Source organism: Quercus suber, unplaced genomic scaffold (genome assembly GCF_002906115.3).
Source record: "Quercus suber isolate HL8 unplaced genomic scaffold, Cork oak 2.0 scaffold_520, whole genome shotgun sequence".
NCBI lineage: Eukaryota > Viridiplantae > Streptophyta > Magnoliopsida > Fagales > Fagaceae > Quercus > Quercus suber.
In genome coordinates, this window is record NW_027069969.1 from 261,516 (window position 1) to 333,604 (window position 72,089).

At 34.1% G+C, this 72,089-nt stretch overlaps 5 protein-coding genes across 7 annotated transcripts; 4 read left to right on the plus strand and 1 right to left on the minus strand.

The window, feature by feature from the left end:
* Positions 1-5,732: 5,732 nt before the first annotated feature.
* Positions 5,733-13,174, plus strand: LOC111984711 (uncharacterized). Of its 3 annotated transcripts, none has more exons than XM_065763709.1 (7): positions 5,733-5,959; positions 6,716-6,886; positions 9,950-10,828; positions 10,918-11,052; positions 11,917-12,017; positions 12,473-12,541; positions 12,680-13,174. In XM_065763709.1, exons 2-7 carry the CDS (start codon positions 6,754-6,756, stop codon positions 13,157-13,159), a joined length of 1,797 nt encoding a protein of 598 aa, XP_065619781.1. In that variant the 5' UTR covers positions 5,733-5,959; positions 6,716-6,753; the 3' UTR covers positions 13,160-13,174. The 3 variants fall into 3 exon arrangements, with proteins under 3 accessions (XP_065619781.1, XP_065619780.1, XP_023872098.1); XM_065763708.1 differs by having other exon boundaries at positions 5,734-5,959; positions 6,749-6,886; XM_024016330.2 differs by having other exon boundaries at positions 5,739-5,959; positions 6,749-6,886; positions 12,717-13,053.
* Positions 13,175-28,163: 14,989 nt separating this feature from the next.
* On the plus strand, positions 28,164-32,209 carry LOC112001672 (F-box protein At2g32560). The gene is made up of 5 exons (XM_024033846.2): positions 28,164-29,190; positions 29,364-29,443; positions 29,806-29,978; positions 30,157-30,231; positions 31,580-32,209. Exons 1-5 carry the CDS (start codon positions 28,519-28,521, stop codon positions 31,765-31,767), a joined length of 1,188 nt encoding a protein of 395 aa, XP_023889614.1. The 5' UTR covers positions 28,164-28,518; the 3' UTR covers positions 31,768-32,209.
* A 628-nt stretch (positions 32,210-32,837) lies between these two features.
* Positions 32,838-36,280, minus strand: LOC112001671 (pentatricopeptide repeat-containing protein At5g50390, chloroplastic). Its single transcript, XM_024033845.2, has one exon. It carries the CDS (start codon positions 35,598-35,600, stop codon positions 33,525-33,527), a length of 2,076 nt encoding a protein of 691 aa, XP_023889613.1. The 5' UTR covers positions 35,601-36,280; the 3' UTR covers positions 32,838-33,524.
* A 17,283-nt stretch (positions 36,281-53,563) lies between these two features.
* On the plus strand, positions 53,564-65,760 carry LOC112001685 (rhomboid-like protein 20). The gene is made up of 8 exons (XM_024033862.2): positions 53,564-53,787; positions 53,924-54,024; positions 57,211-57,351; positions 59,657-59,723; positions 62,881-63,032; positions 63,159-63,260; positions 63,675-63,797; positions 65,217-65,760. Exons 1-8 carry the CDS (start codon positions 53,763-53,765, stop codon positions 65,382-65,384), a joined length of 879 nt encoding a protein of 292 aa, XP_023889630.1. The 5' UTR covers positions 53,564-53,762; the 3' UTR covers positions 65,385-65,760.
* Positions 65,761-69,936: 4,176 nt separating this feature from the next.
* Positions 69,937-71,142, plus strand: LOC112001668 (uncharacterized). Its single transcript, XM_024033843.1, has one exon. It carries the CDS (start codon positions 69,937-69,939, stop codon positions 71,140-71,142), a length of 1,206 nt encoding a protein of 401 aa, XP_023889611.1.
* The last annotated feature ends 947 nt before the right edge of the window (positions 71,143-72,089 follow it).

The following is a 72,089-nucleotide window of genomic DNA, read 5'->3' on the forward strand; positions in this document are numbered from 1 at the left end:
AAAGAGCTTTGAGTTTGTCACTGTTGCAAAGCTCTTTTAGGATGAGACATGGGTATCAATGAGCTTCATGACTTGAAAAGTGATGGTAGAGTTGCGTAGTTTGTAGTACAACTGATCTGATACATGCTTTCTTAGAAATATCATAAAGATCATGATCATTAATGCCACTCTAGGCATAAATCCTTTAAGGTGCTTCAAAGAAAACTTCCCAATTCTTCAAGGTTGTTGAATCGGTTTGCTAGACCCAATAACGGACGAAGAGCAGTTTGCAAGCAGCTTGTAGATTTGGGCTTCTTTATGGACAGTACGCAATTACTGAGTGATTGGCTTCATCCTAAGGTCTGGATTTAATTTGGACACTTCACCACCCTGTCACATGCCTTCAATGTATGCTTTCGTTGAAAGCAGATGTTTCAATATCGCCGAATTGATTACTTCTCCCTTCTCCCTTCATTGATACTAATATATTTGCTGATGTAGTAGCAAAAGATTGATTCAGCAAAAGTGAACATGAAAGGCTTTGTATGCACCTCTCTTGCTGTGAGAACAAGCCTCAAATTTGTTGAATAAGATCTAGACTTGAACTTCTTGTTGCAGCAGAATCGTCCACTGCTCTTTTACACATCTTCACAGTATTGGTGTTCCCATGAATTCTTTATGGGGCAATGATCACTTTTGTCATAGAAAATAATCATATTGGATTTGTGGTTACACTTAGAAAGTTCAAGAATTCAATACTGAATTTTGTGGTAGGATATTCTGCGAAAAGACCTGCTGGAATACAAAACTCTGCTGTAGAATATTCTACCGCAGAATATTCTGCTGTGAACAATCTGCTGAGATATTTGCACTTTGGCTTTTGAAACTTTCTACTATGAAGCATTCTGCAGATGAGTATTCAACATTTCTAAAATTCAGCAGATTCTGCCGTGAACAGTCTGCCGAAAGATCTGCACTTTAGTCTTCTGAAACTTTCTGCTACGAAATATTCTACCAATGAACATTTTGCATTTTTGGAATTCTGCTGCAAAATATTCTGCCGATGAACGTTCAGCATCTCTGGAATTCTGCTGCAAAATATCCTGCCAATGAACATTCTGCATTTCTGGGATTCTGCTGTGAAATTCTGCCACTGAACATTCTCCCTTTAGTAGATTCTGCTGTAAATAATCCGCAAAGAGATCTACATTCTGGCTTCTAAAATTTTCTGCTATAAAATATTCTGTGGACGAACATTCTGCACTTTTGAAATTTAGTAGATTCTGTTGTGAACAGTCTACCGAAGGATCTGTAATCTCTGCTACGAAATTTCTGCGAAGGGACATTTCGCACTTCTGGAAAAGTCCGCTGAAGGATATCTCACGGAGGAAATATTCTGTACTTCTGAAATTCAGTAGATTCTGCTGTGAGCGGTCTGCTGAAAGATCTGTACTTTCTGCCACGAAATTTCTGCGGAGGGACATTCTGCACTTCTGAAAAAGTTTGCTGAGGGATACTTTGCAGAGGAAATAGTTATTCATAACAATATAGTAACGATGAAAATTTTCCTTTGGCTACAATAGCTTCATTTTTTGTTTATAGCTTTTGGTTTTTTGAGGGGAAGTAGAGCTAGAATCACTAGCCTGAAGAAAATTATTGAAACCTTGTGAGGGAATGAATGGATTTTTCTCCTCTAGGTGCTGGACCTGAAGGTGTAGATGAAGAGAGTTTAGAAAGCTTCTAATGCTTCCTTAAAATAAATAAGAGCAAAAAGTGGTGGAACTTTTGGTTTTGCATGTTTGAATAAGTGGCTTGCCACATGTCTCACATGCATGGCAAGGATAACAAGTGGCATTTAAAGAATAGGACCAAGTATTGTAAAGGCCTTCTATTGTAGAGTTCTCAAAATATTTCTGATCTGTTTTAACTTTGCTGTGTCCTACCACAGAATTCTGCTACGGCATTATCCTGCTGTAACGTTGCTGTATTTTGCCACAGAATTCTACTATGATATTGTCCTGCTGTAACGTTGTTGCATTTTGCCACAGAATTCTGCTACGACACTGTCCTGCTGTAACATTCCTGTATTCTGCCACAGAATTCTGCTACGGCACTGTCTTGCTGTAACGTTGTTGTATTTTGCCAAAGAATTCTGCTATGGTACTGCTGTGACTTTTTGGATACTTTCTTTGGTAAGGACTTGGAAACATGTTTACGGAGGAGAAATATCTCATTCTCCTCATCTTGATCCCAACTCCCCAGTGGAGTCGCCATTTTAATGTAGGGGCCTTTTCGTTGTGCATTGGGCTGGGCTACCTCCCGCGGTAGTAGGCCCAAGTATTCTGAGTAAGAGAGTTGAGACCGGTCCAACTGCAACTCAATTTGACCCGGCTTGTGCACAAACGTTAAGTCCAAGTCCAAGGAAAAATGCTGCAAAGTGGGCTTATCCTTTGTTTCTACCGCAGAAGACTTTTCTCCAGTTTTTGCCGCAGGATTGACTTTTTTGTTGTGCAGCAAAACTTTCTGCCGTGTAGTAACACCGTCTGCCATGCAGTAAAAATTTCTGCTATACAGTGAAGCTGTTTGCTATGCAATAAAGCTTTCTGCTATGCAGCAAAGCTTCCCACCATAAAGCCTCCTGCTGTGTATCAAAGCTTTCTGCAGTGCTTTAAAGTTGTCTGCTATGCTTTAAGGCCTTCTATCGTATGAATGACTACTCTTCATTTTTACTACAGAAATACTTTTCCACTTCCTGCACATAAACAAATCTAAAACTCAAAGAAAATACTCATCAAACAAATGTTAATTTAAATGGGTTAGTATATTCTCAAATATGTACACATGTTTGTAAATAAAGATATATGTATATATATATATATATACTTATGACAAGATAATGATTAGTTTGTGTCAACAGTAAAACACGTAATAACAAATAAAGAAGAAAGTTTCGACAGGAAAGGTTTAACTTGTATAATAATTAACACGGTAAATATAATAAAAAGGTACTACAGCAGAATAACTAGTAGAACAAGTAAAGACACCACAGTAGGACAACTGATACGGCAGACGTGATAAAAACGTGTTACAGCAGGATGACTAAATATGGCAGATATAAGTTATAATAAGAGAAATCAAATATATTTACAATCAAAATTAAATATTGAATCTGCCCATAGAATAAGTAAACCAAGAAAGAACCCAAACTCCAACTTAAACAACCTTGTTATAGGCTCCTGCCATAAAAGTTGTGTATTTTGGAGAATAGGCCTAAATGGCTACTAGCTATTACTTTTGGAGACTTCAAAGAGTGAGTTTGCTAAGAGGGAGGGAAAAGATGGTCTATTGATGCATGCCCCTATTCCTGTCACGTTTTCTCTCTTCTTTTTCTTTCTCCATGCTCTTTTTTTTTACTAGTAGTTTCTAACTACTATCTTGTCGTGGGTTGTTTTTCTCACTTGGGTCTTTTCCCTTTTTCTAGGTTCCTCTCTCTAGGTATTTACTACTCTCTTATTATAGGTTTCCTTCCTTAGGTGCTTTTTCCCCTCCCCCTAGGTGTTTTTCTTCTTCCCCTGTTTTTCACTCTTTCCCTTGTTTTTTCCTCTACCTCTAGTCTTCCCCTCTTTTTCTGCCGTGGTTACCTTCCTTTTATAGCAAATTTATTCAATGGGATTTCTCCCTTTTACCCCTAGGGCTTCACCAACTATTTTCGGTTTGTTGTGGGCATCCTTTCAAGATTACCCACTCACCCATTGGTTACCCCTGCCATTGCTCAATACATGTTTGCTGCATGACAAAATTCTCTTTTGTTTGTTCCTACCGTATACCTCTACCTCTAGGTTCAAAGATCAAGATTGGGCTACCTCACCACCTAGCTCTATGGCATGCATCAGATGGTCCCAACCATTTATTATTTCTTTTGGGTAAGATATCATCCCAGCAGGATATATTCCCAAAAGAAGTTATGGCAGGAAACCAAATATAGACCCCATTTTCCCTCACCACCAAATCACGCCATCTGAATCTCTTTAATCATGGACCCGCCTCCCTTGTATTGGCTGGGTACAGGTTGGTGGTGCCCCAGTCCTTCTGTTTTTGTTTTTTTTTGTTCCCACGTCATTCTTGCCGTAGCATATCAGCTCTGTTTTGTCCTGTTGCAAGTCTTTCACACGTTTCCTACTGTGTTTGTCATTTTCTTTAGTTTGAGTTTTTCTTTCCTTCACGTGATTCCTACTGCTGACACTTCCTGCTGCTCCTTGTTTTCTTTCATCATTCTTTTTCATATCAGTTTTCACGCCTATCTTTTTTATACAAAAGGATTTGGGCCTTTGTGGGCCAAATAATGTTGACTAGATCAAAAGGGTCTTGGGCCCAATTTATCTTCATTTGTCGAAGTCATCCTGCCAGAGAACTATATTCTGCGGCAGATTTGTATTCTGCTAAAGAACCGTATTCTACAGTAGATCTGTATTCTGCGGCAATAAAGCCTTCTGCCGAAGAATTTATTACCGCAGAATAGGGACTTGTGTCTTTATCTGCCGAAGTCATTCTACCAGAGAACTATATTCTGTAGTAAAGCTGTATTCTGCGGCAAATTTGTATTCTGCAGCAGATTTGTATTTTGCTGCAGATTTGCGTTTTGCAGCAGATGGCTTTTACTTGCACTTCTTTCTTTGCTCTTTAGTCTTCTTGGTGGGTCTTTGGGCCTTGCTTCTCATTAGGCTTTCTTTCTCATGGGCCTTTGGGTACAGATTTGCAAAAATGGGCATCAACATGTGGTAACTTTTTTTATTTCAATTCCAAATTTTTAAATAAAATATAAACAAAGGCTACTAAAGGAGGTAAGGGAAGTCATACTGTTTAACTGTTCACGAATGATTTTGAATGCTTCTTTTATAGCATATAGTGGTAGAGTATATGAAGGAACCATTCATTTCAAAATTACATTTAAAAAAAAGAAAAAAAAAGAGTAGAATTCAAAGAAAAAGAAAGGAGGATGTTGAGCTAAACTAAATGCCTTCAATCTAAAGAAGAATGAAAGATAGAAAGTGAGATAGAAATTGCAAAGCATACGTGAGTTTGTGGGTCTTAAAGTGTAAGAGTTTTAATTTATATATTCATCCCCGTTAGTTGAAAACTTGCAGGTGGGTATAATAAGGGTATTTTAGGCATAAAAAATGAGGAATCCAAACAGGAGAAGCCCCTTAAATAATAGTATAGATATAAACAAAGGCTACTAAAGGAGGTAAGGGAAGCCATACTGTTTAACTGTTCACGAATGATTTTGAATGCTTCTTTTGTAACATAAAGCAACCATGTCTTTGGATCACAATACTTACAACATGAAATGACAAATTACTAAGAAGTATAGTGGTAGAGTATATGAAAGAACCATTCATTTCAAAATTACATTTAAAAAAAAAAAAGTAGAATTCAAAGAAAAATAGAGGATGTAGAGCTAAACTAAATGATTTCAATCTGAAGAAGAAGAAAAGATAGAAAGTGAGATAGAAACTGTAAAATGTACATGAGTTTATGAGTCTTAAAGTGTAAGAGTTTTAATTTACATATTTATCACCGTTAATTGAAAACTTATAAATGGGTATGATGAGGGTATTTTACACATAAAAAATGAAGAATCCAAACAGAGAAAGCCCTTTAAATAATATTATAGATTATAGATAAATAGTAATATAATTATAGAATATAGATAATGGCAACCTATGCAAAAATGTTTGACACGTAGAGAGTGCAGTGTGTTATCGACCTCCTCTAATCAGCCCTAGGCTTTCCTTTCCTTTCCCATTTGCCTATTGGCTTAGCCTTTAAGCCCCGACTCAGTCTCTCAGCCTCAGCCTCAGCCTCAGTCCACCACACCAACCCTAAACCCAAAATTCCCTCTATTCAAAGACTTTTTCAATTACTTTCACAGAGAGAGAGAGAGAGAGCGAATCTTTAATTCAATTCCAATTCCACCTAGGTACGTACCAGTCTTTCATTTCTCTTCTCAATTTTTTTGTTTCCTTAGTTTAAAAAAAAAAAAAAGAATTGTTTCACTTCAATTTCACGCTTCATTCTCTAAACCCTAGATTCGCTTCTCGATTTAGTCTGTTTGGCTGTTGAGAATATTTAGGAAGGAAACAATTTTTTTTTTTTTTTTTTAATTTTTTTGGTTTGTTTTCTATGGTGTTTGTGAAATTTCTCGGCAATCAAACGGGGGGTTTGTGTTTTAGATGCTCGAATTTTAGCGAAATTATCAAAACCTCTGAAATTTAGGGTTTACTATTTTATTATTTCATTTCTTTTTTATTTTCAAAACCAGAAAAAGCAAAAAAAAATCTCAATTATGAAAAATCAATAAACCATGCAGTATCTCTGTGTATGTGCATTATTTATTTTAGCTTCCATTGTTCCTTGGCAACTAAATGTAGGGATGGGAATGTGAGGCACTGTTCAAGTTTCTTTTTTCACCTGGTTTGGAGCTTTTTTTTTAAAAAAAAATTCTGAGTCATTGAGGTTTGATTTTTAAGCACTGTAATCATGTAATGAATGGTGTACCTTTATGATGATTAAATTTATTTTTGTTGTAAGTACACATCTCATTCTTTTTATTTAAATCTCTGGAATTTATTAATTAACAATTAATTGGTGTTATTATTTCTAAAATGTCATGGATGCCTCCAAAATGTCTTAATCCTAAATTATTAGCCTTCACTTTGTTCGTTTGTATGCTTAGTCTTGTGAAATTGGTGCTGTTCCTGTGTGCCAGACATCATGGATGCAGACTTGCAGTCCCTGCCCCCAGATAATGCTGATGCAAAAGCAGCATTTCGGAAGCCATCTACAGATGCAACAAACAGGAAGTATCGGCGCCATTCTCCAGTTAGTGGGTCATCTTCACCTGATGGTTAGTTTTTCATTTTTTTTTATTTTTTTTTTTATTTTTAAATAAAATTTGAGCTTTCATTTTCAAGCCTTACAATGGTCTTTGCATGTTGATTCACAGCAAAAATCGCTTGATAAGGTTTACATTCTGTCTTGGTTTTTTATACTGTATAATATAATTATGTGATTTATGGCATTTTGCTAATGAGCTCTACATCAAATATCACCTTCTTTCTCTGTAAGACGAAAGACAATGTTGCTAAAAGTGCGCTTAGGCATGCTTAAAGCTCAAAATTCAGGGCCCCAAGGTCTAAGTGCTTCATTTGGCCAAAGCAAACCTCTGTTTGCGCTTTTCTAGTGCTTTTTGAAGAAATATAAAGCATACCTAGATACTTTTTTTCTTTTGATCGGTAATGCAGGACTTTATTAAATGAAGGGGTTGACACACTGCCTTCCAATTAACCAAATGACATTTGACTTCATCTTCTAAGCCTCCCCATAGAAAATCATGTTGTAGTTTCTCAAATTGGTTGGCGACATTGATTGGAACTGGAAAAAGAAATAAAATTTAGGTTGGCAAGCTAGACCTGGAAAGCACAGACATGGCAATCTGCCAGCCGTGCCTGTGTCGTATGCATACAGGACACGAGGTACACCTGAGGCACGGCTGCACACATGTTCTCGTTTTTTTTATTATTTTATTTTAATAATCGGACACAGCGAGGTGAGGGAAAAAAGAAGATAAAAATCCTAACCTGATGGTCTTGATCTCTTCCACGTCTTCTTCGTCTTCTTCTTCTCATGCCGATCTCCTCTTCCTCCCCCTCTCAATATGTCTCTCCCTCTCGGTCTCTCGGTCTCCTTCTCCCTCTCAATCTCTCTTTCTCCCTCTTTCTCCCTCACAAATATCAGGTTAGGCTAGTGGCAGGGACGTGGGGTTTCTATTCTTGTGTGTTCTGGGTTATTTCAAATTTTAAATTCTGGGTTTTTTTTAATTAATGTTTTTAAAAATAAATAAATAAATAATAAGTGGTGAAATTAGGGGGTGAGTTTTGCATTTTGGCCTATTTCTTTTACTTTCTTTGTTTTGTGTGCCTTTCTCCACTCCTATTTCCAAGTAAATATCATCTGCAACTTATTCCTTTTATTGAATATATATATAATTAATAAATTAATTAATATACGTATCCCTGCCATACCCATATCCTACTTTTTCAAAGATTGCCGTGTCACCGTACCTTATCCGTACCCATATCTGTGCCTGTATCCATGCAAGTGCTTCCTAGAGCTAGACAAAGTGCTCTTTATAAGAGTGATTCTACCTAGATACTTTTTGTTTTTTGCTATATAATGAGTCAAAAATTAACCACTCAATCTTGAATGAAATGAGATGAATTATTAATTTATTATACAAATACTATTTTTAAGTGATGTACCACAAACAGTTGTTTGTTTTCATATCAAAAGACACAATCAAGGTTAATTTACAATTCTTGTGTTTTATGGTCTCTACTATCATAGTTATGTATGTTTATAAAGTACAAGAGAAATATATAAAATATTATGTTTAAAATTTATTTAACTAAATGATTATCGTATTATCCGTTGATAATTTCAAATTCTTTATATAAATAATTTAAAAAATCGAAATAACTTATGTAAGTTTGAATTTACAAACTTTGTGCAATTGCGCTACCCATCTGAGCTAATAGGCAAAACATATTACTGTTTTTAATTTATTGACTCATTTTAGTCAAGTGAGCACCCAGGCTCATGTTTGTTGTTTGTGGTCTTATATTGGGGTTCTGTCCCCCACAATTACCTGCCAAAAATAAGTCTCATTCTTATTGTATGCTATGAATCCTTTTATTAAAGGTTATTTTACACTATATTTGAAAAATGTGCGCTTTATTTCAATAATGCACGTGTTTTGTGCACTTTACGTTTTTTTTTTTATAAGTGGATGAGGTGGTGCATTCAAAACCCATAGTGTGCCTATTGTATTGTCAATAGGGGGTGATTGTAGTTTCTTCTCGTTATGGCCATGATAATGCTTTTGGTTTCTAGATGTAGTGCGGTGCAGTACCATCTTTACTACCGTTTGAAAATAATTTGGAAAAACTTCATGTTAGCAACTTATTTTCATAGTAGAAGATAAAATTTTGCAAAATGAGACGTAATGTTGTCGAAACATTTGCATAGGAAGAGCAATGAAGTTCAAACCAAGAAGAAAGTTAATGTAGATGAAAGGATGAAAACTAAAATTTTACATGTTTTTCAATTTTAATCTAAAATTTTAGTTTTCATCTTTCAAACTAAGTGTCCGTTTGGCATGATTAATTTTGACAACTAATTTTACTATTCAGCTTATTTTTGATACTATTCATGGGTCCCAAAGGATTATTTCAGCTAACTTTTACCTTTATCTACAATACTTTCAGCAAAAAGTTTTTAGTTTCAACAAAATAATCGGATCCTAAACAGATCCTAAGTTTTAAAGATGAAAACTAGCCCAATTTTTTTTTTTTTGTTTAAAAAAAAAAAAAAAACCTAGCCCAATATAATCATACAATTTTACTAGTTTTCATCTTTTAAACTTCTTTTCCTTTCTGTATTGTCATTCATCCTAACAATAGGAAGTGAAGTCATTACTACAATTGAGAAGAAAGTAGAGGAAGAGTGATGGAGTTCAAACCTATAAGAAAATTAATGTTGTATAGTCATTTGTTATGCTCAACTCATGTTTTATTTTTGTTGGTTTCCATACATAACTCAGAATTTAAGTTATTTGAAGATACTATCCATGTTACTTATGTTTTTCATTCACGAAAATTGGAGCCCAATAAAAGAACCTAGTTGCTTGGATGTGGAATGGTGTTATAGACCTGGGGATTGAACAAAAATCTCTGTCAGATTACACTCCTATAGTCCTATTATTGTTATAAGCTATAGACAGAAGTGAAAATAAGAATTCTTCCGTAGTATACTGTCTTTCTCTTTCATTTTATTGGACCTCAGAAAATTTTACAGGCTGTCTGGTTCATCAGTTTCCTGATTGCTTATATTCACCTTTGTGTTTTTGCAGAAATTCCTAAGCAGGACCAGGGCTCTAGCCCAAACGTTTCAAGGGATGACCCTGTAAGAGTCTCTGAATATCGACCAAGAAGGAGGGATGATGAAAGGGAATTCTATAGGGATTCTAGCAGAAGTCATTATGGTAGAAGTAATGATTCTTATAGGCACTCTGATCGACAGTCATCCAGGGGCTCCCATGGTTACTCTAGGCACGATGACTACATACATGACAAGCATACAGATGAAGAAGATAGAAACTATAAGAGGTTGTCCTCCCGTTCTGGTCGAGAGTCAAGGGGTGGTGCTCATTCTGAGCTTACAGGAAAAGAAAGTGAGCACAGTAGGTCAAGAGATTATTCGAGACATGTGGACAAATATTCCCGAGATGATTATGATGGGCATAGAACCAAGGATAAAGATAGAGAAGTCTCATCACTAGAATACCAGAAATATAAAGATAAGGATTCATCATCTGATAGAGCTGGATCTGGTAGGAGACATGTGACTTCTGAAGAGTTGGAGAGGGATAGATATACGAGGGACAGAGGTGGTCGAGATGAGAAGCGGGATTATCGTAGAGGTGACCGACTTTCCTATGAAGAGACCCGTGGGCACCGAAATGGCACAAGTTCAGGAGGAGACGGTGGTAAGCATCGCCTGAAAGATGCTTATAAGAGTGACCCAATGGAGCTGGATGGTCAAAAACTTTCCAAAGAGGACAAGAAAAAATATAATGACCGAGAAACTAACAGGGATAAGGACGAGTACATTAGAGAACCAGGGGAGCTTGTTGATGATAAATTTGATTATGTGAGTGATAATCATGAATCTCCAGCAAAAAAATCAAAACCATATGGTTTGGACAAGGACACTGACTATAGGAAAGATGGTACACTTTCTTTACATTCCTTGTTTTATTGTATTAATATTTTCCTCTTCTGTTTCCTAATAGCTTAATACTATATGATCCCATTACAGTTAAACCAGTTTCAAAGTTCTCATCTGTAGCTGAGGATGCTAAAGTGACTCCAGGACAAGGCCAGGCCAATGATTCTGATGCTGCTAGTGATCTAAATGCTGCAAAAGTTGCTGCAATGAAAGCTGCTGAATTAGGTATGTAATTGGCTCCTTGGCACAATATGTATATGATATTATGATAGTTCTCAAACTTCTTTTTGTGCTTTTTTTATTTTTTTTTATTTTTAAAATTTTTTCTTATTTCCTCATCATTTTCAGTTTCCTCCAATCTCTTATGATCAATAGGATGCTGTTATGTTGTCGCTAATTATATTCTCTTGCAAAGGATAGAATTTTCCTACAATCCCTTTTGTGGTGATTTAAATGATTATCTGTGTGTAATTTTAATCACATGACCTATTTGGTAGTCATGTGACTTGTTTAAATACATCTTATAGCTGTAAGGGGTTAGAGAAGATTCCTCCAAACTGTATAAAATGTTGTATCCTACTTGTGACCATTTGGATTTTTTTAATTTATTAAGATGCTCACTAAGTTTACGCAAAGGTTTCAGTCAGTGTAAATTAAAGGATGTTTTTAGACATCTGGTATAATACCCGACAGCTTAGACGTTCAAGTGCATTTACTAATTAAATGAGGATTATTGTAAAATTTGCCTTAGCTATGTTCTTTTTTTTTTTTTTTTCTTTTTTTAATATATATATATATATCTGTTTTCTGAATGACAGGAATTACTTTAGTCAGTTTCAAGCTGAAACTGCTTGCTTTCTCTTGTGATTTTGGTACTTTTAGCAATTTCTGTGTTTAATCTGCTACCGGTTACTGCAAACATATTAGCCAAATAACAATCTATCCAAAAAAAAAATATATATATATATATATATTAGCCAAATAATTAGACTTAGGACAATAATCCAGCTGAATTCTAGATTATTATAACTAATAAACACGAACCTCCTTGACATCATAGTCATTTAGAAGCTTTTTGGCATGACACAGTTAACAGGAATCTTGTTGGAGTTGGAGTTGGAAGTTCCATGACTGCGGACCAAAAGAAGAAGCTTCTGTGGGGGAGCAAAAAGACCACACCTGCAGAAGAGGTATTTCTGATTATTTGTTACCATTTCATTTGGTTAACACTTAACACATGATTTTACAATTGCTATACTCATGCCCTAAGCACCATATAAGGAAATTCAGGTTGCAAGGGGAGGGCATTGATACCAAATTAATGTTTGGTCTCATCTAAGATTTTTACATGGAAGATCATTGAGGATTTCTGTTTTTAAATACTTTTAGACTATTTAATTAACTTTTTTTCTTTACATAAAGTTGTTGTAGTAGCAATGTTGGAGGTTTTATATGGCCCCTACTACTATAATGACAGTTCTAGTATTGCCCACTGTGCATCATTTTATGTTTCTAGTATTACCGCTTAATGACAAATTGGTTAGTCTGAGGCCCACTAATGAACTTCTACTTTAGTTACTATTGCCTGGGGTTTTCTTTCACATTTTTAATGCCCCTTCTCTTTTAAAATATTCATTTTCTACAGTCTGGTCACCGTTGGGATACAGCATTGTTTTCTGACCGTGAACGACAAGAAAAATTCAACAAACTCATGGTAAGTCTCCATTGCTTCTAATTGTTTCTTTGCCTTTTTAGTCGGCAATGTCAATATCACATAGAACCTTTCATTGCTTGGTCCTGAATGGCTCACTCATTCCATTTCAATTTGTTCGCCTACTAACACATTTTTTAGAGTCTGAGGATGCCTTGGTGCCTATGGCCACTTGTAGGGTGTGAAAGGCGAGGTGAAGGTGGAGCAGAAACCAGACGACCAAGAAGGAAGCGAAGTCCTCCGAGCCGAGAAGCAGAAAGAACTTCAGCTGGATTTAGAGAAGCAATATACTGCTGGACTCCGACGAAGGGATGGTCGTACTGTGGGATTAGGTCTTTAAGCATTTACTATGGATTCTTCTGCACTCATACAGTGCTATGCAATATTTTGTTATACTCTTGTGGAAGAGTAATGCTTCTTGTGATTTTATACTTGTGGCATGTTTGTGCGGATATGCTTTATTGTTGGGATATTTCAGATATTAGCAAAAGATTAGTGTCATATGACACTTACAACCTTGATGCATGTGAGATTCATTCTCGGCCTCATTCTCAGCCCTGCAGGCTGTTTAAACCTTCAAGCACGAAAGTTTGGTTTGGGAGCTCTATAAGTATTAGGTAAATTTTATAATGCTCGTTAGGTAAATTTTAAAAATTTAGGTCAATGTACCCCCTTCAATGAGTCATTATTAATGAAATAAACAAAAAAGTAAGCATAAATTATCCGTAAGAACCTAACCGGACAAAAATTCCCGAAATGTAAATTGCATATAGTATTTTGGCACCAAAACAGACTACAAATGACTAAATAAGCATTCATAACGGACAAATATGTTTTGAATTTTTTGCATGAATTATTACAGACAAATCTGTTTAAATGAACATGTGATAATTAGTGTTTTGTTTTGTTTTTATATAAATATTAATTAACGTTAACTTACCATCCGGTGTCAATGTAACCAGTGTTTTATTAGTAGCCAATAAGTATTGTGTAGTTTACTTGATTTTTTTTTTTTTTTTTTTTATAGTTAATGATTATCTAATGAAGCGAAGTGAAACAATTTTGAAACTAGTGTTTCATTTGAATTAATATCTATATTTAATTTGAAATCGCTCTAAAACTATGGAGGTAGTATGTAATTTACTAATATGCCCTTAAGTATTATATGGATTTATTTATCTTTTTCCCGACCCTTGATGAGATAAAGTTGCTCACTAAAGCTTGCTATATGAGTCCATAACTAAAAATAAGCCTTGCAAGGAGAACGCAGACCATTCCACATGGTACAATTCTCTTCTGTTTGTTCTGGGGTTAGATAATTTCTGGCCAAGCGTAATTTGAATTTTTTTTGGGGACAATGGGACCCATTATGCATTTTATTGATTTGGAAAATCACAAATAAATGGGACAGACTTAGGTCTAGTGTCTAGTAATACTAGATCCGTTGAGATGATGACATGTGTTCACTTTTGAACACATGCCACCATCTAACCAGGTCCAGTGCATAGTGCATTGGACCTAAATCTATAGTGGACACATGTCATTATCTTAACAGGTCCAGTGCACTTTATGCACTGGACCTAAACCTATAGTGCACTGGACCTAAGCATCCAAATTGCTAGGTATTGCATTTCAAAAGATTTTGATGTCGGGAATAATGTGGATTCCCCAAACTAAATTGTGCAGTATTCGATCCAGGGAAGCCAATATGTTCTCTGATATCCAAAGATTGGAACCGTGGAATTACGAATCCTTGGAAAATATCCTGAAATGGATTTGCCAGCACCTATACATGATACGCCCACTGCTGATAAAGAAAGCGGACAAAGTACAAAGATTTAGAGAGCAATGAAGAGAGCAAATCAGAAGAGGGTAACATGCTCGTTTTCCTCATATAAGAATGGGATCACTCATATAAAGAAATCCACATTATTACAAATATGAGATAATGTGAGAGTTTAAATGCTTAACAGCTTAAGAGTAATTAGATTTCCTTTATTTATTCAAAACCAAACAAGAAAGTGCCTTCAAAAGTGAGTAAAGTATGCCCCCAATCAATAATTTTATCTTAGGCACCACCAATGCATATGCTGACATTAGGTTCTCCATTTTAAAGAACATGCCATTGCAAGGCCAGTGGCAGGCCATTGGCATCTCCACCCTTGCAGAGGATATTTTCGTTAACTTAGGAAAAATAAAAATAGAAAATATAAAGAACATGCCAAGAATGCAAATTAATTTAAATATATTTATGTTTGGGATCTAGAAGAAGTTCCAATCAAAAGCCAAGGGAAGAAAATTAAGAAGGTAGATGTGATCAATAATATAGAAATATTTTCTGAGAATTTACAAATTTTTTGCAAAGAAATAAGTTTTGATCCCGAAAACTAAAATCAAGAACAAAAACTTGAGTCAAAGTTTAGGAACAATTTCATTATGCTATAAAATCACTCGTGCCATTTAAAGTAAAATTTGGTATAAAACGGTTCTTTGACCAAATAATTTTTCAAGATTAGACTATAGAATCGACTTTTATGTTGAATGCACTTCCAGACATGGATTCAAGAACAATCTTCTATAAAGCCTTTCCTTAGTACTCAAAAAGAGTGGCAAATAGAATTTAATGGAAGAGAGCAAACACACTCTCGAGAGATTAGAAGCCATAGAAGTTGAATGTGATGGGAATATTTTCCAGTGATGTGTTATGTAAACCACTGACTTGGTCAAATTTTGATGAATTAACTAATTAGCTTGCAAGCCAAAGGCCTTGTAGTTGAATTGACACCTCTCCATGCACAAAGTACTTAAGAGACTAGGGAGAAATAGTCTGAATTGTGGGTTAGTAGAATATTGTAATTATTGCTATAAAAAAAAAATTAGCTTGCAAAGTAAGCAAACTACCAAGAAGTTAAGACGGTCACAAACGATTATAAATAGGCCAAAGAAAAATTAAACTAGATTCACAAGCGCAGGGCTAGACAAGGTGGGGGTGCTTGATATAGAGGCTGAAGTACAAACTAGACCCATATCTAAATATAAACAGGAAAATCCATAAGAATATTATACATGGCAAAATTGGACCTAGACTCTATAACTTGATCCAAACCTAAAGAAAATACCTGACTCAACTTGCACTAAAAAATGAGTCGACCTAACCCTTTTTAAAGTGATATTTTTTTCACCCCACACTATCAAATTAAGATGAGATGGTATAGTATATTCATCTTTAGCTGTTTGACATGCACATTTAATTTTTATGAAGATGATATACCGTACCTAAAAATATTTTATGGTCGAAGATATTATTATTATTGTTCTTTTATGGTGACGATGAACTATGGATTGTGTAACTTAGGAATTTATGTCTTTTTTTTTTTTTTTTTAAGACAAAACAATATGATCATGGTATTATTATTATTTTTTTCATGTAAAAAAATATGGGTTGATCCGTTACTCGATCAACCTAGAATGTCTTGTTATCATCAAAATATTTTCAATGCTAATTTTTTTTTTTTAAAATTGTAGAATTTTTAAGTGTATAATTTTATTTTGTTAATTCTAATTATATTTAGGGTTTTACTGATCATGACAAATTCTTATGTGGTATCGTAAATTTGTGATGATTAAGAAGGAATATTATAATATGAAAATAAAGTTTTTGGGAGTCTTTAAATCAATACCTATGGGCATAGTATGTTATAAAATGAAAATTCAATATTCATCTATATTTTTTTCTACAAATTTCATTATATTCTATGGATTAATTCCAGTTTTTTTAGTAAGTGTCTGTTTGGTATGATTAATTTTGCCAACTTATTTTACTATTTAGCTTATTTTTGCTACTATTTATAGGTCTCATTGCACTTTTTTGGTACTATTCATGGGTCCCACTATATTATTTTCGCTAATTTTTACTTTTATCTACAATACTTCCAACAAAAAGTTTTCAGTTTCAGCAAAATAAACGAATCTCAAACAGATCCTAAGTAAAATTTAGTTATTCTCCTGAAAGATTTTCTATCATGTTGCTTAAGATTGTTCAGTCATATTCAGAGTAAAGCGACTAATGCACCAGTAAAAAAGTGCGAGTTTATTTAAGTTGAGGGAACTAAAAAAGGTACAAAAATACCAAAAATCACGTTAGTAGAAGTAATAAAAATGGGCATGTCAATTAAAAGAGTAACAAAGAATATGACTTTAAATAAAGTAGAATGGAGACAAAGAATACATATAACCTACCTTAATTAATATGTTGAGAATCCATAGCTGATCCCAAAAATTTTAGGACTAAGAATCTGTTTATTCTTGTTGTATGTGCTGTAGTTTCTTTCATTTGGTGCATTAGTGCTTTCAATCAATAGGTTCTTCTCATTATTTCCCTAAAAAAAATAACTATTCTAATTAATCTGAGCATGAGTTATCTAGGTTGGGATTCTTCTGTCTGTCACATATATAAAATTTTAAAACATAAAGAAGAATCTCTTCCAAACAATCAGACAAAGAATGATTATCTTGCTAGAGAAAGTAGGTTTTGTTCTCAAGCATTTTCCCATTATCCAACTGAATTCTTGATTTGGATTCTGCTAGCTAGTGCCAATAATTTTCCACACAATAAAAGAGAAAGAAAAGGACTGCAAGTAAAGTGAATTGGGGGGATTGGCTTGTTTTTTAACCCCACTAATTTTGATCCAACTATAACCACACTTATTGCCAAGCTAGATTGCTAAATCCTAAAAGCCTAAGACCCCACTTGAAACCAATGCCTTGCTCATTGTTTGAAGCTAGTCCCCTACCATACTAGCATTTAACTATTTGCTTTGTTTATGTCGGTTTCTTTCTTTGGTAGACCCCATATATTTATGTTGACAATTTGACATTCAAGCCTATCCCATGCTTCAATAGTGGTAGGTCTTTCAGAGATGGCGGTCTAGTTGAGACTTGAGAATAGTTAGGGGTCCTTAATTGAGCACAATCTCAAGTGCCTAGAGATTTGGAAGATAGTAATATACGCACTTTTTGCTACATCAACATTCCATTAGTTTACACTAGGGTGTGCAGCCAATCCACCAATCCGCCAAAACCGACCTGATTTAACCTAACCCGCCAGGTTGGGTCAGTTTTTAGGGCTTGGTGGGTTAAGTTGGATTACAAATTTTTTTTTTAATAGCGGGTCAGGTTAGATTTGGGCCATAAAATTCCAAACCTACTAAACCCAGCCCGACCCACCCATATATTTAATATATATATATATATATAAATATATGATATAATTTTTAAAATAACTAACTCTTCTTATCTTATATAAAAACCAATTAGTTCACACAAACTCTAATAAATTACTATTGTTGTTTAGTCATTAGTGTTGTTTGCCTTTAAGGAGTCACATTGATACTAATTTTTAGGGTTTTTAAATATATTATATTTATATTTTTTTCTACTCAATTTAATAATAATAATAATAATAATAAAAATTTGTCCAACCCATGGGTTCAACCCGACCCATGTGGGTTGGGTTGGACTTATGTGCTGGGTTGGGTTGGGTTGGGTTGAATTTTTTTTTTACTCACGATGGTGGGTTGGGTCCTTAACCTGACCCAACCCGACCCATGCACACCCCTAGTTTGCTCACACAAGAACCAAGACATTTCATTGAAACAGAACATTAGCTACATCACATTCGCCCATATAACATATTTAGCTAGTGTTTTTTTGGCAATTCTTGTATAAACTATATGCTTAACAACCCATAATATGCATTTTTAGGGGTTAATATGTCATCCTCCTTGTATAAATAAGTGATATTAACAAAGTACTATTATTATGCTTTAATTTATAGTGAATCTAGCCCTAAGTTTGGTGTTATTCAACTCGGTGATTAACATATATTATAAAATGGAAATTATACTTTATTTTCTATTTAGTTCCTTGTGGGGTTTTTTTTTTTTTTTTTTTTTTTCCTTCAAACAATAAATTTTCATTAATATTGAAAAATGTATTACACAATCAACACTATCCTCTTCAACAATTAAGTACAAGTTAGTACAAGTCCAACAAGGCAACCACTCTAAATAATCTTTAACCCAAACTATAAAAGTCATTACACTTCATGCCAAAAGATGATAACTTGTGGGCTACTTTGTAAGGATATGAAATAGAAAAGGCTAAAACAATCTTTTACTTATAGCTTATCTTTTCCTCTTTGAAGTTTGTTTCTTTTCCCTGCCCATCTACACACACCTCACTGTTCAGAGTGAATGTAGCACCAACTTTTTTGGTTAGAAAAGATTGAACATTACAGTGAAGTAGGACCAAATAATTTAAAATTTTAAGTTAGAAAAGATTGAGCATTTTAGCGAAGTAGGATCAAATAATATAAGAAATTTGAGAGTCAATTCTCACCTATACTAAAAATCAATTAGTGTCCTAATTTAATGATAAATATTATGGAATGAACACAATAAATTCAAAATATTATTCTATCTAAAAAAAGGTTTTTTTTTTTTTTTCCTGGTTAGAAAATATTGATCATTTCATTTCAGTAGGACCAAATAATTTTAAGACTGAAAGGATAAGAGGGAAGAGAAGGAAAACTGAGAGGATATTCGGGAATTGAACCATGCCCCCAACATCCACATATATGGAATAATACAATAAGAGAACCCTAAAAGCTTAATAGCCACAATCTCACATAATTCCAAAACCTAGAACCTCATAGCTCTAATTATTAATCTATAGCTACTATACATTTGCTTGTGTGGCTACTTAAGACCTCATTGATTGATTCTAAAGCTCCACTTTAATGTCTTTACAAGAAACCGTCCATTTTGGACAACCTTTGCTTTATTTTTAATTTCTCTTTCATCCTTTGTGGATTCCATGTAGTTACATTGACATCACACACACCCATATTAAGCCTAAATAATGGTGAGTTTCTTATATGAGATATGGTGGTCTGCTTGATGAGTTTGTTCTTTTACAAACCATACAAGTGAATCTATGATTTGGAGCATCAAATGACTTCTTTGTTGACGATTCCATTAAAAGGGTCCCCACCACCTTCTAATTCATCTTACAAACTTTGAACATTATAAAATTCATATTTGGTGTTTTATCTGACAAGGAATTTTTTTTTTTAAATTAACAATGGAAAAGCTGTCTTCCTTTCATGGATTAGGAGCTTAAAAAACTAGTGCATGCTTCCCACGCCAGAGGCTAATGATCCAAAGTGATAATTTAAACTACAAATTAATTTGTCATTAGCTTAGCTACCTAACTTTAGTAATTGAAAGGTTATCAAGGGCTTTGTAACTGAATTAACACCTCTAAATATACAAAATGCTTAAGGTTCTTGGAGGAAAAGGGTTCGAGTTGCGGAAATAGCAGCAAAAGTTTTGGACTACTATTGTTTCTGCTTTGCATTAGAGAAGTATGTAACCTAAATGGATTCTGTAATAAGGGTATACAATATTTTACTTATAGTGATGATATAAAAGGGTAGTGACATTCCTGATAAATAGGTGTAATAAAGTAATATGTCATTATTTAAAATAAGACTTTAAATAAAATTGATTTATATAAACTGAAACCATTGATAAAGCCACAATGAAACCTTTTTTTTTTTTTTTTTGCAGAAAGCAATGAAACTTGATTGATGTAACTAGACCTATCTTTAAACATTGCCTTTCTTATTAAAGTAGGTTCCTTCTCAAGCCATACTAAATCCTCAACCACATGTTGGGCATATTATTGTTATTATTATGCATTATTACTATGAAAATGATCTCCTACTCTTCAAGAATATTTGAGTATTGCTACTAACCTTTGAATCAAAATTTATATATAGCTTAGTCAATTTTGTTTTTAAAAAGAAAAGAATAAAATCTCATATCAAAAAATTTTCCCTGAATATATAAAATCATATGAATTGCATCTTTTGATTTTTATTCCTCATGATCTAAAGTGCCTCCAACAGTCTTTTTCACTTTGCTTAGAATCAAAAGTCTCACACTTTGTGCCACAATAATGCACCACATCCCATTTCTATCATCATTGTTGTTGCTGTCGCTAGCTAGTATTGTAATTATCACTCATCAATACTTGTTTCCAAGTTAATATAAATGTACAACTCTTCCCACCTTGCTTTTCTCCTAAAATCTTCATATTATATTTTTCAAATTTTGTTGCTTTCAACCAAAAATCACACAACCTTCTTCTTCTTCTTCTTCTTCTTCTTTTTTTTTTTTTTTTTGGTTTTGTTTTTCTTACCAAACTTTTCTATCTTTATTCTTCTGTTGATTTTCTCTATTTTATCAATATCTTCTACATACGAAACATTGAATCCAAAACACCATGACGCGCAGTCTCTTACGCAATGATTCTCTCTCAGCCCATGACTGTTCAAATATATTATTCAACAATCACCCATCAACATAGAAAATATTTTGTGGTCCTCATCTATAAATTCTTCATTCTTATGAAAATCCAATAGGACAAACCTTTTTTTTGTTAGGACACAAACAATCGGACAGATTTCGAATAATCGAATTTTTTAACCAGCACTGAGAGGGAATTCAATACAATATCCTAGAGGCCTTTGATATAAAATTCAATAGGTTGATTTGTAAAAGTACTCACTCAATAAAAAAATTACACTAAATACAATCTGAATTTAACCCATATAGAGCTGAGAGTATGAACTATTGATTAGGCTTAATTAAAGCATCTACTCGAGTAGGAAGTATGTATTAGTTAAGATAGTGAGGTTATATTAATACCAAGGAGTGTGGCATTATTTAAAAAAATAAATAAAGATGACTTTAGAAAGTAATCCCAAGACGATAGAAAAAACATAAGACTTTCTTGGTATGTAAAGTGGTATACGCTTACCATACTTCCATTGAAAAACCAAAAAAGAGGATAGTGTTGTGTTATTAAATCACGGACCCTAAATGTTTAGGTCAGTCCTTCACGTGTAACCCAATAAGGTCCACTGTCTTGCATTGAAATTTATGCACTCACGTCGTACACAGCGTAAGTTGTGTGAATAGGACGCATTATAATTTATAAGTGCTTTTTAAAAGGCACTTGGAAGTCGGTATATGTGTGGTCACATATAGATTTGTTTGTTTGACAAACTTGGCATGTGTAGTAATATATAGATTTGTGCGTTTGACAAACTTGGCATGTGCAGTCACATAAGATTTCTGTGTATGACATTGGTGGCATATATATGCTTTTAATTTTTAATATACCTAGTGAATATGCAGTTAACATTCTCTAGCATTGAAACCTTTTGGAAATTGTATGAGGTTCTCTTTGACAAGAATGAAGGAGAAGTGAATCGACCAAGAAAGTGAAATGAAAGATGGAGAAGGCATGTTTATACAAGTGAAGGGATAAACAAATCCCAGAAGAAAACAGTGTAATTTTCCTAACCTTGTTGAGAAGAATAATAAGCAAATAAAATTTTAAAACAAAAAAAACTTGTATCAATTTACTACTATATCCTTATTACATGGGAAGCAATTTTTTTCATTACCTTTTTATAGTATCCAAAGTTTTATACTTTTATTACAATAAAAAGAAGTATAAAATTATATACTATATAATAAAAATTAAGTATTAAAAGTCTTGGTTACACCAAGTGCTTTTTTTTTTTTTTTTTAACAAGTGGTTATTCTCCTTGTCCCAAGTGACAAGCCTTTATCAAATACTTGAATAGATAAAAAAAAAAAAATTATATTATTGTTTAAGATAATTGCAGATCAAATTTGAAATCTTTTTAATAGTTTTAAATTATAACCACTAACTTTCTTAAATTGTTTCAATTTTTTTTCTCTCTCTCTCTCTCTCCATGTAACTCTATTAACTAAAAATAATAGAAACTTAAATCAGTTGTAACTAAAACATTTTTAAACATAAAAATTATTCCCTGTAAAACTATGTAAGATTTCTAATACACAAGAGTTTGTGAAATTATATAATAATCATTCATTTATTTATTGTAACCAAAATTAACGTACACGATAAAATTACATATAATATAATTTTACATCCAATCATATCATGTTATATATTATATAATAAAAGTTATATTCTACACATTACAATTAAGTATATTAAAATTAGCTAAATATTTACTCTAAGTGAAAAACTATTATCAAAGTTAAAAAAAAAAAAAAAAAAAAAAATACTACTTTGACTAAAATTCTACCCCATGTGATACAAAACTTAATCAATAATCATATATAAACTAAAAAGAAATAAATACTATAATTAAATTGAATTATAAAACAGATTGTGAAAATAAGAACAAAGTTTACTTTACATTCAATGACAAATGCACATCGTATAAGTCTAAATTATTATAAGAAACCAAAGTTTTATAATATATTATAAGAGAATTTAAAATAAATGGTGAAACTATTTTTAATTATTTCAAAATTTTGATAACTAAGGTTCAAGCAAAGTAGTAAATTATTATTTTTTAAATGGCAATAAAGTTTCACTTAAATAAAATATGTTAATATTTTAATGCAATTTGAATGAGTCCATGACAAATATTTCATACAACTTGTATTATTTACATTGAGCTACATAGTGGAAGTACAATGTGTACAACCTAACTCTTAAAATTAAAACAAAAAATTATGATAAATTATTAAATTAAATAATGAAATTTCTTTTTAAATTTCTAAAAACTCATAGGGGGTAGAATTTTAGTCAAAGTAGTANTCAATTGTCACAATATCTTAAATATATCATAGGTTCAATATATTCTTAATATATGATAAGTAAAGGAGCGGATGTTATACTTATATATTCAAATTTATTATATCAATAAAAAAAAATTGAAAAGAAAATCATATTATCACCTTATATTGCTTAAAAATATACCATTGCATTGCTATTTTAAGTGAGATTTTTTTAAAAATTAAATAAATAAATACAATTGCATTACATAATAAATTACAACAAGCTCATATATGCATTGGAGTGTACTTTTTAAATTTTATTTATTTACTAGTAATATGCTCATGTGATACAAAACTTAATCAATAATCATATATAAACTAAAAAGAAATAAATACTATAATTAAATTGAATTATAAAACAGATTGTGAAAATAAGAACAAAGTTTACTTTACATTCAATGACAAATGCACATCGTATAAGTCTAAATTATTATAAGAAACCAAAGTTTTATAATATATTTAAGAGAATTTAAAATAAATGGTTGACAAAGAGGTTAAAAAATATGAGGGTTTTTTTTTTTTTTTTTTTTTGCAAGACAAAAAATTGTGAGATTGATTGAAAAACATGCCAACCTTCCTTCCACTTTTCTATATTAAACAAAGGAAAACGTGAATGTCCTCTCTTTTTTTTTTTTCTTTTTTTTTTTTCTCTCACTTTCCTCCTTAAAACATCCCTAATTTCCTCTTTAAACTATTTGTAACTTTTTCAATTACTTCGAAAATTAATATATATTTTTAATTATAAGTGGGGAGGGGGTGTTCTCCCTGCTAGAAGAATCAAAGTAATGCTACAAAGTTAAAAGCGTTTAAACAAATAATAAATGTTTTCGGAATAACTATTAACTTCTAAACAAATATTTTATAAGGTTCCTTTTCAAAATAAAAAGATTTAAAAGGTTGTTGCTTTTGATACAATTTTGATCCTAAAATTCTATTAAAGTGGGGGAGGAAGAATTGGTCCCCAAAAGTTCATTCGAACTAAGTCTACCTAGTATTTTATTTTCTATATATCATTAGTTAACTTTTTGCTAAAAAGTTTTCATAATTAGCTTTTAAAAACATGCTTTACTATGCATCATACAGCCTAAACAGTAATAATAATTCTATTGACAAGATAATTAATGGTTGTAAAAAAAAAAAAGATAATTAATACTGAAAAGTTAAACTCAAATCAATCAAAAATTTGCAATGATTTGATCAAAATATTCACCCGTTATACAAAAAATAACCTTATGCAAAAAGTGAACTTTATTATGAAGAGAATTGAGCTCATCTCTTCATTGTTGCTTTTTTTTTCCGCTAGACATTTTTTTTTTTGTTGTCAAATTCAATAGTTATGGTGGAAGAAAGATAATTTGAACTGAACATCAAAGTGTATCGATTTACATAGGTCCTAGCTTTTTTATCAATTTTTTCTTTCATGCAAGACTTTTTTATGAATTCTATAAAATATTTACTTATAAAATAAATTTTATGATAATTACTTTTATTATCAGTTTCAAGAAATAAGTTGGTTTTTGCTTTTTCGTTGTAAGCATAGTTTGAACTTCGAATATAATATTGACAATAAAAGTTAATACAGCTAACTAGAGCCCACATTTTATAACAGACTTTATTGTTAATAGTTGCACGCAAAGGGTAAAGTGGCACCTAGAGGGGTCCAAATTTAATGCCTCCTGTTAAGCACAGAGAGATGGAAGTTGATTATCTAGCTGGTTTCGAGGTCAGCTGGTCCTCCAGAAGAAGAGAAATGAAACAGAGAAGAATTAAGAAGAAAATGAATTGAGAAAATGCTTATTGGTTAGTCCACAGTACAGTCCCCATCTTGGTCTTATACTCTTCCCGCCCACTAACTAACTTTTGAACTCATGTAACTGACTCATGCCCGTGACTAACTAATGCTAGGAACTGATGTAACTAACTCATGCCAGCCAATACAATCAGTTATAACTACTAATGCCAGCTGTACTAGTAACCAATACAATTTGTAATCAGCTAGCTACTACAATCAATCAACACTACAATCTACTACAATTAATCAGATGCATATGCACTTGTTATTCTAACACCTCCAGTCTACGGTTAAAATTAATGCGTGCAGAAAAGAAAGAATTTAAACTTCTCTGAAAAGTATAAATTCTACCGTTTATTGATCTTTTTGTTTAAGGAAAATTTGTTGATAGTAGATCATCATTAGCATAATGGAAACTTAATATAAGTGAGTGCAAAAGGCAAAATTACCAATGGTTGGCAATTCATGGCCACCCCACGAATTAGTCATACCTCTCTCCATTCTTGAAGTAATATTTAATTTGTTGTACCTCTCACTCTTCTAGGAATATTTTGATTCTCGTAACATATATATGGACACTATCTACTAAATTTATTTTTTCAAATCCCACAATCTGATTAAGTATTTTATATATTTTTAATATGTATATCAAATTTCCTACTAATCGAATATTATTTATTAATCAATCTATAAACTCATCTTTAAAGAGAAAAGTCAAACCTATGGTACAAAAATTGGAGATAGGAAACCCAATGTTATATCTTCTTGTTTTAAATCAGCCATAATGACATCATTTATGGTTTGAAGGCCATCATCCCCTCCCTCATACCTACCTACTTTAAAAAAATTTAAAAAAGAAAAAAAAGAAAAGAAAAAGAAAAGACCTCCTAATTAATTGTCCATTTGGATTAAGGCAGGAAAATGGAGAGTAAAATAGAGTAGAGTAAAGTAAAATTAGCACAAAATTAAGTTATTTTTAGTTAATTCTATTCTACTTTCTTCTACTTCTCCTCCTTCCTCTCTCCATCTAAACAGTCTATAAATTTATTTATCTTTGAAAAAGATAACACTATCTATGTTTTATTAATTAATGAAATATGAAGTTTGAATTCAATTGAGAAAGTCACTGTATCTCAGTTAACTCGTGAATAAATTCATGGTGGGTTAAATAACAAGTGGGGTTGTTGAGCATAAATAAATCTTTAAAGTAAAAAAGAAATTTTTTTTTTGGAATTAGGTGTGAAAATTAGGTACATCATCAAGATCCTGAGGTACAAGGCATCTCATTTAGGGCCATGATGAAATTAAGGGTTGTGTCATGTGTATTATTAGTATATGTTACCACCCCTTTTTGACGTTTAATTGTGTGTTCGTCCTTTTCGGTTTGTCTTCGTTTCGTTCATCATGATTTCCAACATTTGTTAGGAAACTATGACCGACACATAGTAGCAGATTCTATCTTCTTGTAATGTTATGCTTATTTCGGCGCAAAGTGTTTTACGATATTTTTAATAGATAATAATGATTTCGGAGAAATAAGTTGTTTTAACTTTTTGATTGTGATTTTTTAAAATATGTAATTTTCTAACTTTTGGATATACCAAAAATTCCCAACTCTGGTTGAAAACTTGAAATACAAGAATGAAGACGGTGACAATGAGGGTGGTGCTAGTAATGGTGGCCAACAATCAATAGCAACTCGCAAGCCAAGTGGCTGGCGAATATGATGGTTAATGATAGGCAGGAAATAGTGGTCGGAAACGAGCGGGCCGAGTGGCAATTAGTGGTCAATAATTGGTTGTAGTGATGGCATAGAAAAGTTGAAAGGAATAAGGGTAGTGGCAACAAAGCCAAGACTTCTTCGTTTTAATTTTTCAAAAAATGATCAAATTGCGACATTTTGATAAATATTCCTTTGTTGATTACATAAAACATTCTTCATTAACCGACCTTTTAGTCAAAAATAGAAAAACATGAAAACATTTTATTTGAAACAAACAGAGCCTAAATAATGAATGTACTGAAGTTTCATTAGACCCTAAATGAAATTGGCAAATTGCCACATACTACTATAGCCCTTGGCCCTTGCACAAGACATTACTCTACATATGCATGATACATAGCAAGCTTATATACTTTGTGAGCTCAGCCCTTGAAATGTTATTTAAGAAAATGAATAAGTAGTAATTTTAAATAAAGAAAAGGGTGTATTATGCTCATAGCATAGTGAAGAGAAAAACAACATTGAAGATTTGAAGTACATGAGAACTATCTATGTCCAACAAGGAACAGTCTGGCCATGACCAATGGTGTTAAATTGATTTTTGAAAAAATCATATAAAATGTCGCATTCTCATTCTTTAATAGAGCATGATTTATCCAGCAATTTCTGTGGCTGTGGTATGTTACTGTTGGAGCTTTACTCATCAAAACAAAGTTAAAAAGTTTGGTGGAAGTTAGGCAAAGGATCAGGTGGGCTGTATTGCTGTATTGGTCTTGTGACACCCACGCAAAGTGTACCCCAACACTTAAATTGCTTTTACCTCAAAACCCCATCAATCAGATAACAGTCCTTTTCTTTTTGAGAGAGTTAAGATAAAGATTTGGCACACCTTATAGGACCCACTTCAACTTCATCCTCATCTTCGAAAAAGAAAATCACTCAGCTTCTACTTCAAACTTTGTTTTTTTTTTTTTTTTTAAATCATTTTTAATAAGAAAATAAAAATTCCAAGTTCAAAATTCCTTAACCATTTAAAATTCTGTAGTTTGACAAGTCTTATGGAGGGTTTAATTAGTTGGTCCATAACCAACCTAACCATATCTGTATTCTATAACATTTTCATAAATTTTGGCTAAACTCATAGATTTAGACATGTGGGGTTTTAATTGTCTCATCACCTAAATCTAACAGAAAACTGTGCCATAGATATTATTCTTAAAAAAACTATATTCATCAATCTTGAACTGACAGCTGCCCCCCACTGGCCGTACAAATTGGTTCTCTTTCATGGAAATTCAGTGTATGTGGATGCCAGATGTCAATGCATTCAAGAAGCAGCCTCGATGCTTGTTCCTTGTTTCTATGTGGTGGTGTTGTGGTGTTATAACTACCACACCTTGTCGGTTGCGGTGTCTGCAAATGACCCTCGTTTAAAACGTATTAAATAAGGGCCAACACACTGATAGCTCCGTCCATTTCTGCCACACTGACACACTTTACTCTTATTGGTGGATCTTTCCTTGTCATCCTCAAAAGGAAGAAAAATAAAAAAATATAGTATAAAATTGTTCTTACACTTTGCCACTTTGCTCATTTATATGGTTGCATTCACCATTGCTTCATTTGCAATTGGTTCCTTCTTTCTGTCTTCTTTTTCATTTGATGCCAAACCTTGCCTTATAGACCCCATTTGATAATTTAACTTGGTCCAATGCTTTACTTCCTAATCTCTTGTGTATCCTTCTCCTTCATCTTCCTTTCCAAGTCTTTCACTCACAAGCCACTCCCTTCATGGGAGGCTGAGATGAAATTGTTGTCACCTTGGTTCTGGGGTGAATTATCAACTTTTATTGTGTCTTGGTTCAAGAAAAGTAGGCCTGCTATTAGTTTCTTTCAAGTACCTGTATTATTCATTCCATTGAAGAACATGGGACATAACTCAAAAGTAGAGAATGTAGAGGAGAAAGATGATGTTTCTCTGTTGGATTTGCCTGACTTGGCGTTGGACTGCATTCTTGAACGGCTTTCGCCAGCCGGGTTATGTACTATGGCAGCAGTGTGTAGTTCTTTGAGGGATAGATGTAGGAGTGATCATTTATGGAAGAAACACAAGGAGCACAAGTGGGATAGAGTGATTAGTGATGCTACTTATAGAGAATGGAAAATGCATGTAGTCTCAAGAAAAAGACCAACCCTTTTGGATCAAAGCAAGAGAAAAGGGTTATTTAACTCCCTTCTTGGGGATTGGCCTTCATGGTTTAGACCAAAATTAGAAAGCAACAGCAAGTCAAGGAGGTCTTTACCGGTTGATTCAATCAAGGCTTGGTATCAATCCCTTGAAAGTGGCAAGTTATGGTTTCCATCTCAAGTCTATAATCGTGAGGTGAGTGCTGCATCTAACTAATTCCAATAACTCTGCTTATTCTTCTAATGGGTCCTCTTTTTTTTGGAATGCTATTTTGTATTCTATATGTTCATTTTGGTCAGTAGTAATATGATTGCTCCTTTGAATATTGAAGAATATAATGAGCCCTTTATATTTTGTTTTTGTTGCAGAATGGTAATGTTGGTTTTATGCTGTCATGTTATGATGCTGAACTTAGCTATGACTCGAAGAAAGACATCTTTCAGGCAAGGTAAAGGAAGAGAGGCCTTAAAAAATGAGTCCATGAACTTTTGTCGGTTCACTTTTGTGTGTCTTCATTGGCTCAGGAAACAAGTAGATATGCCAATTATATGAATTCTGAATTGTTCGCTTCTGGATAATAAATTTGGACCATGTTGACACTAGATTAATCTCTAAAATTTTAAAGATTTCAGCATCTTTAAGTTATAGCCGATAGCAATTTTTCCTTGTATAAATTTTGTGTTGCTAAAAATTTGAAATAGATTTTTCACCTTGTAAGTGGAAGTAATCAATCTCAACATTGAATTTATATGTGCTAATCTCATCTGTATTGGCAGTACCCTTGAACTCAAAATGGATGTTTTATTGCAGATACTTGCCTCATGGGCGGCGGACAACAGAGGATACTATACAATGGGAGAGGCTAAGAGCACCACCGGTTGATACTCCTCCAAATGTTCTTCATGTTTCTGATTGTTTAGATGACTTAAAGCCTGGTGATCACATTGAGATCCAGTGGAGAAAAGCCAGAGAATTCCCCTATGGTATGTTTCTGAATCAGCATGCATCTGTAAGATCTTTACCTTTAATTTAACAGAATTGTTAATGTTCAATGTCTATTAGACTTTTCTCTAACAGAAGTAATAATGTTGCAACAAAATTGGTCATGTTCTATTCTATTACTTTTAGATAACAATGTAATTTCTTCTGAATGTATTGCAGGTTGGTGGTATGGAATCATTGGTCACTTGGAAGCATGTGACAGGAATAACAATCACTGCCACTGCCATTACAGTGGTGAGAAGTTCATCTTAGATTCTGTAGTTGTTATCAAAGTTTTTTTTTTTTTTTTTTTTTTTTGTGTGTTTGTGTTGTGTTTGTGTTAAGGAGGGTATATGTGTAATAAAAATCTTTAATCCCAATTTTGGTGTTTCACTTTATGCACCACCGATCCCAAGTTGCCACATATTCTTTTCTACTTTTTTTTCCTTTCCTTATAAAATAACCAAAATAGAAAATAGAAAACAAAAATGAGACACATGGTATATTGCAATTAATGGAGCATAAGGTGGGACAGAGGATTTCTATTCAATATATGTGGGGTTTATTTTTGTTAATTAAGTAAAAAACATCTATGTGACAAGATCTCTCTCAATTTAGAGTATGTAGGGCACTTTTCCTGTTAATCATGAGCCCTGCGTTCACATATTGGAGATTAAAAATAGTTCACTTTTGCACTTAAGATGTAATGCCTTTTGAGTCAAGGACATGTTATATGATGCTGGTATTACTTCAAACATGTACACAAGTATGTTATAAAACTATATAGTTATATTTGCTTGTATATTTTTTTCCCATATGTAGCTTTATTTGCTGCAACTAGAAGAGTGGGCCAGGGGGTTGGGGTTCAATACATCATTATTTAAAATGGTGGGATTTTAAAATGGCGTATAGGATAAAAGGGATTTAGATGAGTTGAAATTTAAAACTTCCCTCTGTGTTTCTTCCTTCTGGCATAGTATTAGAAACTAAAATACGATATCATATAGTTAAGGTCACAAGCACGAATATAAGTGTCTGATGCAGATATCTACAGAACAATATGATAATCAGCACAGTACAGTGTACATCCTTTTTTGTGTAGAGTACACCTATTATTACTGTTGATGTCAATGTTGTTGTAGTTTATAATCATATTCTTACTTAATCTCCAAACCCTCAACCTAATTTGAGTTCTCAAGTGATTGTAATTTCCTGAAAAGGCAAATTATCTGTTTACATATACTTCTTTACAGTCCAACTGAATCTTTGTATTTCCTTCAGGTTCTCATTTTTTCTCATTTTGACTTGATTCATGAATATAAAACTCCACTACCCTTTGGCACTTACATGATCTGTTCTTAATAGCTATCTTTAGGCACCTCTGGGGTGTGTGCTTCATTGAATTTATTTCCCTTTAAGTACTTAATGAAGTTGCCAATCCACTTACAAGTATAAGCATGTATGATGAACTTTCTTCTGAAATTTTCTTATTCTAATATGTTGCTATCCTTCAAGCATGGAGTAGAAGCATGATTAGGATCCATTTCTTTCTTTTCTGTTGACAACTTAATGTAAGTTTCTCACCGTGAGTTATTGCTGACAGATTCAGTGATATTGGAGTTCAACCAGTATTCTCCTGACTCAAAATGGAGAAGAATGGTGATAAATAGGAAAGGCCACCGGGAGGAAGGCAATGAAGTAGATGGCTTCTATGGTGGAATTAGGAAGCTTTACGATGATGAGGAGATTGCAAGGTGGAAACGCCTTTGGCCAACCCAAATCTTGGATTAGTATCATGAGTGCTTTTGTAAATAGGCCCCTCTTTTTCTTTTCTTTTTTCCTCTCTGTCTCTTTGGAGATGTGAATAAGAAGAGCTCATAGTCATAGAATTCACTCTTAGAAGATGAAGATTAAGCTTAATTGTTTTTGTTCGGCATAGCGAGGCCTTGAACAGATGCAAAAAGAAAAAAGAAAAAAAAAAAGCATACTACATATACCATGATATGCATTTTCCAACCTGACTAGTTTTGTACTTTGTGTTTGACATATCTTCAGGGAAATCATTTCCTTTTCTGTTTAGATATATAGGTCATAGATGATAGAACATAGGTGCATCTATTGTAAAGATTTTGAAATTTCAGTGGTTTTTGTGTGATAATGGTACCTTTTCATCTGCTGTGAATAATCTGCACAGAAATGAAATAAATGATGTCTGAAATTTCATTCAAGATCATTTTAAGGTGCAAAGATCGTAATCTGCATTTATTGAGTGGTCCAAATGTTCATTCTGCAGACTGTCGGTTATATTGAGTCATTTTCTTGTGATTATTGAATGACTCATAATTTCAACCAGAAACTTCATATTTTTTTTGTTTATATTCTTTTTTCTCCCGCAGTTTCTTGCTTCCATGCATTTCTCACCATTTTCATATGTTTCCCATTGATAGCCAATTTCAAATTATCTATAGTTTGCCAGAGGCCTAGCTAGAATACTCACCACAGCAATAAATCCAACATTTTATGAAGTTTATACTCTGGACAGTCCTAGCTCAAAGTCAAACTAATGAATCTTGGTTGATTAGTATCAATCTAACCATCGATCTTGGACAAAAAAAATGGTTTGGATGCTACTTGATAGCATTGGTTAAATTCAGCTATATATCAAGTTGAAGGAATTCAGGCCTTCTGATTATGAATATGTGATGAGAAGCTGAATCAAACTATCCATTATTCACATCCCAGAGGCCTTTAACCATACTAGTAATACTAAACCATAAAATACGGAGTCCAGGCTAAGGGGATCCCAGAAACTGAATTTGGAGCAAATGGCCAATGGTGAAATAGAGCTCCAGAACAATCCATACAAGAAGATAATCTATTAAAGCCCTCATCAACCAGCCAAGAAGATGTGAGAGTCATGAGTACAAACTTTTTGCAGTTTTCAACTTCAAGCTTCAATCTCTGCCAAGAGGATCAAAGCTTTGTACTCTTAACTGGATACATGATTCTAAGTTGTTAGTTATTATGTGAACCCGCATTTGTTAGCAGTAGTGGTGGTACCAATGCCAGGTTCAAATCTCTCAGAGAGCTAGAACAGTGCTTCTTAGGAGGGAAGGGGATGGATAGGTTGAGGGCTTGAGTTGTAGCAGGGATATGCATTGAGGGAGAACAGCCAAGAAATGGAACTTGTCAGAAAGTAAACACCAATGTGAAGGTGCCTGAGCCAGATACAATATTGTAAACTACACATTGTAGTTGTAACTTTTAGACACAAGAATAGAAGCCAGAGTTCTATTTGCAAAAAACTTCAGTAAATTTGTAATTTAGACTCCTGAGACGTTTGTTTCTTATTTTAGTTCCAATTGTGTGGTGGTTTAATGTATTGTTGCAGGCGTGCATTGAAGATTTCTTACCTCTCAGTTCTAAATTGACTTTACCTGTGCTTATACTGTCTACATAAAGACACCAATAAGTGTGACTGATATGGTGTTTTTTGGTTAATAAAATATTTTTTTGTTTTATCCCTTTGATGCAAACATATTTAGTAATCACCAATAATCCCCACATGAACAACTGGCATCTCTAAAATGGTGGAATCTGCTGGCGTCCCTCACAACAATTTCACGTCCAGTAACCATGGCTATTAACTTAATTGCACTATGGCAGTCACCACAAATCCGATGGCTCTGCACAATTTGCAGTGGTGTCCAACCTGGAGTGTTGATCAGCCCAAAAGCTGTTGCCAGTTTCTCACTGTGGTACAATATAACCCGCTCTTCCTGAACATCAACATCGGGAAGCACATTTTGTCTCTCAGGAACATAACCATGTTTTGAAATCTCTAGCATCAAGTTGTCCAATTTCTGGTATATCCCTTTCGTTTGGGCATGGCTTTTATCTCCAGAATGGAAAAAATAAGGCTGCTTTTTAACTTCAATCCAACTGCATGCCGGAAGCATTCTCATACCCTTTCTTTTTAAGGTCTGAACAACAGCAGCAGCTTCCTCCAACTTGCCAGAGCTGTTGTATATATTTAAAAGCACAAAATAATTACTAAGCTTTTCAGGCTCCATTCCATAAAGCTTCTCAGCAGCAAATTTTCCAATCTCCAAATTCTCATGGACACGACAAGCTGTCAGCAGGGCAGCCCACATGTTAGCCGTAGGCTTAAATGGAGCACTTTTTATCAGTGCAAAGGCTTCATCTAAAAGGCCGTCTTTACCTAATAATTCAATCATACATGCATAATGCATTGCACGGGGCTTAATCTTGTGATCCCTACTCATTGATTTAAAATACACCCACCCACGTTCTGATAAACCTGAATAACTACAAGCAGATAAAACTGCAAGAAAGGTGACATGGTCAGGTATCATTTTTCCCTGAAGCATCAGCTCAAACATCTCAATAGCTTCTTCTCCATGACCATGATTACCATAGCCAGCAATTAAGGCATTCCAAGATATAACATTCTTTTGTGGCATCTTGTCAAATACATGACGGGCATCTTCCATTCTCCCCCATTTGCTATAGAAATCTACCAGTGCTGTGTTCGCTACTATATCTAATCCAAAACCATGACGAACTAAACTCGCATGAGCTTGCTTAGCATGCTCTAAAGAAGCCAACCTCGTACATATTCTTAAAACCATTGAAAATGTGAAATGGTCCATTTCAACACCAGAATCACGCATCTCATAAAACTTACTGACAGCTTCTTCACTATAACCATGAAGTGCATAACCTGCAATAATGGAATTCCACCCAACTGTTGTCTTCTCCGGCATCTCATCAAATACACATTGAGCATCTTCAATGCTCCCACACTTACTATACATGTCAATTAGAGCACAAGTCACAAATATATTGTCAGCAACACCCATCTTTAAAGTACAAGTGTGAAGCTGTCTTCCCACAAAAATGTGTCCCAACCCAGCAGATGCCCGAATCATCAGGGCAAATGTGCGCGACCCACCATCTAAAGACTCCTCCCACATAATAAAAAACAGCCGGAACACCTCAGCATAATCACCGGAATCCACAAGCCCCCCAATTATCATATTCCAGGAGACCAAATTCTTCTCCGGCATTTCAGCAAACAACTTACGCGCATCAATCATCATCCCACATTTGACATGCATAAGCAGCACCCTGTTCCTCATATACAAATCCAACTCAAACCCATTACTACTCATATAACTAAACACCCTTTTCACCCCTCTAATCGACTTCAAACCTATGCAAGCGCTAATCAGTGCATCATATGTGCTAGATTCCAATTCAAAACCACCCTCAAACTCCAAAATCTCAAACAACTCAAGTGCCTCCCTATACCTCTTATTTAAAACCAACTTCTCTATCTGACTACAAATCCCAGAACTGGGATGTTTTCTCATCTGGGGTTCTTCCAAAACCATCACTTTCCTCTCCCCAACATCAATTTTCGACGGTTTCGGCTTCAGCCATGGCTGCTGCACCCCTTGTACTTCCAGTGAACAACACCTAATCCTATCAAAAGGGTTTATCCATTTTCTCCTACTAAATGAAAAACAATACCCAGAAAACATAGATTTCTTGTCCTTGACAGTGAAAGGAAAATGGTAGCTTAGGAGTGGGATTTCCATACTCAAGATAGCACAAACAAATATCAATGTCTAATGGGTAGTAACAGAAGCTGAAAAAAACAGAGTGTACCCAAACTTGTACCCTTTACTGTATGATCAAAGTGGAAGAATAGAATTGATGCCAAAAGAGACATGAGGTCAGTTTGTGAGGTCATTCAAATGCTCATCTCATGGTTCTTTTCTATTGATATCATATCAGAGCCAATGAATGGGGCAAATTCGAATGAAAAATCTTGAAGGAATGAAAGTTTGGACCATATACAATACACTGGTTATCAACAGAATCAGGTTGGAACCTTATAAGTTGTCGAAATGGGTAACCAAAAAGATTAAAGCCTTCACACAAAATCTATTGGTACTTCTTTGGAGAGTCACGAGGAGGAGGCTACGGGTTTGTTCTTAGCCATAGAGCAGAGGCAAGAAAAAAAGAGTAACAACAGATGCTGGAAGAAGGTGCAAAAAAAACATAAGAAATTGGGAGTAAGAAAAAATTGTTGAGCACTTGGAAAGAATTTTGAGAATGGTGCAACTAAAGCTAAGTAGTGTCAGTAGGAGAAATGGCCAATGTTGCATCAATGAATATTATAATCACCAGCTTGTCACCTCCATGAGATATATTTTTTACAAATAAGCATAATTAATGCAGTTTAAATTTTTAGCAAGTTTATATATAATACCATGTAGTCCGTGCTTACTAGTAAGAACGAAGAATAATGAATTGTAGTGATATTATTGATATTAATTTGAATTATTAAATATATAGGACATTAGTTTGATCAGGACATTTGAAAGAGCTAAAATAATTTTTTCTTGCAATTTTAATGATATTGGTTACGTTAAGTTTCTTATTACGCTACTATTATACATATAATTTTGAAAATTACTATTTTACACTACATATACAATATTAATTTACTATCACTGTTCGTGAAATTTTACTAAATATAACACAAAATAAAAGAATAAATTGGTTTAATAGTATCTTTTAAATTGAATGGAGATAAGTGCATGGAATCGTTTAGTTCAATTACAGTTTATTACGTTTAAGATCTTCATATAGAAAATATCTAAATATACAATAATTAGAACTTCACCAGGAGTAAACATTGTAACATTTTGGCCTTTGTGCAAGCCAGACAAATTGGAGAATCATTCTGAATCAATCTTCTACTAAATCAGGAGTGTCTTCTTCATCATGACCAAACCGTTCTTGATTGTAGGGGTAATAAAGGTTATTTGTAACAGATGTTTCAGAGGACCATTCATATTCTAAATCATCAGCAGCTTCTTTCTCCTTTGATATCATCTTGAGGAGGGCAACAAAATCATCAGGGTCCTTTTGAATTTCATCCAAAGGAGAACCCTTCTTTTTAGACTTAGTAGAGGACTTAATAATTTTAGCAAATGTAGAAGTAGGTGCATTGGCTAGTTCAATTGTTTGCATTGGGGTATGAATCTTAACAGTAGGTAAAGTATTTGTGGGTGGGAACTCTCTAGTAACATTGTTAATAATTGCTTGTGTGTGAGGAAACTTATCCCACCACTTAACATACCAGAGGCGAGTGAGAGCATCACCTTCCTTATCATATTGCCATTTCAAGATCCAAGGAACCTTATATTTCTTAATGAAATTGAGCATAGGAGAGAATTTAGCACCATAAGAATCGACTTTAAACACACTTTTGAAATATTTAAAAGAATCCATTAATGGTTCTGGGAATATTTCAGGAGCAGAGCCAAACTGGGTCCACCATCAGATGAACCAAAGAGGTAGATTGGAATTGAAATCTTTATCAAAATTAACAAACTATGAATGAGACATGTTTTCATTCTGATGGAACATGAATATGAACCAAGCAGTGAGATAATCATGATAGGAATAAGGGACAGGGGAGGTTGGTAACACTCTTGTGGAGGCAAGGTTGGGGCCCCACATTTCTTCAGAAATAATATGATTCAGGAAAACACTGTGATAAATAATTTTAGTAGTGTTGGTCTTATCAGTTATGGCTTTAATAGTGATTGATTTCTCATGGCGTAAAATATCAGAATAATATTGTACAGTCTTCTCACCATGTTTAGGGATCCAATGAAATCTTGGAGGAAAATAGCTACTAGCAAGTGTAAAGGGGTTAGTAATGGAAGCCCAATTTGACTCAATGGAAAACATGTTTTGAAAGCGTTGTTTTTTAACATACTGAGAGGCATTGGAAGCTTTGGGAAAAACAATTTTAACAAGCTGGTTAACACTAGTTAAAGCATAAGGGTCATAGGATGAGGCTAGAATAGATGAGTAATTAGGCTTAGGAATAGTACCTAGGGGAGTGAAACGGTAAACAATCTCCAAAGAAGAAACAGGTTTTTTTGTAACAATTGGATTAGCAGTGGCAGGTGTCTTGTCTTTCAATCGTCTACTTGCCATTGTGACACTGCAGAAATTCACGGGTAAGGAAATCAAGGATGGTATTTTAAGATCCTTTAACATATTCAATATCAAAATCAAAAACACTTAAAATAGCTTGCCATCTTGCAAAAATATGTTTTGAAGCAATATTTTCAACATCTTTTTCAATAACATATTTGGCACTTTTGCAATTAATATGTAATAAAAACTTTTGATTTAATAAATCACTTTGAAATTTTGAAATACATAGTACTACAGACAAAATCTCCTTTTTAATAGTACTATAGTTTAACTATGCATTGTTCTAGATTCCAGAATAGAAGCGAACAATTTGTTCGGATGACTCTTGGGAAACTCTTTGTTTCAAAACACCACCATAACCAATGTCAGAAGTATTAGTCTTAACAATTTTGAAAGCATTAACAGTAGGAATACCGATACAGGGTAATGTCTTGACATGAGATTTGATTTGTTTAACAAGGGAAGTATGGACATCAAACCAGGGTGGAGGATGACTTTGTAACCGATCAAAGAGGGGTTTACATTGTTTTCTCATATCCTTGTAAAAATTAGCAACATAATTCAGGGATCCAAGAAATCTTTGCAGCTGGGTTTTATCAGTAATAACATCAGAGAATTTATCAGCAAACTAAATGGCTCGATCAATAGTACGGATTTGTCCTTCAAAGATATCATAGCTGAGGAAACAAACTTTTATTTGAAACAGTTTGATTTTCTTAGCAGAGACCACAAGACCATTTCTTTTGATAGTATCTAGAAACGAATACAAATGTTTCTAGTGTTCATCAACAAAGTTAGAGTAGACAAGAACATCATCAATATAAACAATGGTGAAATGGCTAAAAGGGTTAAAAATATCATTCATAATATTTTGGAATTCACTAGGGGCATTCTTAAGACCAAATGGCATAACATTTCATTCATAATGTCCAAAAGGAGTGGTAAAAGCAGTTTTATACCCATCATTTTCACTAATCTAGATTTGCCAGAATCCAAATTTCATGTCAAACTTGGAAAATACCACAGCCTCACACAACCTATGAACCAGGTCATTTTTGTTAGTTATAGGATACCTAATCCATTCTAAAACCTTATTCAAGTGTTTATAATTGATTACGAGGTGAGGGTTATCTCTCTCAATTTCAGCATTTTTTTTTAACATAGAGAGCAGAACAAGACCAGGGGGACTTGCTATTCCTAATGAGTTTTTTCTGAAGTAAATCATTGATTTCCTTTTTACAAAATTCAACAGTCTCAACATTCATCTGAATAGGTTGAGCTTTAGTGGGAATGTTCTTTTCATCAAAATCCTTAACATAAGGCAAGTTAACAATATGTTTTTTTCTATGCCAAAAAGTATTAGGAATATCAGAGCAAACTTCATCAACCAAAGTTTTCTGAAAATTATCAATTTTTTATTGCAACAATTTATTAGAAAGCTATTCAGCAATTTTCTTGTATCTAACTTCTTGCTTAAGGAAGTTAAGATGTTTGGTTTTAGCATGAATCAGATTTAAAGCATCATTAGTATCAATTTCAAACTTTGAAGCAAATTTAAATTTTATTTTTTGTCCAAAAGGATCAGTAGTAATTTCATCATATTCAACAAGAAAAGGATACAAAGCATTTATAAATAGAAGTCCAAGAATCACTTTATCAGTCATGTTTTTAACAAGAATAGAGGGAATCTTAAAACGGACATTATCATGGCAAACATGAGCACAATTCAATTCATATTTAATTTTCATTTGAGTACCGTTAGCACAAACCAATCTTTCAATTGATTTTTCAAAATATTTGGAAGGGATTAATTCTTCCTGGATACAGTTCATATCCACACTAGAATCAATCATAGCAATAACATTGAAATGATAATCATGAGAAACAACAATCTTAACTTTTGTAAACCATTTTGGAGGAAGCATTTTCTTAACAAGATTAAGTTGAGAATTATCAACAATACCTTTATCAGAAAGAAGAGCCTGTTGACTAGATTCATCTCCATCTTTGTGCTCATCTTGTTCATTATCAGATTGATGTTTATCAAGATTTTTATCAATTTTTAACAATAACAATTCTTGTTTAAGATTATTGTTATCACTTTTAATGGCTTTAAATTCATTTTTTAACTCAATTATTTCTGTTTAACAACAGTAATCTCATGTTAAAGATCATTAACAGTTAAATCTTTGGATTTCTTTTTATTAAATCTTTCCAAAGTTTCTTCAAAACTTATTGTTGATTTTAATTTTTTAACATTTTCATCTTTTATTAAATTTTTCTTAAGCTTATCCAAATATTATTTTTGTAGTTCAGGGTTTTCAATTTGACTTATCAATTTAATTAACAAACTTTCATTTTCTTCACTTTTGGTGAGAACATTAACAGTTTTAATAACATTGCAACAAGAATCTCTACAACCAATTTTAACATTAGGTGAACTAGAAGATTCATTAGCAGATTGATAACAAGAATCAGATGAGGAAGAAAAATCATCTTCCAAGGAATAAGACAAATTGTTTGATTCAAGGATTCGGAATAATTCTTTTTGATCTTTATCATCAATATTTAACATCTTAAACTTATTCTTCAACTTACTAGGTTTTTGTTTGCAGTCTTTACTGTAGTATCCAGGTTTTCCATAGTTAAAACATTTGCCTTTACCTTATTTTTGTTTATCATATTTTTTAGAGACATGTATATATATATATATATATATTTTTTTTTTTCATAAAAATCATTGGGTTTAGCAAAATTGGTTCTGTATTTTTTATATTTTTTATGGTTATAATTTTTGTGAGTTTTATCATGTTTTTTCCCTTTTTGCCCGGAGGGGGCAATAGGGGGCAAACCATATTGTTCACAGAAATTACCTATTTCATATTTAGCTTTTCTTTTATTTTTAATTGATATTTTAACAATTTTTCATCATTACACATGTTAATACAAAGTTTTTTAATAATGCTTAAAATATCACCATAAGTTAAATTATCATAATCAATGGAATCATTTTTACCAATTAATTCTTGTTTTACCTTATGAGCGAAGATAGGAGGCAGACCATCAATAAACTTTTCTTTCCAATAAGGCTTGTAGCAATCTTTTCGTAGCATAACTCTAGAAATGAAAACATCTTGGTACCATTTGTAATCAGACATAGTAGGACATCTCAAATTGTTTAAATAATCAGAAATTCGAGACGAAATATTAGATGGAGTACCAACAAAATGTTTGAGAATGATATAGATTAAGGCATTGACACCGCCAGGAATACCTTTACTAATACTTTCATAAAAAATGGGCAAACTTTCATCATTCTTTTTAACAGCATGTTTAATAGATTCTCTGAAATCTTCTGTGAGATATGAATCCCACCATCCATGAAGAGTGCTAGAAAAACCAGTAACAAGAAGGTCAACAATTTCAGGGTGATCAAGATTATGGTTATTCATATAAGCTGTAGGGTCAGCTTTNTTTTAGTAAAAAAAATTTATAACCATTAAAAAAAAAAAAAAAAAAAAAGCAATTGACCGATATTAGGGATAAAATTTTATAAGGGTATGTTTGGTAAATTGTAATAATTATTGTAGGGTCGGTTTTTGTAGCCTAAACCCAAAAGAGATTGGTTATAGGCCCAACGAACCCAGAACAATGAATTTGTAGAGAGTGGGCGAAAGAGCTGGGCTGGTTATGAAGCACAGAACAGCTGGCTATGTCACATGCAATAATGATAGCGTGAACTAAAGCGCGGATAACTCCATGAATGAATGTCCGAAGAGGTGTTTTATTGAATGAACAGTGATTACAACGTTCAGAGCTACAGTCAAGCTTCTCTCTCTCTTTTTGTTTCTCCTTCTCCCCCCCCACTGTTATCAGAGACCCTTCTTCTTTATATAGCATCCCTTCCTATAATCTTCATCGTCTACTTGTTCTTCATCTACACATCCACTCGAGTGCATATCATGTCGTGTGTCTACTTTAGTTCTTTGTGAGTGGCGGTAGCTGAGGTTGCACTGTTCAGGGGTCTTCTCCACATAAATGCGGCCAGAAAAGCTGTTGCAGCGCATTAAATGCGGTGGTACCAGCCTTTCCTTCAGATATTTTCTGGTTCTGATCATTTCCGGATTCACCCAGAGCCCATCATCACCGTTGGGATCGTTGGAGAGGTTAGTCGGACTTTTCACACATTCGTTTGATCAAAGCTCATCATAGCCGAGGAGAAAGACATCCTCGAACAAATGGTGGCCTCCTCGGACGACACTCCCCTTCTGCTTCTGGGCTTCCTGCTTTAGGTGGGCCACCCCAACCATCTATTAATTCTCGGAAACACCATGGCCCTTAATCAGTGGGTTCCGGGCCCATTAAGTAGCTTTGGGCTTTTCTCCTCACAATTACTATCATAGTTTAGTTATTCTTTAGTTTTGTTATATTTTTATTAAATGCAATAGTCATTTGTTATGAATAATTATTATTTAAAATTAAGAGTTGCATGCACTTTTGGTTTTAGCGTGTAGTATTCAGCCCCAAAAAAAAAATCTTTAAAATGAGAAATAATTATTTCTCTCTAAAATCGTTGTAATAGCTATTTTCTAATATGTATCTAAAACTAATAGATTTCCAAATAAACAAACTTTCTATCTATACTATATATAAGAGAATTCCTCTCATTCAATTGGACTTTTTTATGGTTTAAAAATGCCCTTATTAATAAAGGGTAACTTCATTTAAAAATAGGGTCATAAATATCAAATAAAAAATTTTATTTTGAATTCAAAAAGAAAACTCCTAAAATTTAGGATTATTTTCCCTTCATGTTCAAAAAAGAAATTACAGTTACCACTTATCTCTCATCTCAATTGTTTAAATAATCAGAAATTCGAGACGAAAATATTAGATGGAGTACCAACAAAATGTTTGAGAATGATATAGATTAAGGCATTGACACCGCCAGGAATACCTTTACTAATACTTTCATAAAAAATAGGCAAACTTTCATCATTCTTTTTAACAGCATGTTTAATAGATTCTCTGAAATCTTCTGTGAGATATGAATCCCACCATCCATGAAGAGTGCTAGAAAAACCAGTAACAAGAAGGTCAACAATTTCAGGGTGATCAAGATTATGGTTATTCATATAAGCTGTAGGGTCAGCTTTTGTCGCCCAAGCCCAAAGGATATGGGTGGGAGGCTCAACGAACCCAGAACAATGAATTTGTAGAGAGTGGGTGAAAGAGTTGGGCTGGTTATGAAGCACAGAACAGCTGGCTATGTCACATGCAATAATGATAGCGTGAACTAAAGCGCGGATAACTCCATGAATGAATGTTCGAAGAGGTGTTTTATTGAATGAACAGTGATTACAACGTTCAGAGCTACAGTAAAGCTTCTCTCTCTTTCTCTTTGTTTCTTCTTCCCCCCCTGTTATCAGAGACCCTTCTTCTTTATATAGCATCCCTTCCTATAATCTCCATCGTCCACTTGTTCTTCATCCACGCATCCACTCGAGTGCATGTCATGTCGTGTGTCTACTTTAGTTCTTTGTGAGTGGCGGTAGCTGAGGTTGCACTGTTCAGGGGTCTTCTCCACATAAATGCGGCCAGAAAAGCTGTTGCAGCGCATTAAATGCGGTGGTACCAGCCTTTCCTTCAGATATTTTCTGGTTCTGATCATTTTCGGATTCACCCAGAGCCCATCATCACCGTTGGGATCGTTGGGGAGGTTAGTCGGACTTTTCACACATTCGTTTGATCAAAGCTCATCATAGCCGAGGAGAAAGACATCCTCGGACAAATGGTGGCCTCCTCGGACGACACTCTCCTTCTGCTTCTGGGCTTTCTACTTTAGGTGGGCCGCCCCAACCATCTATTAATTCTCGGAAACACCATGCCCTTAATCAGTGGGTCCGGCCCATTAAGTAGCTTTGAGCTTTTCCCCCCCACATAAGCAATTCCAACCATAGACATATGACCCATTTTATTAATTATTTCTTGTTTAGATAAACCATCATTATTCCACTCATAAATTTTATCAGCAGAAACAGAAAATTGGGTTTGAAAAGATCTTTCTTCAAACTACATATCAGGAGGAGTAGGTTTTGAATACCAATTTTTTGTAAAAGAAACAGGATTGAATTTTCCAACAAATCTTTTAATTTTTGGTAAATCATCATCAAAAATCCTTTTAGTAGAAACAGAAGATAATGATTCAGAATCTGACTCAAAACAGGTTCTTTCTCATTTCTTGAAATAGTACAAGAAGCACTTGTAGAAGTACTTTCAGTTTTAACTTTTAAATCAAGAAGCATTTTCTCAACAATCTCAAGAGTTTTAGCTTGAGAACTTTTAAACTTCAAATTTCATTTTGACTAGGTAAATTAATCAAAGGTTTCTCAGGTTTTGAAGCAGCTGTTTTTTCAACAATTTTTTCTTCAATGCAGTCAAGTTGTTGTCCAATAATATGCAATGATTCATTAGTAAAATTGTTTTGTTCAATAACACTAATAACAGGAGTTTGGTCATTAGCAATTTTGAAAGGGGAGGCCTTCACTTCAATCTTTTTACAGGTTATCAAGACTGTCTCAAGAGGCCGATGGCTAGACCTAACAATGGTTTTATCTTCTTTAACAAAATTTTATTTCTTTATTACATTCAAATGATTTTTTGAAACTTCATCTTTTGGAAAATAATAATTTTCACGAAAATCAAAAAACAAAATATGTTTTTTCAATTGATTCATCTTTTCTTTCCATTTCCTTTTAACACGATCTTTTTTGGACTGGGCAAAAATACTTTGGTAATATTTCCTTTTGTCTCTATTTTTTTACAGAAATGAATTCATTAAATAGGGAAACCATATCAATTTCAAAGCTTTCATTCAAAACATTCAAAACTCTTAATTGACTTTGGTAAACAGGGGTTTCAATAGGGGAAAATCAGTAATATATATATATATATATATTTCATGGAATGCTATGGGGCAGCATGATAATGGCAAAACGCTCTGGATTAGGAATTGGAAGTTCAATATTCTTTGCTTACATGGAATGATGGAACAAAAATTTATTCAATAAGCAGAGGAGTGATGCAGAATTTGTGGGAATGCTAGTACATGGATTTTTTTTGGGGGGGGGGGGTTAGTAATGTGAGATAGATCATAGATGGACAATAGATAAAGTGGAGGAAGCAATAGAACTTTTTTGTCTCATGTAAATTAAAAAAAAAAAAAAATGTGGGAGATCACTTTGAATGGGCATTAATTGGGGTGTATGAGCCTAATTTTAATGGAGATAGAAGTTTTTGTGGGAGGATTTAACTAGGCCAAGAAGTTGTTGGAATGTGCCTTGGAGTGCAGTTGCAATGGTGGAGACGGCGGCCAAAGGGGGGGGGGGGTGATTTCAATGTGGTAAGGTTTTCGTCAAAATGCCTTGGTTTAGTTAATAACCCAATTTACGAGTTGGGTTATTAGGTCACTAATTTAACCAATGAGTCACTAGTTTAACCAATGGGTTACTAGTTGAACCACATAATTATATAAAAAAATTAAAAATTGGTTATGGGAAGAGTTAACTAGGCTAAGTTGTTGGAATATGTCTTGGTGTGTGGGAGGTGATTTCAATGTAGTAAGGTTTCCATTAGAGTGCCTTGGTACAAAGTATTTTAGTTTTATTTTACATTAGTTCTCATGTTTTATTTCATACTAGCTTGTAACCCCATGCATATGCATAGATACACTTAAAGATATACAATAAGATGCATAATATAATTCCTATATATATAATTTAAATACTATTGATAGTCATTTTTATATTTTGTTAACTCTTTAAAAAAAATTTATAATGGTATTATTAGTTATAAAATGTAACTTATCCATGTTATTTTTTTTTAATTATTGTAAAGTACTTTTTTTTTTCTTTTACGATTCATTTATTCTATACTCTTTGATTTTTCTACTCAACTAGTCGTTAACCCGTGCGATGCACAGAATAGTTATATAAAATATGCAACATCAATAGCTGTTCTAAATTCATAAAAACGAAAATTAAACTAAAATGTAAGTTAAGATATATGCTTCCCCATATATATTTAACTATTAATAAGACAACACATTACATATGCAAACTTATCATTATTAGCAATTATGCTGCAAAGAAAGCATGCAAGATAGGAATAACAATTAGATCAATATAAATTCAAAATATAAAGATGCACCAACAGGGGGTGGTTGAATGAAAATTTTAAAAAATGTCTCTCTTCACTTGAGAGAATCATAATTCTAATGCATTTGGAATTCAAGAAAGTGTTCAACATTGACGAAAATAACTACAAGTGAAAAAAATCAAATCAAATGCAAACCTATTTCAGCTATATAGTAAAATTAAATTTAACGCGATTACCTATGTTGGGTAACTTTTTCTTTCCTTTCTCAACTAAGGATAATATCAACACAAATTATAAATAAGAAGAACCATTAGGTGAGGTGGCTATGATTGCATGTGTGGGTTTTAAAGGTGCTGAAAGCTTCTACCAATTGATGTAATCCACAAACCCACCAAAGCACTTGTAAATTCCAATTGCAAAAACAAAAGCAATTTTATAAATAAGCAAGAGAGCCATAGTTACTAAATTAAAGTAGAATTCCAATTAACAATTATTAATAGAAATTAAAAATTATTAAGAAAGTTGCTATGGAGGCGTAGTTGTACCAAAATTCATACAGTATGTTATAATTGTTAACATCACCTCATAAGATTGATTCCCTCCCCCACGCTACCAACAACTAAGCCTTCACTCAGCAAACGAAAATCCATAGTAAAAAAATCATCAGTGAAATCCATAGAGATTTGCAATATTGAATCTATAACAAAGGGCACAAATCAATGATTAAAAAAAATGAATTATTGATTTATAATCACAGAAATTTTCATCATGTAATGATATTAATACAATCAGGTCATGGTAAACAAATATCTAAACTTGATTGCAAGATTTAGAACTGAATTATTACAGTATTTACAGTATTTATCATTAACAACTTATCTTATGAGGCATTGTGAAAGGATAAAACCTAGATAGAGTACCTTAGGTATAATACAATAAATTTTCCAATTGAATTAAAACAATTAGTTGTCATGCCCAAAAAAAATACAAATAATATTGCTCTATTTTTTAACCGAAAATAATTAAAGTTAAAAGAACCAAGTATTTGAATTCAAAATAAAAACCTAATATCTATTGAATTCATACAAGTTCTAAAGATTCATCAATGGAGGAAAAACACACACACATTGAGAGAGAGAGATATGACAATATGAATCTTGTGAAATGAATTCGTTACTTCAACTTGGCACACTCTGTTCTTTATATAAGGTGAATAGAGGCGGGAAAATGAAACAGAATGAAAACAGAAAATAACTAACTAATAACTAACTCATTAATCTAACTAACTATAAACGACAGCCGTATTATAAACTATTATGCTAGGCTATTGCTAAACTACTTGTAGTTCAGTTATATATATATACAAACTACAAGTAACAAATACAAACTACAACAGAAACTACAACAGATATTAACAGATGCTATTAACAGATGCAAACTCAATACTCCCCCTCAAGATGAACCATAAATGTTGATGAGGTTCATCTTGGATAAGAGGAAGTAGAATTGCTTGTAACCAAGTGCCTTTGTGAAACAGTCAGCAATCTGGTGTCTTGTAGGAATATGGAATGTCTTAATCACTCCATCTTGAAGCTTACTTCGAATGAAATGGCAGTCAACCTCTATATGTTTCGTACGTTCATGAAATACTGGATTGGCAGCAATGTATAGGGCTGCCTTGCTATCACAATACAGAGAGGCAGGTTGATTATGATCTAAACCAAATGTTTGAAGCAAGGCCAACAACCAAACAACCTCACTGGTGACAGTAGCCAGTGCTCGATACTCTGATTCTGCAGATGATCTAGATACCACTTGCTGCTTCTTGCATTTCCAGGATATGAGAGACTCACCAAGAAAGACACAAAAGCCTGAAACTGATCTTCTTGTATCTGGACAAGCCGCCCAGTCAACATCACAATAGGCTTTTAATTTTAATTCAGAACTTGTTGATAGAAACAAGCCTTGTCCTGGTGTCTTCTTAAGATACTTTAGTACCTTGTAGGCTGCCTGCAAATGTGGTAATTTGGGAGAACTCATAAACTGACTCAGTTTATGCACTGAGTAGCAAATGTCAGGCCTGGTTAAGGTGAGATAAAGAAGCTTGCCTATAATTCTTCTGTATAGAGATGGATTTGGAACATCTTCTCCCATAGAACTTCTAAATTTTGCAGATTGGTCCATGGGAACATTTGTAGGCTTACTTGCAAGCAAACCAGTATCAGAAAGTAACTCTAAAACAAATTTTCTTTGACATAAATTGATGCCTTTGTCAGTCCTTGCAACCTCAAGACCTAAGAAAAACTTCAAAGTACCAAGATCCTTGAGCTTGAATTTGTTATCCAGAAACTTCTTGAATGTATTGACTGCCTCCACATTATTGCTAGCTATTAGAATATCATCTACATAAACCAGCAATATGAGAATGGAACCCTTGCTGATCTTGGTGAATACAGAATAGTCTGACTTGGATTGGATAAAACCATGTTCAATGAGAGTGAATGAGAGCTTGGCAAACCACTGCCTACTTGCCTGCTTCAAGCCATAAAGTGACTTAGTGAGCTTGCACACCTCCCCCTTGCTGCCAAAACCAGGAGGGGGAACCATATACACTTCCTCATTCAACTCTCCATGCAAGAAGGCATTATTGACATCTAGCTGGGACAAATGCCAACCAAACACAGCAGCCACAGCCAAAAGAGTCCTAACTGTCACAAACTTCACAACAGGAGAGAAGGTTTCATAGTAATCAACACCTTCAGTTTGATTAAATCCTTTAGCCACTAGTCTAGCCTTGTACCTTTCAATGGAACCATCAGCTTTAAGCTTAATTTTGTAAACCCACTTACACCCAATAGGCACCTTACCAGGAGGCAGATTGGTCAACACCCAAGTGTGATTAGCCTGAAGAGCTTCAATCTCAGCCTTCATGGCAGCTTACCATAAGGGATCAATGGAAGCTTCAACATAGGAAGAAGGTTCTTTGGTGATGGACAAGGCAACAGAAAAGGCTTTATGTGTAGTAGACAGTTTAGAATAAGAGAGAGTGGAAGAAAGTGGATATAAAATACCTGGACTGGCAATGGAATCATGGGAAGGCATGACAGAAGCTGAAGCCATATTGCAGTGATAATCATGAAGGTATGAAGGAGGTCTATGAGGCCTAGTGGACTTTCTAACAGCAGGTAAAATAGGTAAGGAAGTGGGAAGATCAGAAGGTTCAAGTGAAGTATTTGAGACAGGAGAAGAAGTGTCCAGATCAGGATGACCAAGATCTGGGAACTCATCAGGAGGGACAGCAGTGTCAACATGACTGAAGGGCAAAGAAAACTCAGCAGAAATAGGAGAAATGGATTCTGAAAAGGAAGGCTGAGATGAAAACAAACTGGGAGAAGGGAAAGAAGGACTAAGGACAGGTTTAGACAACCAATGTTTAAAAGGAAATGTAGATTCTTTGAAGATGACATTTCTAGATAGGAAGGTAGTTTTAGTAGACAAATCATACAACTTGTATCCTTTGGTTCCAGAAGGATATCCAAGAAATATACAAGCCTTGGCTCGAGGATCAAACTTGGATCTGTTCCTAGCCAAAGTAGAAGCATAACACAAGCAACCAAAGGATCTAAGATGTTGATATGATGGAGAATGGCCCAAAAGTTTCTGGTAAGGAGTCATATTGCCTAGAAGAGGGCTAGGAAGCCTATTGATAAGATAAGTGGCTGTAAGAACACAATCCCCCCAGAATTTTAAAGGGAAATTGGCATGAAACCTTAAAGCCCAAGCAACATTCAACAAATGCTGATGTTTTCTCTCAACAACAGCATTTTGTTGTGGTGTTTCAACACAAGACAGCTGATGTAAAATGCCATTTGAAGCATAAAAAGAAGAAAGGGCAAATTCAGGACCATTGTCACTCCTTATCACCTTAATGGACACCTTGAATTGATTAAGAATCATTTGAAAAAAAATTTGAATCAAGGAAGAGGCTTCAGATTTAAGTTTCATTAAATAAATTCAAGTACATCTACTATGATTATCAACTAAAGTAAGAAAATATCTTGAGCCATTCAATGAAGGAGTAGAGAAAGGACCCCAAATATCAGCATGGATTAAGTCAAAACAAGATAAAGAAACACTTGTGGACTTAGGGAAATGCAGTTTATGTTGCTTAGCCAAAGGGCAGACAAGACAATCAAAGAAATTGTTGTTATTGCAAGAAGTTAGATCAGGTACAAGATGTTTCAACAAAGCTATTCTTTGTGTAGATGGATGACCCAATATGTAATGCCACAATCTAACAGTACTATTTGAATTCTCAACATCATTAGAAGAGTTAAGATGACAGGCATTGACACTGACATTCTTATTACAAAAAAAAGAAGGCAATTTGGACAGAACCTCAGAAATAGATTGTGGTAAAGTGAAGGAATCAGTGCACTGCAAGATGTATAGACCTCCATGTGTCTTACCCAACCCAATCATCTTCCAATGCAGTAAGTCCTGAAGAAAACAATAATGAGAAAGGAAAACACAACAACAAGAGGGGTTTTGGGTCAGCTTGCTTATAGAAATAAGATTGAAAGAAAAACTAGGGATGCAAAGAACATTCTCTAAGGTCAAGGTTGCTGAAACTTTAACAGTTCCAATATGGGTTACCTTAACCATTTCACCATTAGGAAGTCTAACAGAAATTTGAACAGAAGAGGTAATGGAATTAAAGAAATGAAGAGAATGAACCATGTGGTCTGTTGCACCACTATCCAGAATCCAGTCAAATGAGCTAATGTGAGAGGTATTTGCACTGGAAGAAAAAACTGAATGCTTAAGAGAAGGGGAAAAACAAATACCTGAAAAAGTTTGGGCCTAAACATCCATTGAAGGCTGAGAAATGATGGTGGCAACTTGATGAGGAGTGTCCAAACATGCCTCTGTTGGTGCTTGGGTGCCAAAGTGACATTGAGAGTTCAATAAACCAACCAATTGCTGATATTGAGCCTTGGTAAGAGCAACAGGTTCACTGAGATCTTCAGCAGCAACAACATTGCTTGCAAAAGGTGAACTACCTTTGTTTTTGAACTTATATCCAGGAGGATATCCGTGCAGCTTGAAGCACTTGTCAACAACATGCCCCATGGCTCCACAATGGGTGCACTGTGGTCTGCCATTCTTAGACTTAACAAAGGTCTTGGTGTTGCCAAATTTAGACCCAAAAGCTGCCAAAGCTGCTGATGTATCAATCAAGGCCTTCTTCCCAGCACTTACTTTTCTTTGTTTCTCATCTTGCAGTAGAAGAGAGAATACTTTGCTTAAAGGAGGCACAGGCTCTATCAGCAGAATTTGACTTCGAACAGCTGTATATGTCTCATTCAACCCCATTAGAAAAGACATGGTACATTCCTCAACTTGATGACCACATGTACATGTCCTATAATTCGAAAATTCATCCCAGAGACCTTTGAATTTGGCATAGTATGCATTAATGGTTAAGTCCTCTTGAGTCAAGGAACTAATCTCCTTTCTTAAATCAAAGATTGTAGGTCCATTCCCTTGCCCAAACCTGTTTTGCAAATCAATCCAGACATCCCTGGCAGTCTTAAAGTAGACTATACTTGATTGTAAATCCTTAGAGACATAATTAAACAACCAAGCTAGGACAGTGCTGTTGCATTTACACCATGCTGTGTAATGTGGGTGATCAACAGACTGAGGCTTGGAGATAGAGCCATCAATGAATCCCAATTTAGTTTTGGCATCCAAAGAAATGAGAATTGCCCTACTCCAGGTATTATAGTTTTCTTCGGTGAGATGTTGAACCACCAAAGAAACTCCTGGATTATCTCCACTAGATAGGAAATATGGACTGGATGTATTTTCCCAAGGCTGGACAGTGGGATGAGTAGCACTTGATGTACTTTCAGTCATAGCTAGATGTATTGATAAAGAAAATCAAGAACCAAATTTCTCGAGAATCGATCAAGAGATATAGGAAATCAAGATTCAGCTCTCAATCTTGATCAAATTAAAAAAAAAATGATTGGAAACCCTAAAATCAAAGAAAGGGAATTGAAACCCTGAGAATGGAGATTCAAATTTCAATTATGAACAAGAAAATCACGATCAAGATTTTCAACACACAAAAGAAATCAAGACCTAGAAGATGATGATCTTAATGCAAGAATCAACAGAAATACAATAAGATAAATTTCTAGTTGATTTGAATGAAGCATTAAAGAATCAAGAAAGGACGTAATTGAACTAGGAAGAATCAGAGAATACCATAAGTGAATGATCTCTGAAACTAGTTCAGCTCTGATACCATATTGAATACATACAAGTTCTAAAGATTCATCAATGGAGGAAAAACACACACACACACTGAGAGAGAGAGATATGACAATATGAATCTTGTGAAATGAATTCGTTACTTCAACTTGGCACACTCTGTTCTTTATATAAGGTGAACAGAGGCGGGAAAATGAAACAGAATGAAAACAGAAAATAACTAACTAATAACTAACTCATTAATCTAACTAACTATAAACGACAACCGTATTATAAACTATTATGCTAGGCTATTGCTAAACTACTTGTAGTTCAGTTATATATATATATATATACAAACTACAAGTAACAAATACAAACTACAACAGAAACTACAACAGATATTAACAGATGCTATTAACAGATGCAAACTCAATAATATCTTCTAAAAATAAAAAACCTAAAATACTCTACCATTTTTGAGAATTTTTATGGCCATTGATAATTGTTATTGAGTTTGGAATCGATAAATACACTGAAAATAGTATTAATAAGGGGTGTTTGGTATATGTACTTAAAAACTGAAAACATATGTTTGAAATATGTATAGAAATACGTATAGGTGAAAAAGTGTGTAGAAATACGTGTAATGTTGTTTAAAAACTGAAAAAATGTGTTTGAGTAGGTATATAGAACGAGAAAGTATACCATGTTTCGGTAATACTAACTCATCATCTATTTTAGTATTTTTTACTTAATAAATGAGTAACACCTGTTTCAAAAAACCACATCAGACTACTTCAATAAATTAATCACAATCTTCTATATTATCGAGAAGATAAATTAATCATTTATTGGAGTAGTCTGATGTGATTTTTTAAAATAGGTGTCACTCATTTATTGAGTAAGAAATAATAAAACAAATACTGATTTGGTATTACTTAAATATATTATACTTTCTCATACGGACGAGTCGTACTAAGTTTCCTGAGTCCTGAGTTTCCTGAAAAGTCGGGGTTGCCCTTTCCCAACATAATTTATTGTAGATATATATATATATATATATAAACAACCTCCTTGAAATTAAAGAAAAAAAATTTCAAAAAAAAGAAAGAAAGAAAGAAAATTTAGAAAAGTAAGAAGAGAGAGAGAGAGAGATAGTTCCATTTCCAAATAAACAGAAAAGAAATCGAAGCCCAAAAAAAAAGGGGTTGTAAAAGGAAGTCGTCTGACTCGTCTCTAGCTTCTTCTTTTCTCTCTCTCTCTCTCTCTCTCTCTCTTTCTTGTGGTGATCATTGAGAAGAAAGAAGAAGAAGAAGATGAACGGTGGTCCATCTGGTTTCAGTGAGTACAATACAAATTTTTTTCTCTCGCTCTCTCTTTGTTTTCCCATTAATATTACATTACAAGCAATACCCTTTTCTCTATTCCTCTCTAATTTTCAAAACATTTATGGGTTTTCTCTTTTGGGTTGTTGCAGACAATGCTCCTGTTACAAGAGCCTTCATTATTGCTTCTGCCCTCTTCACCGTCTTCTTTGGGATCCAAGGCCGTTCTGCTAAACTCGGTTTATCATATTTGGTACTCTTTTTTTTCTAATTTTTTATTTGTATCTTTTGTTTGTGATTTAATTTTTAGTGTTCATATAATTTTCGATCAATTTATAGCCTTTTCTGATGTAATTGTAAGTGGGTTTATTTTCTTTTTTCTTTTTCTTTTGTTTTTCTAGTAGTAGTTTGAATTGGGGATTATAGATTGTGTATCCTTTGTTGTTGTATGTGAAATGATGATATTTGGCTCTTAAAGTTGTAGTTTTTAATCTTATTTTTGATGTTTTATAATGTGGGCCGTTTTTATCTTTCATTACCATAAAACAGAAATGATTTTTAGCATATGTACTATTGCTTTTCAGGTGAGATTGTAAATGGGGTTTGTACTTTTCTGTAGAAATAGCTAAATTGAGGTTGACTTACTGTTATGGTTCTAAATGCATGGCCAATCGTGTTTTGAACTTGTTTCTGATGTGGGTTATAGTTACTTTTTTTTTTAATCATCATTAGAAACCTCTTAAACTGATGTACTGTTGCTTTTAGCATGTGATTGGAGATGGGGTTTCTGTTGTTGAGTTTTGAAGTCCAGTTTTTTCATTTCTATCATTTGAGGTTTTAGTGATGCACTATTGCGTTTCTGGTTGGGATTAAGGATTTTGTTAGTCTGAGTAGGGATGGCTTAATTTGAGACCAGTTTTTTTCCCTGATTGGAAAGTGGCTTCTTTGTTTTTAGATTCTTGGATGGGGATTAAAACTCTAATTCTGACTTATTGTTTCCCTTTTTTGTAATGATATTATGCTCATGATATTCTTCAGTGGTCCGTTGTTTCTGATCTTTAGTGTATTAGTTATAACAGGGACAAATTCCAAGGAAAGACTGATTTACCTCATTATCATTGATGCATTAATGGCTGTTATTAGTAGGGATGGTGTGTATGTGGGGTGACCCATGGGTCAAGTTTGTGCAAAGGCCTTGGGAGGGTTGGGGTTGTTTGGATGTGGAGAGGCCAATGAGTTCTAGCTCCTATGGTACCTCTTACTCTTGAAGGTGAAGGGTGAGGTAATGGGTTGAAGACCCTATCAGGTGCATGTGAAACTTACTACATAAGAAAAGGTGCAGACATGGAGAGTTTGATTCGAAGAATTTGTTTCTTTATTTGTTCCTCTTGGGGATAATGAAATATTTTGTAACTTTGTATTTTGGTATGTCACGAGGCTTAACTTTGGAATCCCAAATTTTTGTAAGCAATCCAAGATAAGAATTAGAGCCTGTTGCTTCTTTACTTGATCTTTTGTGCAATCATCTTCAAGTGGAGGAGAGGATAAAACATGTTGAATGTTAATTTGTAATGGGAATTTTTTGGTTTTCTATTTTTTTGACCCTCTGAGAGGGTCTAGTGATGTATACTAGTGTAGTGTTTCATAGGAAGAGTTTCTAGAGTGCAATGGTCCCACATAACATTTTTTTCGGGATTGTTGCTTTGTTATGATATTAATTGTAGAAATCCTCATCAAGAGAACATTTGTGTTGTTTGTGCAAAACTAGTGTGGCGGACAAGTGATTGTCTCTTGCTATAGGTACAGTGATGACTGATGATGGTAGATGTGTGATTGCTAGTGTTATCCTTTTGGGGCTGAATAGATGATGCCTAAGGCGGTTGTGTTTTTTGATAAGTAAAGAAGCATTTTATTGAAAGAAGACACTTCAGGTACATGTATGCCTAAGTCAGTTGTTGAGCTGCTTTCATTTTGGAAAGGAAGGCTTAGCCATCATAATGTAGGATTTGGAATGCTGGTTTGCCTTAGCTTGTGGGCTATTTAGGGGGAAATAAATAGTTCAGTTTTCAAAGTTATATCATTTAACTCTATGTATAGAAATTGTTGTATGATTAGATGAACTCTAGGTGCTATATTCTTTTTTAGATTTTCATGTTCGTTAAATTTTAAATTTACTTCTAGGACCTTTGTACACTTCCCATGTACATGAATTATATTACTGTTCCCCCGATTAACTCATAAATAAATTTCATTATTTGATACAATAGAAGTTTTAGTGCATTCAGAAAAGTGTCACATGATTGGCTTTTGATGTTTCATCTATATAGGTGTTGGCAAATGTCTTACTGTTGATGTGGCTAGAATCCTTCTTATAATATTCCCTTACTATACAGCTTATCATATTTTAGATTAATGAAGATCTCAGAAAATATGATAATTTTTTGATTGGAGTCAGATTAGGCAGTGTTCATTTGGTAGTTTTCAAATGTTAGTAATGTAGTAATTATTATAGCCCATGTGGTATAGGCCCAAGTTCCATATGTTTGACTTTCTTATTGTTCATTTTTCCTTGCCCTGATGGAATTTGAAATGTAATGGCTTGAAATTCGATGGAGCTTGTTCAATGATAGGATAAATGCTTTCTTTTTCTTCAAAAGGATGACTATTGTACTTCATGGTTGGTAAATAAAAAGCACTGCTGCTTGGTGGTTTATAAGTCAAATTATATATACAGGAATATCTGTACTACATACATACGTCTATACTGGCATAGTTAGACATGTATGCATGACGTCCCATGCATGCATTTTCTTATAGTTGCCTTGTCACAAGAAACTGGAAAAGTTTCTGAAACAGCATGACATTAGTGAATTTCTGGGCATGTAAAAGAGTCATATTTATTCATAAATTACAAACTCAAGAAAGAGTATGTGTGTAGTGTATCATTTATCTAATATGCAATAATAAGTTTGCTTTTGTTCATATATAAATTTTTACATCTGCTTCCTCACAACTTATAATTGATGTTTTAGTTTTCCCCATGGCATTGTTTGCCATAGGAGATTATTTTCCAGATATTCTCTAATTCATGAATTATTTTTTTTATTATTTTTAAAATTTTTTTTTTTTATGTAAGAGATAGATAGACAGATACATGAATAAACAAAAAGATATATACAATATTTGAAGAGGCATTTCCAAAGCTTTCCTGTAAAATATCTTCCCATGTAGTAACTCCCTAAACATTATATTTCATGTGCTGGCTGTTTTTCTAGTGAGCCACATTAAATATGCACTTGTAATGGAGCACTGTATGTGAACATTAGTAACCTTAAAGTCAGATATGATTACATTTTTTTTCTCCTCTTCTTGAAAGGTGCCCTAAACTCAACTTTACTATGAGTAAGCATTTGTGTAAATCATTCTATCTTAATGGCAGGATATTTTTGGGAAGCTTCGCATTTGGAAGTTAATTGCATCAGTTTTTGCCTTTTCATCTACACCAGAATTGTTGTTTGGACTCTACTTGCTATACTATTTCAGGGTCTTTGAGAGGCAGATAGGTTCCAATAAGTACTCAGTGAGTAAACATCTAGCTTAAATTACTTATGAGCTCAAATTTAATACTTATGTATTATTATTATATATGTATTTTGCAGAAATTATATCACACATTCTGAATTTCCACTATGATGCAAATTTCTAAGGATGTAGGCAAGGGAATTTTTTTTTTCAAAGCATTTTTACGAAGCTCACCATTCTTATCTGATTATTTTTCCTTGTTCCTGCTCAATTTGGTTGGGCCTTAGCAAATTATAATTATTTGCATTTTGTTGGGCAGTATAACTGCATTATCTGGCTCAATAGAATCATGCCTAAGTGTAGAAAATATTGGGGGAAAGGCTTCATTGTTGTTGTAAGGGGTTTGGTTATAATTATGAAAAAAAGGGTTTGGTCTTCTTATAATACAAGATTAAGATACTGGCATACCGCAACACAACTATTCTTTATTGTAAATAAAATTGCTTTGTGCTTGTTAGTTCCTTCTAGAACTCTAGGCTTTGGTTTCTTAAACACCCTACCTTCTCAGAAACTTAGATTCCAATGGCTATTGAAGTAATTTGTGTCTTATTGTGCTTTTGACTGCATTAGTTGGTATTAGAGAGAAGAAGATCCATCACTTTGTGACAAAGTAGATGGTAAAAGTTGATAGAGATCAAACTCCAACTGCAGCGGGTTGATGTTGTGGCTTGATGAATTGGAAGCTCTTATGGAGATTTTGGAGGTTAAAAATGAGTCTTTGGACATACCGAAGGTGGCCTTGGGAATGAAATTTAAAATTTAGAAAAATAAAACTCCTTGCGTATTGTTGCCCATAGAGAAATGAAAATTAAGGTTTAGAGAAAGAAAACTCCTTGCATTATGTTGGATTTGTAGAACATGCAGCAAGAGATGAATTGGAAGATGAACAAGTTGAAGGATTGTTCTGTGGATAGGGGTTCTCCACCGAGCTATGATATCTACTCTCATGATGATGATGATATAGTGGAGGTAAAATTTTCACTGTTACAGTCAAGAAACTATCCAAGAATGTGATGAAAATCAAGTGTTTGATGAAATTCCTGAGTGCTCAATTTTGTGACGATTGATTCTTTCACCTGGAAAGGTGTGTCCGTTAATAATTCTTCTATTGTCATAGAATTGAATTGTGAGAACTTTGACTTTCCTGGGAATGAAGAAGTGATGTACGATCAAGTTTGGGAAGGCATTATAGCTTGGGAATTAATGTGAAAAATTGTAAGGCAAAAGTGATGTTGTTCCAGACATGGTAAAAATTCAATGCTAGTTTTTCTAAATTTTCTTTGCACACATCCCATATATTCAAATAAAGAGAAATATGTTGATTTTTCAGCAATATAGAAGATTATTACAAATGCACATGGGCAAAGGAGCAAATTGTTCTTTTGTGTGGGGCATCATAGAGCAAAAGGCTGGAATGTATTATTTTGGATTCTAGTAGACCTTGGAAAGTTGAAGACAAATGCATGGATGATTTTATCCAATTCCGGGAAGAACACATGCGGGACAAGATCTGGGGAAAAAAAAATCTTTGTTTACTGATATTGTTCACAAATACTATGGAGAAAGCTTTAGCACTACTATCTCAACCTTGTCTATTTTAGATTGTTCAAGAAATTGAGTTGCATTATATGTTTTTACCATATATGAGGATTAGTCTAAATCAAGGGTCTTTATTGATTGTTTCTAGGGTTTTAGGATTTGGTTTCTTATAAATATAAGATTATGTAAGACTACTATTCTGCATTGTCAATAATTTTTTTTTTGGCCTGTTAGTTCCTACAAGAATTCTAGTGTTTTCAGCATCCTATAGAAGTTTTTAGTTTGTTTTCCTCTAAAAAACTTGGGTTTGAATTCGACAAAAATCCCTGCTTTATAATGCTCCCATTTACATTACTTACGCTTTCCTACATGGGTTTGGAACATGCAACAGATGATCATGAGCTTAACATCACAGGGGTAACATTTATTGGATACTCTGTGCTTCTCCTTTTTAGTTTTTCAGGTCTGTGTTTTTATAATCTAAGAAACTTAACTCTGGTAAATGGTAACAAATTTAAATGGAAGTTTCTTTAATTTGATTAACTGTGTTTATACGTTCTTTTATGTCTGGCATTTCTTAGTAAAGTTATATTCATTCATGTACACTTATTATGTGTTAATCCTTCAATTTTTCAATTATCAAACAGTGGAAACAGAGAAGGAAAAAGAAGATAAATAAATAAGAAAGATTAATCTTCTTCACTTTGGAATGCTAATAACTTTTAGCCTTTTTGTTTCTAAAATTTGTCTGCCCCATTATACAGGTCTTTATCTTGTTCTCTGTAATAGCTTCATTACTCTTTGAGGTCCTTGCTCTGGCACTTCTTAAAGGTACTTGTTGTTCTATACTTCTAGATTATGTTTTTTATTTTTCTTAAATTTCTTCTTTTCATTAATCTCTGTGTTTTTTTATATCTTCTAGTCATCTTTTTTATAATTATCTTGCCTTTTGGTTCTTAGTTACCTTTGTTATCCTGCTTACTTTACTACATTTACCAAGTGTCTTGGATTTATTTTATTTTCAAAAGAGACTGGCTTTTTTTTATCAAATAATTAGTACATAATCTCATAGAAAATATATTTACTTGATTGGTAAGCTTACAACAAATCTTGTGCGTTTTGAATGCACATTATTTCCCTCCATGTTTACTTATGGGAGGAGGTGTCATTTGAGCTAGAGCTCATTGTCATCTCATCGAAAATATATAACAACCGCAAAGCGTAAATAATGCTTTACCTCATGGCAAAGCAAGATAAATCTTTCAAAGCAAGGTACTTGGCGTTGTTGAAGAGAAGTACAGCAGTGGAATTTGAAAGGCAATTCATCCATGTCTTATGTGGTGTGTGCGGAGAGAGTGAAATACCTAGACTTGTGAGGGTTTGTTAAAAATAATTTTTGGAGTTAAAAGCTCCTATTTCTTCAATCTTAATGTTTGGATGGACGCCACTAGTAAGTTTATTTTCTAATTGCTAGAGTTTGTCGAGTTCTTGGATTTTAGTAAGTAGTTATTGCATTTTTTTGTGGCATATATGATGCCATTCAACAGATTTAAATTTTAAAAATCTATAGTTAGTACATGATGTTGTGTCATTTAACATCACTTACCATAAATTATCGTCCCCCATTTTGTGGAATGAGATTTATATGATAGGCACTTTACATGAAACGTTTCCAGTTTATTTTAAAGCAAAATGGAGAGGATCCTAGTCCCGCACATACTACAGTTGTGCCTTTTGTTGGAACTTTTTATTCAAAGTTTATTTAATTACAGGGACAAAGAGCAGAGAAAATTCTGTTGTACCATAGTAATAAAGGCGTTTTCTCACTACATGAGTATGAATAAATGAATAAAAGGTGGAGAAACACTTTCTTGAAGGAAGAGAGTCAAAAAATCTGTTTTGTCTTTGTTTTTTTGTTTGTTGTTTTGTAGGTAATAACAACATTTATTAAGAAGAAACAAATGTACACAAGAGGAATCTAAGAAGTATTCGGGCTATATACCTGAAGACTCCTATTAAAATTACATGAAAAGAGAATCTATAAAATCAAGTTGCCCTTAGTACGTGTCCTGTGTGCTTTATAAATTTGCTTTCAATGAAGTTTTTCACTTATCATATATATATATATATATATATAAAACTATAAAATCAAGTAGCATAGGTGGTCTACTGAGATCCAGTGAGAACCAATATAATAATGATCCTAGGAAGTTAGATTTAATCCCCTTTATAGATGCTCCTTAATCTTCAAATGTCTGCCTATTCCTCTTTCTCCAAATATGCCACTTTAAGCAAACAGGAACTACATTCCATACTTCATTTCAGAAAGCTATGGACAATGTCACCAACCTTGAAGCAGATCTTTCACTGTCTTAGGCATTATCCAATTCACTCCAAATACTAGAAAAACAAAGTTTCATAATTCTATTGCCACTGGACTATGAAGCAGCAAGAGATTCACGGATTCCTTGCTGTTCGTGCACGTAACACACATATTTGCTAGCATCATACCCCTCTTCTCTAAGTTGTCGTTGGTGAGAACTTTCACTAAGTCATAGACAGAAGTATTTGTTTGTTCTCTGAATAGATAGCTGTTGAATCTCTAGTCTAGAAACCATGAGAAGGCCATTCCTTTTAAGTATTTCTTCTCAAGAAGCAGCATGGTTCCAATGATAAGAATGGAAATTTTTTCCTTGGGAACTTCTAGAATATGGTCCCTGCAACTAGAGGTGTAGAATTAACTACACGTCACCTTCCCATCTGTCTTAGCAACCAGCTTGTTTCACCTTGGCCAGAATTATTACCAGAAGTTGCTTGAGTATGATGATAGGTGCCATATAGAGAATTCGTGAGAATTGATTATATGAATGTTGTACTTGTGTGAAGATGTTGCTCTTATGGGATGGAGAGGGCAGGCAATTCTTATGATTGTACTTATAAAAAAAAAATTCTTATGATTGTACTTATATATTGAAGCTCAACCGAATAATTTAACATAAGTTTAGGAACCTATCTTTGTTTTAGCTCGAAGATCTGAGTGCTAATATGGAGAGGTATGTAGATTCCCAAGGATGCTGATCACTGCAGAAAATTTAAATGGTAAAATGGCTATGATGTTAGCACAATAATGATTGTATGAAGGCATGGGCAGCTTTGATTTATAAATGGGTATATGAAGGACTAAATTAGTACTTACATTAAAAAAAAAAAAATGAAGGACTAAATAAGTAAGTACTAATATTTTCAAGTTTCTAGTGCTTTATAGGACAAGTATGAATTGAAGGTGTTTCAATGATCATGGGTTTAGCAATACACTCATGGTCATTGTGGTGCCAATGGAAGCATGATAACCTGCATTGTGTTTGTTGGGCTCGTAATCATGTACAATTTTATGCTTTTGATAGTTCACTTGTGTGGGATGGGGAAATGAATGGACTTAAATGGATTTTTAAGGGATATTCAATATATTCTCATCTTTAGGTGTTTTGTGGGAAGTAATGGAATGGTTAGGAGGGAAATCTCCATTCTATCTGTTCCCCTATATGCACTAATCCCAAAAGTGGGCAGAATGACCCATTCCTCTTATTGGTTGAGGAGAAATTACATTTTTATTCTCATTTCTTTAAAAAATAAAAAATAAAAAATAACAGACATAATAGTAAAAGTATACATGTACTTCCTTTCCTTCTTTTATGAACTCCCACAAATGCAGCAAAAGATTACCTTGCTACTTTTTCCATTCCTTAATAAATTCCCAAATACAGATGTGGTATAAATTGTGGTTGCTAGAGTTTACTCACATTTATATATGGGATTCAAGGAAAAAATATTGAGCTTAACTTTGTTTACTTATTATATACCCTAATTCATATCATCGTTTCCAGTATTTTCTTTCTTTTCCCCCAAAATTCTGCTCAGTAGGTCATGCATTCTGCGGTTACAGTAATGGCACTAAAATAACCACTACTCTTTTTTTTTTGGTATGCAGATCCTGCTGTGAACCTGGTCACTTCTGGACCTTATGGTCTTATATTTGCGTCATTTGTACCATTTTTCCTTGATATTCCAGTTTCGACATGGTTTCGTGTATTTGGTGTTCGCTTCTCTGACAAGTCTTTCATCTATTTGGCTGGTCTTCAGGTAAAAAGTGACTATGGTTTATATAATACAGTTTATGGTGCAAGCTAGACCATGTGAAATTCTTTTAACAAATTTGGCCTCCTTATCTTCAGCTGCTAAAATCTAATTTTAATTTCTGTCTTGTAGCTTCTTTTATCGTCGTGGAAAAGATCTATCTTGCCAGGGATATGTGGGATCCTAGCTGGTTCATTGTATCGTTTGAATGTCTTTCGTATTCGCAAGGCGAAGGTTATTTATCAATGTTACATTTGAAAATAAAAGATGTTTATTTCTTTTGTTCCTTTCTGCTATAATAATATTCAACATGTTTAGCTGATAACTAGGTATTCTGTTCAAACATTTCATAAGTGCTTCCTTGCAGCTGTGAACTTCGTGTGAGGTATCTTAGTTGCTCTCTTGAGAGTGAATTATAAGAGTGAAATGATACAAACATCTTAGATGGAACTTTTTCCTACATATGCAGACACATTTCACTTACAAATAGTGCTATATGAGTGAAATCTTTTTCCCTCACTTCTGAATCTGTTTCTTTCATCTTTAAATAAAGAATTGTTTAACTTACATATCTTATTCACATAGGTTGCAATTGCTACAGCTCAGGTTGAAATTAATTAAAGTCAAATGTGTGCATATCTTTTACAGTTCCCAGAGTTTGTTACTTCATTTTTTTCGCGGCTACCTTGGCCAACCACAGGGAGTCCACCTTCAGCACCAACTAGGAATATTGTAGGAAATGTACCATCCTATGCAGGTCGCCAAGTGGAGGCAAGTGTTTTTCTTAATGCTTTTATTCAAATCTTCCATTGCCTTTAAAAAAAAAAAAAAAATTATTATTTTTTAAGGAGTTAGAATGGATGTAACTAGCATGCTATGGCAATTTTTGCTTATCTAATATGTTGATTGCAAAAAAGTGTTTTACATCCTTTTTTTTGTTTGTTTTTTGCTAAGTAAATTTTTTTAATTGCTAACTACACAAATCAAGTGGGCCTTAGACCCATGATCTCACCCGCTACCTTGCTCTTACAGGGGAAGTAGGTGCCATTTGAGTTGGAGCTTACTAGGAAGTGTTTTTAACATCCTAACTACCCATTATTGACTGAACTAGTTTTTGCTCTCAGGGGTCTGTACTCTAAAATTGGTTTAAAGGCCATATTGTCTTAATCCATTTAGAGGCATTAAATCTTTTTTTCTTTGTTATGGATGCATTCATCAAGCATTTATATGATCAGAAAGATAGATTTTTCAGCCTGTCAGTTTGCTTTCATACATTATGTCTAAACTAGAAGGGAATGGATGTGACATGGGATTAAAACTGATTCAATGTTGGTTTTAAGTTCGCAGTGAAATACTAAGTTTTCTGTCCTGAAGTTTGAATTGTTTGACACTTATTTTGTTCTGAAGTCTGAATTGTTAGAAGGGCTACCAAAGTTGATGTAATACATTGACAAGGATCTCAGCACCTTGGATGTTTGAATCATAATTCTTTCAGGAAAGAACTTATTATTCCTTATCATTATCTTTAATTCTTTACTGATTTATAATCTTAGATGAAAAGTTACCTATCAAAAAAAAATTTCTTAGATGAAAAGGAGTATTTTAGACTTCCGTGAAGCCCCGCCTACAGCCTTTGGGACTTCAACTGAACCTCATTCTTTGTGGAAGCTTTTGATGAGCAAATATCAATTTGAACCGTAATGGCATAATCGACTTGTTAGCTAATGGATGGTGCCATGGACCAGCCCAGAAATCTCAAGGGCTTGGGCTTCAAGTTTGGTCCCATAGGGCCAGGCTGAGCCAATCTTTATTGGCCCGAATTTACTAAGGGCCAGTCCTAGGTTCAAGCCTCAATGCCCAACCTGGCAGGCCCATGGACACCCTACTCGTGTATAATAAAAAAGCCTAAACAACACAGCTGAGAAAAGGTCAGGTAGGGAGCCCCTGGTCATCTCTAAAAGCTCTTGGAGGACTATGTCTAAACTTTTTAAAGACATTTTTCTATCTTGGTAAGGTGACACACCCTGCGTGATGGAATCTGTGACAATATTTTGGTCATACTCATCTGATTTCTCTTAAAATTGATTTATAAAAATATATGCTACAGGTGTGAAGGTTCTTTCATTACTAGTATTCTTTTTTAGCATCATTGGTTGATAGAGAATAACTTATTTCCTCTTTTGGTTTCAGAGAAACTATCCTTCTTCCATGCCATCTGCAATAGAGCCACCCGAGGACTCCATTGCTACACTTGTTTCCATGGGCTTTGATAGGAACTCAGCCCGACAGGCTCTTGTGCATGCTAGAAATGACATCAATGTGGCAACAAACATTCTTCTTGAAGCGCAGTCACACTAATTTTAGAGAAATTGTTCTGTCAAAGGAAACCTAGATTGTTTCAAAATCAGACACAGAATCTTATCCAATGCGGACATGCTGGCCAAACAAATTTGCCCAATCTGGTGACAGGATTGATATGTTTAAGAGAAATCCAGTCAAGGCATTTGGAATATCATTCTTAAGGTTTCTCTCGTCATCTTCTTGTTTTCTTTTTTCTTTGTTAATTTCTTTTTGTTCCCCTTTCATTTTGTTTGTAGCTATCAGTTTAAGTTGAGTATCATACATTGAGGACAGAATTAGGAGCATGTAAAATTGTTCACTCCATATTGAGGACATGCATATCCCATTTAATAGAAAAGATATGTATGAGCCATATATAGCTCTGCTTACCTTTGATAGGGTCCCTTCACTCTCTCTCTCCTCTCTGTCTCTCTCTCCATGATATGAAATTGTTATATTATAATAATACAGCTGTGTTTGCATAGTTCTAAGGAAAAATCCTCTCTACCCCGATCTACCCCCTTCATGTGGGAGAAGATGTTTGGAAAAGAGAAATATAATGAAGTGAGAAAAGGTGTGGTTTGACAAATAATCTAAAACTACGTTTCGACTCTCTAAACATACCAAGGGGGCAGCAGGAACAATGTCAGAAAATGGATATGATTGCTATGAAACTGCATGCAATCTATGATACATGGTAAGAGAAAAGGTTTTGGTCATTACTTGTGAGCAAAAGATTGTGAAATTTTTTCCGCCAAAACCACAGGCAGACATCAGCGTGCATATTGCTTAGAGTTGGCTGTCAGGTTGATAATTGTCAATCAAAAATTCACCCATGGGGGTTGCTGGATGAATGAGACAGGAAAACAAGAGGGTTTTGGAACTTTTAAACTGTAATGTGCAAAGTAACCTTTTTGGCTTTTTGGAAGGATGCCTTACTATATTTTGGTTTTTGCATCATATTGTAGAACAGGTGCATTTCCTGAAATTTGTTGCGAAGTGTAGCACAGTAATACTGGCATGCGGCCAGAGCACAAATTCTTGTCATCAACTAAGCAGAAAATGATGTGTATGTTATTTTGTGTGACCATATTCTTTATGAATTGCCCCTAAGCTTTTGAAAATGGAAGAGTTTAAACCATTCACTTATCGAAGCTACACATTTCTAAGGTCCCATGTGAAACCCGTAAGTCACCAGGGTTAGAAGTACAAAAAGAATACAGTTAAGTTGGAAATGAATTCCTTCAATTTTTTGAGAATAAATGGTAAATGAATTCCTCTTGACGTTAGTTCCTCTCATTTGTTTACAAAAAGTTGCTTTGATGCTGCACTTCCCATCTATAATGGTCCGTTTGAATTAAGAGAGAATGAGGGAGAGTAAAGTAGAGTATATTTAGCTCAAAATTAGTCAATTTTCAGCTAATTTTACTCTATTTTCTTCCACTCCCTCTCCTTCTCTCCTCAATCCAAACAGGCCCTAAGTAATAACTGCTCCCGTGCCTCTGACTTGCTTCTCTTCCAAATCAAACTTCACATATAAATTAATTTTGTGCCACCCTTGCGGAGGCAGGTTCCATGATCCATGCATTTGGTCTAGTATGCTGGAGCTACTGTGGGCTTTTCACCTCTAGCCAGAATTCTTCCATACGTTCATCTACTAGTGTCTCAGCTATGAGTTTCACCCGCTAGTTTCCAAATCTGTTAAGTTTCACATTTTCAGAAAAAATTTATTCCAATTTAATCTGTTAAATTCTTTCAATTTTTATTTAAATGTAAGACATGTGGCATTTAAAAATTAAAATAAATGTCACGTGTTGCATATTTAGCAAAAAAATGTGAGGGAACTGAAATATTCAATTGGAAGGAATCTTTTCCTCAAATTTTCCGAGCCACGGCAAAGAGCATTTTCCAACTCCTTGCCACATCCCAAACTAGCCTTTTGCAATACGTCTGGTGTGGGTAATCCATGAGGCTCCTACTTCTAGCTAGTTATCCATATTTGGCTATGGACAATGCTAGAGCACAACATTGTTTAGTGGAGAGTATTGCATACATTGTATCATAACATAAAATTGTATGTATAGTACGATACATAAATGTGGCATTGGAATAGTTTTTTTTTTTTTTGGGTTAATATTTGTGTTTTTATTTGAATTTAACAAGTTGTTAGACTTGTGTTTAATACAAAATTATTAGGTTACTTAATTGAGCCTAATAAAATAACATGTCCATAGGGTTCTCTCTCTCTCTCTCTCATACAAAATTTATACACTTGATACTTCACTTTCAAATTTGCGATTTTCTTTTCTAAACTATGAATAAAGTATTAAATGATAGTATAATTACTTTTATTTTGTCATTATTGTTATAATTCTAAGAAGCTAATAAAATGCCAAGAAGAAATATTTTTTAAAAATTATTAAAATATAAAAACAAGAAAATATAGTAAATGTTGATGATGATGAGGAAAATTTAAATGAAGAAATAAATTTGTTGAATGATAAATATGATAATAACATTGACTTAGATAGAGTTGGTTAGGTAAGGTGATGAAAAGAAATTATTATTTTGGGTCATATATCATGTGTGGGGCCCGTAGGCCTGATAGCCTCGGCCCATCATATAGCAAGCCCAAGGCCCATGCCGAGGAGCACAAGCTATTTCTGAGAGAGAGGGGGAGAGCCTATTTACCTGAATCCACGCCGAGGATACCTCGTCCTCGGCCTGACAAAGGTGATTTTAGAGAGTGGCTAACCCTAAAGTAAGCTGTCACTCTCGCATTTAATGCACTCAACTAACCCTCCTGGCCGCATTAATGAGGAGGTAACCCCTTAGCAGGATAACGTTGGTTAGAGTGAGCCACTTGAGTACCGATAAGGCCTCTGATGGGATGGACGACCAGAAGAAAGGCGAATAGACGATCAACAGATGGAAGCAAGAGATAGGAAGATAAAAACTATAAAAGAAAAGCTAGTAAAGCAAAGAGGGGGGGGAGAAAGATGGGAGCCTCCTCGGCCGCAGGCCGAGGAGCATTCCCCCATTTGAAAGAAAACACTTAGCCATTTTTCATAAGATAAGTTTGGGCATGGTGATCGACGGCCAGCACCTAAGCCTGTCAGCCCACTCTCTATAAATTTATTGTTTGGGATTATTGGGCTGAAAACCCAACACTCAATTCAAATTGAGCCCCTACATCATGTATTATCAGTTTTGAGTTTAGTCAATTTGAATATATATGTTATAACTTATAATGTTTATTCAATTTATTTAGTTAGTTTTGTTAAATATTACTACATATGAGATGATTAAATTAGTCATGAGTTGAATATGTTTTGAATTTATAATGAATATACTCTTTATATATATTTATAACTTATTTATAAATTTTATTAGGTATTTATAGATTTTATTATACACGATTTAAAAAAAAAAAAAAAAGAAGCTGATTGACGATACGTACGATATGATAATAAGGCTTATTTAACCAAGTGGTGTTACTGTTACCCTTTTTTTCATCAAAAAATGGTATATAGGTCTTTATACAGATCATTTTTCTAAGTAATACTATAACATAAGGTGGGTGCCAGTGTGCCATGCACCCGCCTGAGTCTTTTTTCTTCTTTTTTTTGATGACGCAAACAGTGGGCACCCAATGACATTACATGGTTTGTTGCTATTTAAAGGTGAAAACCCTACCCTTAAGGAAAATGAAAACCCAACCCTGAAGGAAAATGCTGAGATCACCTAAAATGATGACATAACTTTGTGCTATTTTTGGTGGTCCTAGCACAATTACTCAACCCTAAAATACTTTCCCAAACCATCTCATTCCAATTGCTCTTTAGGTTTCACTCCACTTATCCACGCACAGACACATGCTGCAATTAATAATACAGCAGGCTAAGGCTTAGCTCCAGATCGGTTTGAATTTCTTGTCGATCGATCGTAATATCGGCACTTGGAGCTACTGATAGTGATCGGTTTTGTTTTGTTGCTTTCATCGTCAAAACACAGAGTGACAGTAGTGACTCATTCAATTCCGTCGATCATGAGGTCACTAACTACTTCACTCGCTTTCGCCTTAATATTCTGCTGCACTCTTCCTACAGTATTCAGCTTTATTTATGATTTCATTGAACTCCTATACTCGGTTGAGGGTATCAGAAGGAGCATGGTGATTGGGGGTGTTCTTATCATACCTGGAATAATTACATGTGGCTTCTATATAAGCAGTATCAACCCTTATACGAGTAGACTTTTATTTTTATTACTCTTAATAATCTGCTGTTTTACTTTTACTTTGATCTCGACGAGTCTGTACGGAGAAATTACCTCGCTTTTCACTTGGGGGTTGTTGTCAATGACAATGGGTGGGTATGTTCTTCTTCCATTATTATGTAACTCATCACTTATACCTATAAATACGTTCTTCTTCAATTATTGTTTTATCCCCATCACTCACCGTCGCCGTAATGGGATTTGTTTAAGGTTCACCGGTATTCCTTTGGTAATTTCGATGATCTCGACAGCTCTGATCCTAGGCATGTCCCCGGCTTTGCGTTGTGAAACGATGTCGTCCATTGTGCCTCTTTTTGTAATAGTCCAATTTTCAACTACAAGTTTTTGTTCTTTTTATACAACCGTGGATATTGGGTTAGAGTCGTCAGACTCCATTTACTGGTCCCATCTTCCCCCAGATCTTGCTCGTGAAATTGTAAATCGAATGACTACTTTCAAAGATTATATAGCGGCTATAGGGGTTAACCAAGATTGGCGATCTGCACGTTCGAGCATCAGTAGAGGACCTCAGCTTCCTCTCCCTGTGCTGATGCTTTCCGAGCCACTATTAACTGACATGCGAACTTTATTTAGCCTCTATGACCACAGTCGTCATCTATTACAACTATCTGAAGTCCGCGGAAAACGTATTTGGGGATCTCAACATGGCTGGGTTGTAACCTTGGGCCCTCGTTATGTAACCCAACTTGTGCACCTTATAAAAGGAAACCGAATTAATCTTCCACAAATTCAAAGACTGGCTCCTCGAGAAGAGTGGTTTTGCCTTGTACACAAATTCATTCTTCTAAAGGACCCTACCGATGAGTCAACATTCCTTGTCATCGCAATTTTTGGCCCTATGAATAGTTTGGCTTTTACTAGAGCTGCTTTGAACAGAAGAGGAGAAGGTGAGTGGGTTGTTGTTGCCAATCCAGAGAATTTGAAATTCAAGGATGTTGCACGTTTTAATGATCAAATATATGCACTTTGTGACAATGGCAAGCTGGTTTGCTTTGAACCTGATGCTCCTTTGGAAGATATGGTCCAAGTTATTGCTGACCATCCACAAGATGTAGGGGAACACCGAAAAATATATTTGGTGGAGTCATTGGGAAATCTTTATGCTGTTTTTCGTAACGGATTTCTTATTCCTTCAGGGAGGAGGCATGAGACTACATCTTTTTTTGTCTACAAGTTCAACTTCAATGCATCAGCTTGGGAGGAAGTGACACACTTGGAAGGTCATGCTTTTTTTGTTGGTGACAGCAACTCCTTCTCCAGTCACTTTCCTACAAGCATTATCCCTAGCAGAAGTGATTGCATCTACTTTACCGATGACCATTGGGTTTGGCGAAGGTTCCCTAGGATGGCATATGGAGGCCATGATGTGGGACTGTTTGACATGGCAACCAGGGATATCCTACCCCTGAAATTTGGTGAGGACAAACCTCGTTTCTATTCTCGACCTATTTTTGTTACGCGTAATGACAAACTTTAGTTGACTTTGTTTTCTCTAATACCCTTTGCATAGTTGAAAGAAATGGGTAGAAGTGGTGTTTAGACTTATTTGGTGGCCAAATACAATTTGGTATATATTCTGGTTTGTATGCACATACAAACTAATTTCTAGGATATTTATGCTTGTGATGCTGTGATTTAAGTTACTGTGAATCTATTTATCTTTTGTTCTGGATTATTTGAAAAACAAAATCTGAAAATTCAGTTTAGATTGTTGAGAGCCCTAAAACTGAGTATATGAGTATAGCATGCTCATTGCCAACAAGCTTTTGGATTGGTTTGCTATGTTGCTTCAGAACGCAACTCTAGGCTAAATGCATACGTAGTTTCTTCTTGTTTTAACAAAAACCGATCCTCCTCCTTGTGTTTCTTTTGCAGCAATCACTGGCGACTCTACTTGTCAAAAAAAAAAAAAATTATACATGCACAAAAAAAAAAAAAAAAAATATATATATATATATATATATGTATTTTGTTTTTGATTACTGTCTCTGCATGCTCCACTGAATTCTCATTGATTTCATTGAATGACACAGCGGCATTGTTCACCTGAAGAGAAATTGAAGAGCTTTAATTTTGTCATTGAAGAGAAATTGAAGAAATGTCAGGAAAGAGTTGAACTATTAGCAATTATATAGATACTTGTCTATTATAATAACCAATTTATTATATTTACTATAAAAAATACAGGTTATAGCCGTGTTTTAACCCACCAAAAGCGTGAATACTAAGTTCAATGGTCCTATAGCGGCGTTTTTTAATCCCTATAGTGGCGTTTTTCTGAAATTTTTTTTTGTAAGTGTGAATACCAGGTTCAGTGGCCCTATAGCGGCCTTTTTTAATTCCTATAGTGGCGTTTTTAAGCCCTATAATGACGTTTTGGAACTCGATTTCTATTAAGTCGAGTTTCATGCAATTTTTTATTTT

What these genes read in the sequence shown, in the direction of transcription:
- LOC111984711 (XM_065763709.1), top strand. Translation starts at nt 6,754, where the DNA reads ATGGATGCAGACTTGCAGTCCCTGCCCCCAGATAATGCTGATGCAAAA. An exon ending in CACTGACTATAGGAAAGATG is followed by an intron (nt 10,829 to 10,917) that starts GTACACTTTCTT and finishes ATCCCATTACAG; the next exon opens with TTAAACCAGTTTCAAAGTTC. An exon ending in AAAAATTCAACAAACTCATG is followed by an intron (nt 12,542 to 12,679) that starts GTAAGTCTCCAT and finishes CACATTTTTTAG; the next exon opens with AGTCTGAGGATGCCTTGGTG.
- LOC112001672 (XM_024033846.2), top strand. Translation starts at nt 28,519, where the DNA reads ATGCTTTACTTCCTAATCTCTTGTGTATCCTTCTCCTTCATCTTCCTT. An exon ending in AAAGACATCTTTCAGGCAAG is followed by an intron (nt 29,444 to 29,805) that starts GTAAAGGAAGAG and finishes GTTTTATTGCAG; the next exon opens with ATACTTGCCTCATGGGCGGC. An exon ending in CTGCCACTGCCATTACAGTG is followed by an intron (nt 30,232 to 31,579) that starts GTGAGAAGTTCA and finishes TATTGCTGACAG; the next exon opens with ATTCAGTGATATTGGAGTTC.
- LOC112001671 (XM_024033845.2), bottom strand. Translation starts at nt 35,600, where the DNA reads ATGGAAATCCCACTCCTAAGCTACCATTTTCCTTTCACTGTCAAGGAC.
- LOC112001685 (XM_024033862.2), top strand. Translation starts at nt 53,763, where the DNA reads ATGAACGGTGGTCCATCTGGTTTCA. An exon ending in TGCTCTGGCACTTCTTAAAG is followed by an intron (nt 59,724 to 62,880) that starts GTACTTGTTGTT and finishes TTTGGTATGCAG; the next exon opens with ATCCTGCTGTGAACCTGGTC. An exon ending in TCTATTTGGCTGGTCTTCAG is followed by an intron (nt 63,033 to 63,158) that starts GTAAAAAGTGAC and finishes TCTGTCTTGTAG; the next exon opens with CTTCTTTTATCGTCGTGGAA.
- LOC112001668 (XM_024033843.1), top strand. Translation starts at nt 69,937, where the DNA reads ATGTCGTCCATTGTGCCTCTTTTTGTAATAGTCCAATTTTCAACTACA.